A 72,089-nucleotide genomic window follows, 5' to 3' on the forward strand; every position below is an offset into this window, starting at 1 on the left:
ATGGCTAGAATGAAAGGCCACTCAATCCTGTCATAAGCTTTAGCAAAATCAATTTTGAGAAAGATGGCCTATGGCTTGGAATGAAGATCCCATTTCATCACTTGCCACACAACAATTATATTGTCCAAGATATAATGGGACTTGATAAAACTCGTTTGTTCAGGGCGAATGATCTGAGGAAGAAGATGACAAATTTTTAGCGAGAGAGCCTTGGTAGTTATCTAATAGGAGACGTTCAACAATGTGATAGGCCTCCAATTGTAGATGTCTTCAAGGTCGCTTGCCTTAGGTATGAAATCAATATTCCCTTTGTTAATAAGATTACCTAGAGAATGAGAATTGTATGCCTCAATATAAACCCTATACAGGTTTGAACCAATCTCATCCCAAAATGCTTTGTAAAATTCACAAGGGAAGCTGTCACAACCAGGGGCCTTATCATCCACCATGGAGAAGAAAACTTCCTTGAGGTCATCTAGAGTGACCTTCTTCTCACAGAACACATATTGTTCTGGAGTGAGTCGTTTAGGCATGATAGCCAAACAAACTTGCAAGGCTTGGTCCCTAGCCACCGAGGGACCTTGCACTGTGAATTTTTTTTCATAGTGGCAAACAAAAGCTTGAAGAATATCAGGAAGCTCATAGAGGGTATGCCAACCCTCCTGAATGTGTTTGATTCCCACCATAGAGTGGCATGCCCTCAATGCATTAAAGAATTCCTTGGAAGCTTGATCACCAACTTGTAGCCAGTGAAGGTGGGCTTTGAGTTGAGCTCTTCAAGTAGTATAATTGTCTGCAACTTGTTTCTGTTGGTGAAGGTTGGCAAGCCAAACCTAGAGATCCATATGAAATGGATTCATGGCAAGAGCTTCAGTGGTCGTACAAAGATCTTTGATAGTGGCCTCATAGGATCTCTTGTAGTACATGGCCAATTGCCTCCACTAAATGTGAAGAAACCTTGCAATAAGGGTGAGGGCATCATTCCACCATTGAATCCACCTAAAGGATGAGTGGGGCCTAGGTTCAAGGTTCCAAGTTTGTAAAATATGACCGGTGGTGGGTGGATGGGACAAAATGGAAGTATTAAGGTAAAACTAAGTTTTACAATTATGAGGAGGGGCAAAATGCTAGCTAATGGAGAAGTGGATTGGAAAATGATCCAAAAGAGTCACGTCAGGGAGCGGAGTGATAGGTAGTAGATTCATGTAAGAAAAAGAAAAAAAGGACTAAGAAGAAATCATAGCAGGGTCCAAGCTTTTAAGGACCCTGTTAGCTCCCTCTTGAAAGTTGGACCATGTGTACCAGACACCATCAGCCCGACGGTGATGAACATTGAGATAAAAAAGACCCAACTTGTTCTGCATGTAGAACTAGGCTTCTTGCTCACTATTTGACCATTGGAAAGGCAAAAGGCCCACTTTATCAATAGCCAACTCAACCATATTAAAATCCCTGCAAAATAACTAGGTGGCAAGTGGAAAAGAATCATCTAGTCACCTTCACAAGTGTGAGTGTTCAATCACATCATTAGGGGCATAGATATTGACAATGCCAAAGGAATGATTTTGAAAAGACAACAAAATCCAAACTACTCTCTGCATGGGGTCAAAACCATGGGAAATAAGTAAAGGGAAAAGCTAAGGGTAGAGGAGAGTGACTACACCACCTCAACTAGCTTCATGCTGAGAAGAAAAACTAACACCATGCAACCATATCACATGACAAGCTAAGTTGAGAAGGAACCCAAAGACTTTGACTTCTTGCGAACACAAAACATCAATATTGCCAAGCTTACACTTGGTATCATGAACAAAGTACTTTCTAGGGAGGTCTGTTAGCCCTTGCACATTCCATGAGAGAAAATTCATCATAAACTAGCTTGCATATTATCCTCAAGCGAGGAAAAAATGTTATGAAAGAAAGCAAAGGATTCAAATGAAGAGTCACCAAAGTGATGGCTCTTCACTTATTACCTTCAAGGCTACAAGAGATATAGGGAGATGGAGAAGAAATCATAGAAGTTTCTTGAAATGCTCAAACCCAAGCAGCTCGTATCTTTGGCTCAGCTATCCCCTATGATGTAGGGTTTGAAACAGGCGATAGTACAACCATAGGAGCCTCTGGTGTTGAGGGCACAAGAGGAGCCACATTGGAGCTGGGGCAGCTAGGTCCTTGAGAAATAGGGTTTGGCTTAGAAATACCCTTTCCTTTCTTGACAACAATTGTCCACTCATCTTTTTAATAGTCATAGTCGGCTTGGGTTCCTGCATTGAAGAAAAATTGTGCTCAAGAAGAGGACAATCCTTGATCTTGTGACTAGTAGATTGATAGGAAAAATAAGTATTCAAGAGATTCAAGTGAAGCACTTTTTGAGAAAAGGTGGTAGCACCATTTTGAATTTCCACGGTCTCTTTAAGGTCCCTAGAAAGGTTAACCTCAACATAGACCCTCTGTTGAGGAAGGGCATTAAAAAATTTGTCCAGTTCCACGCAAATGAATTTGCCCATAGTTTGGGAAATTTCAATGAGAAAAAACTAGCAAGAGATGAGAAACCCAGGGAACTCTACCCAAATTAGAACCCTAAGTTTGTGGTCATCCAAGACGCAAAAGTCTTGAGACCATCTTTGGAAAACAAGCAGAGACAAGTGAACTTCCCACGACCCATGACTAGAAATTATCTTAGCTTGGGAGGGGTTACCAAAAAAAAACAAGAAAAAACCCTTGGTGAGGTTTTGAATCCCTTCAGGGTGAATCCCCTAGGGGGACCAAGCCTTAGATACCCATTCACATAGTGTGCTTTCAGATGGAGTGCAATCCACAAAATACCCAATAGGGGTTTGTGTTTCTAGCTATTGGCAAGAAAATTCAAAAGCAAAAATATTTAAAAGAAAGTTAGGAGAGGAATTACCTCATGAAATAACTTGGGCACAAATTTGTGTGAGAGTTTGCTTGGTGGGGCTATTTTCACATGTAGTAGCAACTCCATCACTAGCAGTAATTGCTAGACTAGAGAGGGCCAAGACCATTATATGCTAAAATAAATTCCCACATTAAATATGAAATGACTGAAAGTAATGTAGAAAGGGATCAGATGAAAACCATAAAAACCCTAGCAAAGCTCATTCCCATCGTCTTTAATCTTTAGTTGAACTAGTTTAAATCAAAACTTAAGTGTTCTTATTTAATCCACATAAAAATATTATAAATTGGAATGGGTTACTTAGAAAAGCCAATAAAATAATTATCTAGGTAATTCAAGAGTTATAGTTGGTTGTCATCTAAGGATAAAGAACAATTCAAGCATTTTCTCCACTAAAGGTTACAAGATAAAGAGTTTCAAAGTAACACTGATAGATTGATTGGAATTAGGGAATCAACCATCATTTAGATTATTCATTTCTAAAGTTGATGTACAAAAGGAAGAATACATTCAATACTCACGATCAATCACAATAGTGGAAAACCTTTTGCAATCACCAAAGAAATGGATGAGACCTCACATTGGAAAACCATATGCTTATTAGTGTTGGTATCAATGCGGTTTCCACTAATGCTATAATTGCTTCACTAAATATACCTTGCAACATATAGATTCATAATGGCGTTGGAACATCTTGGGTGTAAGAGCAATCTTGTGTCAACAAAAAATATTTCATTTCAATTGTTTGAATAAGGTTTGTCTTAATGTAGAGTTGTTGTTCATGGAGGCTTACTACTTAGTAAGTCAATCATATGAGCTCAGATTGTGCTAATTTCATAGGTGGATGTTCATCTTGGATATATCAGTCTATGATTTGAGGGTTAGTGCCATATCATTTGTCTTCATGGATTTATAGCAAAGTTTTAGTGTACAATTTTGGTATAAAACCTTCCCACTCACCATTGAAGCCCTAAACATGCTCAGATGAGGCCCAAAACTCAATGAATTGGCACTTGTGCATATTTGAGCCTATAGATTAGAAGCTAAGGATGCTAAAAAGTGGTTATAATGGATAATCAGAGCAATGGTTTGAAAGTTATGGCCTTCTAAAGTTGGACCAATCAAAACTTCTAAAATAAATGTCAAAGGTGTATTTGGCCAACTGTATATGTATTGTTCGGGTCTATTGGCCATAGGTATTAAGTGTGAGTGTCTAGAACCTTCCCGAGTGGCATAAAATTGCCTATTTAAGAAATTCCCAAACATTGTCCAGGATAGCTCTAGGTAATAGCTCATAGCTTTGTCTTGTAGATTACTATAGTGAAGGTGCCCATGTGGGTTAGCATATTGTTATTCTAACTTTTTCTGCATTTGTAGAGATAATAAGAAGCCCATATTTTTTTCTCGCAAATTGTTGTTATTTCTTTCTTTCTATTATGTGTTTATGGTATTAAGGGGAGCACCCTTCATCAGGTGGTATCTTAATTGGAGTTCTTGAGTGTGTAAATAGATCACCGACTATAAGGCACTTACACCAGGACTATGGTTTAGACTGAGTGTGTAGACAAATCATCAATTGTGAGGTAGTTTGCACTAGGGTTTTAGCTGAAGCGCAAAAATGCCTCCACAAAGAGAGCATGGTGGAAGAGCTATAAGTGTTGCACCTAAGAGTTTTTTAGCCCTACAAAGACAAATGCAAGAATTGGAAGAACAAATATGCAGAGGAATAAATCTTTCCATAAGAGATGAAAGGGAGGATGAGGATGAAGAAGAAGAAGAAAATGCCAAAGTAGAGGCATTTCTAAATGTAGAAGAAGAGAGGCTTTTTAAATCCATTTTCAAGATTAAAAAAGGACCTAAGTTTGGGGTGCCCACATTTTAAGAAAACCTTACCCTAGAGGAGCTAATCAATTGGATCGATGAATTGGAGGCATACTTTGAGTATAAAGATATTGAGGATCTTGATAGGGTCAAGTTTGTGAAGGTGAAATTGAAGGAATGTGTGGAGATCTGGTGGTAGGATTTTTAGTTGGAGTGAAATAGAAGAGGAAAGGAAAAAATCACCAAATGAGACTGGATGATAGCTAAATTGAAGAGACAATTCATTCCTATTGATTATGAGATGAATCTTCTCAAGAAAGTGCAAGGGTTGAAGCAAGAAGGAAGATCTATTCAAGAGTACACTAAAGAGTTCTACAAAGTTATCATTAGAACCAACCATGTAGAAACTAATAAGTAGAATGTTGTCTATTATCTTAATGGGTTAAGGCCAAGAATTAAGGATTTGATTATGTTTTAAATGACCATTATTGAGGAGGTGTACCAATTTTTTCTAAGAGTTGAGGAGAAACTAAGTAAATTTTTTGATAGTAAGAATAGTGAAAGAAGTTGCAGTTGAAGACTTGTCGATAATTTCTAGGATATGGAGATTGAAACCCAAAAGGGTAACCTAAAAGGTAAAATCTATTTAAATAATAATTACTAATTAATTATTAAATAGAGAATGCAAAAAGTGCATAAAACAAAATTATAAGAAGGGAGAAAAGCTAATTTAATTAATGAAATTAAATTAACCTTTTTCTCTAACACCCCCCCTTAAGATGAGTAACAATGTTGTTACAAATAATGCAAAAAGAGCAAGGAAAGTACAATGCAATGTTGAAAGAAAACTTGGGTCCTGGCAACAAGGCCTAATGAGGTACCTAATCACAACCAAATATCTATGAAATGAAGAAATAGAGAAAATCTAGTGGAAAAAACTCTGCTCCAAAAAGAGATAGCTGAAAACCTAGTGAAGGACTACAAAAGCCTCCAACTAGAGGAATTGTTCTAGAAAATAGGAACAAAGAACAATCATGAAGAAAACAATTGAAGCATGTAGAAGCTACAAACTCTGTCAAAAAGATACTACTGATCTATAAAACCTCCTTTGAAATAGAACCTAACCAGGTAGAGAAGACTATAATCTGCATCAAATCAGGAGGAAAACAAAGAAAAATAATTGAACTTGAAGATATAGATAACATGAAACCCCAAAGCCTAAAGAGCTGATCAATTAAACCAAGGAAGCATGTGAAACAACATAAGAACCTCCCCAATGCAAACAAGGCTAAGGTGACAAAAAATTGAGAAAGTGGGCCAATAACTCCTACAAAACAGAAAGAACCAAAAACATTGAGAGTGAGGAAGAAGTACATACACTTATAAAGGCGTGTGTCATTGACACTCATAGGGCTAATGTCATGGAAGGGACACTCACTTGTTAAAGGAAGAGGGCACTAAAAGGAAAACAACTATCTGCCCATGGAACTTTATAATGTAGTGCAAGTACAATAAGTCACAATGATAAGAAAGATCTTGAAAATGCAAGGAGCGAAATTTTATCTCAATGTGCTTGCATAAATATGCTTACAAATGATATCAATAATGATTAGAAAGGGCAAAGAGCTATTACAATAGATAGTACAACCCAAAAGAAGAAATCCCATGCCACGAAAATGACCCCCAGACCTAAAACACCCAAGATATCCACTATAGTGGAATAAAGAAAAAACATTAATAGAAAGGGCTTGGAGCAGAATTTGGAAGGTAGACCAGCATTTCTGGAAAGATTACTAAACCAACATTCCAAAAAGATAATATTTTTTAAAAATAGAGATGGGATACTCAAGATATGCCCTACAAAGTTAAAATAGAACACCTGTCTTTGACTACCCAAATATGCAACCAAACTGCATCAGAACTCAAAAAATTCTATGTCATTGTCTCTATCTTAGAACCAACTTTCTGGCACTTCTTTTAAATAAAAAAAAGACCTCTATATGCTATAGATATGATGAAGAAACCTAACAATATGTGAAAAGAGGACCTGAAGGGTAAGTAGGAGGGGTGATGCAGTGCTAATGTCATGTTGACATTTGTATTTTACTATTTTAAAATTGATAGGTTGTTGGCCATTGCAATGAAAAAGACTACCACATGGTAGTGGGCCCATAAAATCTAACATGGCACCTAACATGTGGCACATGTTGATGTGGTAGTTGACACGTGGCAAGTGTTGATGATACAACATGGGTGGAGGAGAGACAAGAGGAGGTAGAGATGGTAGAGGCCGGTAGACCGTGTTGGTGTAGCAACAATAATAGCAAGTAGTTAAGCCATAGTTGTGTTGGGTAGAGCGGTGGGCTAGAAAAATTTGCCAAGTGTTTTTGTCAATCCAGGAATCCAAACACATCACCAGAGCAATTGCCAAAAATAGGAGCAGTGAAGGCTGAAAGTCTTTGCAGGTCGAAAAAGGTTCAGGGGTGCCAAAAGACACCTGTGTGGTGCTGGAAAGCACTATCAATTCCAGAAAAGGGGGCTATGGGTTGAAAAATGGCCTCCAACCTTTTTAAATTTTAAAAAAAATTTCCTCAGAGTCCATGTAGGAGGTTGTACGACCTTCTAGGAATTTTTCTTTTTGCCTCCCGAATCAACGTTATCCAAAATGGACAAACTTTATATGAAAAGGAGGGTTTTGATGTCTTTTGGATCCATCCGTGAAGTCCATTTGGCCTCAAATTGCTTCAAAAATCAGTGAGACCCTATTTTCTCAAGAAATACTCAAGAAAAATCCAAATCTAATCTTTCAAACCTTCATTCTCCTTTTTCTCCAAATATCAAACAAGCTACAACAAATCTAGCTCTGATACCATGAAGGATTTGAGAAAATACACAAAACAAATCTACAAAGCCCTCAAATACCTACATGTAGAAATCCTGTCTCAGAGAAGAAAAAAAAGAAGAGGAGGTAAGGGTAACCTAAAAAGTTACAAAGGGTAATCTAAAAAGTAAAAACTATTTAATAATTACTAAATAATTATTAAATAGAGAATGAAAAAAGTGCATAAAGTAAAATCTTAAGAAGGGAGGAAATGTAATTTAATTAATGAAATTAAATCAACTATTTTCTCTAACATTAATTTGGTCCTATTGAGAATGATGTAGTGTTACAAGTTCTTGACATCTCGCTTGCATATAACATTTTTCTAGGAAGACCTTGGATACATGGCATGTAGGTTCTCTCATCTACTTATCACCAATATATCAAGTTCCCTTTGAATGGCACAAATATTGCTATTCTTTGGGACAATCCTATGTCAATCAACACACTTACTACTACTGAATCCTTGGATCCAAACAAAAGAACTACTAATGATAATAGAACCATACTTTCCGACTATGAGAAGAAGCTTGAGATGTTGAATATTGGTATGGGGGGGTACACTCTTGACTCTATTTTCTATTTTCCAATTTCTCCTCATTCTTATGGGAAAATATCTAAAATCATGAAACCTTCATCTTAGCTATGAGTGTCTATGGAACTTTTGTCCAGCCCTCAATTCCCCTAGAAGATGAAAAGGAAGTTTAGGTTATTAGAGATTAGATGTATAGGGAAGAAGAGACATGTGATTAGGTTATGCTTACAACTCCTAGTTCTCCTAATATATATTGAAAAGGCTATGTGTTTCTTAGAAAAATGGGATATAGATAGGGTATGGTCCTTTAATTGATAGTAAATATTCTCTTACAAAACCAATGAGTTACACCATTGGATGTGAAAGAAAGGACACTACTAGTTTGGTTTATGCTATTGATGATAGTCCACCTATCTATGATCAAGAACCTTCTACTACTAGTGGCTTAGAAGCTAAAATTCAACGTATTTCTACCCTTACTCTTGAAGATGAGGACTTTGGTCCTTCTACCTCCATTTTTTAGAGTAAAGATGAACTAAACAATGATCATAGTGTGGAGGCTTCAACTTCTAGATATAGTTAGCATTTGATGAGTCAGATGTAGTGGATCCTTATAGAGACATAATCATAAGGAATATTTCTCACCTTATAGTACGTAATCAAAGCACTAACTCTAATGAATACAAATGGTATTCCATTTTAGTTGCATCTGATGAGTTAGCAGTAGATTTTATACATGTCAATTCTAACCAAACTAGTGTAGTTGACAAGTCATTCATATGGTTTGGTTTGTTGGACTCTCAACTTAATTTAGTGGACCACATAGAATCACCTAAGGAGGTAGAAGTAAGGAGTTGGGTCTCAATTTTGTGGAAGTCTATGGATTGAGATCGTGCTCCTTTAGAAATGGGTATCCCTTTTAGGCTCAGGCACCTGATCCTAAATTTAAAAGATGGGCACCCATTTTAAAAAAAATTGGGTACCCATTTTTGAAAACATAAAAAAATTGTATTTTTTAGAAATGGGTCCCCATTTTTGAAAAGTAAAAAATGGGTACCCATTTTTTACTTTTAAAATATAGGTATTCATTTCTAAAAATTTAAAATTTTGTTTTCTGGGGGGATTTTGTATGCTGATTTGACATTTTCAAAATGGGTACCCATTTTTTGAATTTCAAATAACGGGTGTTTGTTTCTTACAATATTGGGCAAGATTTTTTTCTCCCTCCTTGGATTTTGTTTCGAGATAAGCTTGGTGAGACCAAGCCTATGCCTTGACCTCTCAAGATTTGGCTAAGGCATTAAAGTAACAAATTCATGCCTTGCCATAATTTTTAGAGGGTCTTCCCGATCAAATTTTTTTATTAAACAAAAACCCATTAGAGCTCTCATTGTCCTGATTTTAGAAATATAAATTTTATAGTGCTATGATTTGATTTACTATTTTTGCATTATTTTTTAATGAAAGGTAGTACCTAAATGTAAAATAATGAAGTTCACTAAAACTTTAATACTTTTTTTATTTTATAATTTTTCTTAAATTAATTTATATTTCATCAATCTAAATACAATTCTTTTGAGGTTAAAAAAAAAGGAATTTTTGAAAAAAGTGAAATTTTGATCAAATCATGGTGTCCGTACAAGAGAGGTTTTAAAATTTACCTTTATAGAAAATTAATAATTAATAATAAAAAATTATTCAAAAAAATTAAAGAAAAATATTGTCGTCAATCTTAGGTGTACTAGGTAACTCCCTCTAAAAGGATTTACAAAAATTCATTTACTTGTGTCAAATTATGGTGTCTCTACACAAGTGTGGTATGGTCCTGGAACAAGCATTTTGAAAAAATGGTTTTTAAAGATCCATACCATAAAAAAAAATATCATATGGGTACACAAATAAATTACATATTCAAAAACCAGATTCTGAACACTAAAATTTTTATTTCTAAAGTTTTTTAATATTTGATCTCTAAATGCCTCAAATTTTGACATCAATTGATAAAAAATTTCAAAAATAGGAAAAAAACTTCCACTTTTTGCCCAAAAGTGAAACCCAACTTCTTGCACTTACCCAGGGCTTACCCTAATTTGAGTATATTTAAAGATTTCCTTATAGATTTGGACTCTCTTTTCATTGGAGAGGACTCCCTTCACATTAACAATTTAAAATCATCCACCTCATTATCACTTATGCACACTGATCTCATTGATTGGTCTATACAAAATTAACAACCTAATCTACTATCCTTTAAAAATGGCTATGATACTACTTTCTACCTTAATACAATTGAACCTATAGTCTCTTACAACAAAGAACTAACTATCAACATGACATAAGTAGATATCAAGTACCTTAGTGACAAAAGTAAAAGAAAATGAAAAAGAGGTTCTTGGATGGTGACAATCACTTTGTGGTAGTGCTAGAGTCTAAAAACTAATAAAAATAAAGAAGTATATGAGGATGAAAACCTCTTTGAGGCACCCAAGGATGAGGTACTTGGTAGTCTTCCTAACTAATTTCAATATAAATCATCCATTTTGATTGAACCTATACAACCTCTTAATCTTGGTACATAAGAGTTTCCAAAATTTATACATCTAGCTCAATGTTTTCCAGTTGAACAAAAGGAATAATTCACTAAATTATTCCATGAGAAGAAGATCAACTTTTCTTGGACCTATGCAGACATCTTAGGTCTTAACACTGAACATTTCTTGCATCATCTCACTATATCTTTTGGTGTTAATGTAGTTAAGCACACATTGATAAAAATGCATCCGCATGTTTCCCTCTTGGTGAAAGTTGAATTAGAAAAGCTATTGAGTACAAAATTCATAAAATCTCTACACTATGTAGAATGGATCTCAAATATTTTACCTATTTCAAGGAATGATAAATCAATTCGAGTATGCACTCACTTTCAAGACCTAAATAAAGATTTCCCTAAGGATGATTTTCCACTCCCTAATATTGGGACAATAATGGACTTGACTGTGGCCTATGATATGTACTTTGTAATGGATCGGTTCTCAAGATATAATGAAATAAAAATAGATCCTAAAACTAAGAGAATACCTCTTTCACTTGTGCATGGGGTGCCTTTTACCAGAATATCATGTCATTTTGGCTTTAAAATGTTGGTGCTACATATTAGAGGGCTATGAAAACCATTTTCCATGACACAATGCATAAATACATGGAGGACTATGGAGATGACACTTTGGCTAAGTATAAGAAATATTCACCTAGATGACTTGAGCTTGATATTGGACCACATTAAACAATTTTATCTTAGGTTAAATCCTAAGAAATCCGCCTTTGGTGTCACTTCTAGTAAAATTCTAAGCTACATCAGATCTACTAAGGGCATTGAGGTTGATCTAAAAAATGTACAATAAAATATGGAAATGTCACCTCCTTGTAGTATCATTTAATTATAAAGACTTCAAGGATGTCTTCAATCCATAAGTAGGTTTATTTCTCATTTGGATGATAGATCACAACCCTTAAAAAGAAATTTCATAAGGGGTCTAATGTGTTTAGAATGAAGAACATGATAAGATTCTTAATGAAATCAAAGAATACTTGGCTAAGCGTCCTATTCTTATGCCTCCTATCCTAGAAAACCTTTAATTTTGTATATCTCAACTACAACTAATTCCCATCTAGGGGAATTATTAACACAACATGATGAAAATGTAATGGAGCAAGGTTTTTATTATATTAGCAGAACTCTATTTTGCTTATGAGATCAATTACAACAACATTTAGAAAGCTTTTCCCATTGTTTGCATTCCAAAAGATTCGATACTATATGTTGGCTCATACTACACACTTGGTTGCTAGAATTGACCCTCTTAAAAACCTCTTAAGTAAAGCTGCACTCACTAGCTGACTTGTTCAATGGATGATGATTCTTCCCAAATTTGGCATTTAGTACATTGAATATAAAGACATAAAAGGAAAATCTGATCAACTTGCTGACTTCCCACTTCAAGATAGTGCTCATATGCAAATAGAATTTCTGGATCATCTATCATGTATGTTACTAAAAGGACTTGGAAGATGTTCTTCAATGGATCTCATACTCAAAATGGTGTTCGTTCTTGCATCTTGCTTGTAAAACCTCATGGCTACACTATTCCTATGTCCTACAATCTATTTTTACATTGTAGAAACAATATAACAGAATATGAGGCTCTCACAAATGAGATCAATTTGGTTGTTCAATGAGGAATTACCTAACTACATATCTTTGGAGATTGGCAACTTATTATGAATCAAATCAACAATGACTACCAAACTAAGGATGAAAACTTGATTCCCTACATGAAGTTGATTGATTCCTTGATGAACTATTTCACTTTGGTTTCTTTTCTTCACCTCAAGCTGAAAAAAATGCCATTGATGCTATGACTACTTTGACATACATTCTATAATTGTAGGAACATGAGTCTCAATTTGAATTCCTAGTGTAAGTGCTACATCACCCTACCCATGAGTCCCCTGATAACTTAGTAATTTGTATTGTTGTTGTTCATTGCTCCTCTCACTATGCCACTATCTATTCTTATGCAACTAAACTTTTCTCAATAATCTAACAAAAAATAAAAAGTGTCAACTCGTTTGCAATAGATCTTGCTATATTGTTATCTCTGGTGACTTGTATAGGAAGGGTCTAGATGGAATGCCATTTAAGTGCTTATAGAAGGATGATTCTGTTAGTTTTTGAAATAAAAGCAGCCAAAACAAGGGGGCTAGCCCATTACAAACTAGCTGGATGACTACCAATGGATAACCATCAGACAATAACTAACCCTTAATGCTTTTTAAAACAAAAAGAAAAGTTTATACTATAATTATTACAGTAACTACATGCTTTAAAAAAAATTCCTATTAAAAAGCAACATAAGTTTATACGATAATTATAAAAGTAACTATAGGCTTTAAACAAAATGCCTATTAACAAGCTGAAGTCACTTAACAAAAATAAAGGTATAGCAGCCTTAAAACCAAAAAAAGTCTATAAATCAATGGATTAGAAACATACTAAAATAAAAGAAGGGGGGAGCCCTTTAGATTTCTTGACCTCCTTACTCCCTAGAAGGACATTCACCTAGTCTTCTGTTAGGAAGTGAAAAAGCAGCTTGGAGTCCTCCCTGGGTAAGACCCATTTGGCATCCTTCAATAGGAACATAGTGGTAGTTGCTGCATTAGTGACTTTAACTGTAAACTTGGTTAACTTTCTCATTCTATCCTCCAGTGCCTAGATTCTATCCTACAACTCATTACCAGCCTTATCCAAATCACCTAGATGTCCATCCCTGCCAGCCTAAGTATCCTACACAACAAGGGGGTTAGTGGCCTTTTTAGAACTTTCCTTAACATGGAGAAGATCATAATGAGGGAAGGCATCTCGTCCACCATTTTGGGGAATTGATATTTTTTTAGGTCCACACACCTAGGTACAACCGTCATCGAGACATGTGACACCTCCTTATTCTCCTTGCCATTACTTGAGTTCGACCTAGAGGAATTGGAAATTTCTTCTTCAACCTCCTCCATACCTCCCACTCAAAAGTTAACAATTTTCTCCTTCATTCTTCTTTTGTGTCAGCCTGAATCCTTAAAATATGATTCCTCTTCTTGTGAGGCTCCCTCCCTTAACTTCCTCTTAGTCTAAGACTTGGCCAACCTCTCTAACCTCCTCCTTCCCCCTCTCCCCTCATCCTCCAACTTTGTCTGCATTTTATCCTTACCTTTTCATTGTTTCCTCTTGGGGGAGGGATTCATTGGGGACCCACTAGGAGAGGGCTAAGGGGTATGGGCTCTAGGACTCATAATCCTAAGGGGGGCCATTTGGGGCCGGGGGTTTAGGTGAACAGGAATATCAACTTTCACAATCCTAGGGGTGACCAGGGCAATGTGACATTGGTACAACCTAAAGATTAAACCTTGGTGTAGAATAGTAAAATTAACCCCCCTTCTCATTTTATCTTTCACATCAACAATAGTATCCTCAAGATCATACAATAGGAAGAAGGGAAGTGAAGGAAAATCACATTGTTAGAAATGATTAAGAAGAGGAAAATGGTAGTAGTAGGAAACTCCATACCTTCCTTCCAAGGTAAGATAATTCATTGAAATGAGACAAACCTCATTCCATAGGCCAGACAAATTTTCCCTCATGAAACCCCCTCTGTGTCAAACTGGTTCCCCACCCTCCACAAAGAAATGTTGCAGACTTGTTTCATCAGTCAACCCAATCACCTTCTACCATTTTCTTCCCCTCATCGCCATTCCCATTGCCATAGCAATCACCTCCTCAAAAATGTGAAATGAGATACCATTAATTGTCACTTTGTGATTCTCCCATGAGTTTCCCTCCTTTAGTATGTACCAGACCAAGGGTTTCCTCAAACTATCATCAATCATAACCGGTTCAATGCACATCAGGTCACCTCTCATCTCTATAATTTTCTCTCTCCTCTCTCTCTATTCAAATCCTAGTCCCTAAAAAATACTTCACTCTTATGAAGATAAAACCTTAAATGGAGATGATAATTACAATTAAAAATAATAATGGAACTTGCCAAATTAGTGAGAAAGATCATGAGTCAGTCACCACAATCTTTCCCCCACCCATTTCCATCATTCCCAATATGCCATAAATCTATAAAAATATATCTTTTTGCTGCATAGTGTATGATGATCCATAAAGGAAAATGAATAAAAAATCCCCCATTTCAAACTTCCAATTTTTGGGCTATGAGTTATAATTATTGCTTGTACCCAAGCCTTTTCTCCTTACCACATAAGCATCAAGTACATTTTGTCCCCACTAGCTCAACAAGATTATACAAAGTAACTAGCTAGAATTCATCATTATTTATTTCTTTATTCACTAACTCCCTCAAAAATTTGGTAGTCTGTTCAAATTCCTCCAACCTCTTAGCCCTTCCAACTTTAAGCCAATCACTGCCATACCATCAGCTGTGCTATTTCCCTCCCAAAAAATGTGATTCAAATCAAACCTATTGAGGGTGGTTAATAGGTATTTGATGTCATCAATAATACTTTTGATAGCCTATCCCTCCCACATATTGCCTTTAATAGTCTCAATAATGACTTTAGAATTACCTTCAACTTGCACATCCTGCCATCCCACACTCAAGATAAACTTTATACCCCAATACAGAGCCATCACTTCTGTAGCATTATTTAAAAATTTCCCTAATGGACCAGCATAATAAAACAACATCCTCCCCTTATAGTCCCTAACAATCACTCTCCCTGCTGATCCCTCCTTTTTGGCAGCACCATCAAAATTAAGTTTGAACTAGTTACCAGGTGGGGGTTTGCATGGAGTTCTCTTTCTAGCTATAAGATTAGAGTTGTCAATCTCCATAATCCCATCCATCAATGGTCAAAACTTCACAATTCTAACCTCCAAGGTAGAAGGGGGGAACACTTGTTTTCTCCAATTGCTACATCAAATGTTATCAACTATCAATTTGAAGACCATATCAACCATGACCTTCACCTCCCTTTCCTCATTTCTGAACACCCTATTATTTTGCTTCTTCCAAATACCCCAACACACCTGTGGGGGAATAATCTTCCAACACTTGATAAGTAGGGGGTGGGTGAAGGGGCCTTGCTAGTTCACCAAATGCCCCATATCCTCATTGAAAACCTAATTCACCTCTAATTTATGGAGAATTTTCCCCCATACCTTAGCTGCAATGTAAGAATAGGTGGTTGATGTTCTCTTCCTCCCTCTTGCACATACAACATCTGTTAGGTATTTGGAACCCCCTCTTCCTCAAGTTGTCAATAGTGAGAATTTTCCCATGGATAGTGGTCCACTAGAAAATGTTGTCAAACATTTCCTCAGTCATTAGATTCCAAAAATTTATCAAACATTAGCCTATAGGTAGATTTAACTGAGAATTCCCCAATCAAGGTGGCCCTCCAAATGAACTCATCAGTCCTATCTCTTCTCGAGATACTGTACTCTTCCAACAAAGAATTCAACTCATCGGTCAGGGCCCTTCTTATCAAATTATTTTGTTGCAACCTCATCTTCTTCCATTTTCTTCCCAGGCCAATATAATTCACAACCATTCTACCCTCCATGTCTTGGAGGTTATATCAAAGAGACCCAAACTTTGGTTTTGACAAAGGTTTATCTAAAAGCCATGGATCCTCCTAGAAATTGATCTAGTTACCATTCCCCAAAAGACACCTTACTCCCTCCTTCAAAAGAGTTCTATTTCTAATGATTTTACCCTAGATTTTAGAGCCCATATTATGACCATTTCTCGAGGTACAATGAGAGAAATTAAGATTACCAAGGTACTTAGCTCTCATTATATTACACCAATTAGAGTATCCCTTCATTAGATTCCACCCCATCTTTGTGAGAAGCACATTATTCAAATCAATCATCTTCCTCACTCCCAATCCTCCCCTATACTTAGGTTTACAGATAGTATCCCACCTGACCAAGTTTACTCTTATCTTCTCTCTTCCCCAAGATGAAAGGAAGTAAGGTTTAATTTTCTCCAATTTATTAGCCATAAATTGAGTAATTTTGAATAAGGATAGGAAGTACATTGGTAATCCTTGGAGGGAGGAGATCAAAAGTTGTAGTTTACCTACACTACTTAGAGTTTTTCCTTTCCATCCAATCAACTTTTTTTCCATTCTTTCCAAAATGAAATTCCAGAAATTAATACTAACCTCTTTCATAGTTAAAGGAAGACCCAAATAAGTATCTAGTAACTCAGCAACAATACAAGCTAGAATATTAACAATCCTTTGCTGAAGGTATAGAGGGGTATTAAAGAAGAACATTTTACTTTTGTCAAAATTGATCTTCTATCCTATGTTCATAGCATATATCTCCAACAACGACTTCCAAGCTCTTGGTTCACCCAGTGAGGACTCCCCACTAAGGAAGGTGTCATCCATAAATTGCTGGATCACTTCAGGAGGTAAAGTGGATGTAGGTTTAAACCCTTTGATTATCCCCCTCTCCCACTTCCTCATGAACGCTCTCCCTAGAACTTCAGCCACCATAATAAATAGGTAGGGAGAGATAGGGTCACCTTGCCTAAGACCTCTCTCCCCTCAAAGTTTCCTGAAGATGACCCATTAGCCATCACATAATAGTTAACAATTTCCACCATTGATTTTATCATTCCACTTATAATCTTCTGACTTAGGCCAATCCTTTTCATAACTTTATACATAAAAGGTCCAATTGATCTTATCATAAGCTTTAGAGATATCTAGTTTCAAGGCTATACCAAGATTACCACTTTTCTCCATAGAGTGCAAAACTTCATGCATCGTTCTTGCTGGATCAAGGATTTGTTGTCTTGGGACAAACCCATTTGGGGATTTCCCAATAAACTTATGTAGCAGCAACATCAACCTATTCACCAAAATTTTAGAGAAAATATTGTAGGTGGTGTTACAAAGGATGATTAGTCTAAAGTCAGAGGGAACTTCTAGGTCTTTCACCTTGGGAATTAGAGCAATGAAAGTTTTATTGAGTTGTTTGAGAAGCTTCCCAGTCCTAAAGAAGTCACAGGCCACACGAAGGAGATCTAACTTGATAATCTCCCAAAAGTGCTAAAAGAATGCCAGTGAAAAACCATTAGGACTTGGGGATTTATAAGCTTTCATGGAAAAAATAGCTCTATGGACTTCTTCCTTAGTCACCATCTGCACAAGCTCTTCATTCTCTTCAGTTGAGATCACCAAGGGCATAGTCTCAATCAATCACTGTCAATCCTCCTCTTTGAAGTCCCTCTATTCTTCCTTGAAGAAATTATTGAAGTAACCCATCACCCAGTTGCCTATCTCTTTAGGTTTTTTCAACTTCACATTAGTGTTATCTTTAATGCTATCAATAGTATTTATCCATCTACGGATTGAAGTAGATCTATGAAAAAAGGTAGTGTTCCTATCCCCCACTATAAGCCACAACTCCCTTGATCTCTGTTTCTAGTAAATCTACTCTCTAATCAGAGTTTCCTTCCAAACTTTCTGGTAATTCCCCCCTTCCTAGATCATGTTACCCATTGGTATGCCTTCCCCCATAGCTTTCTAGTGTTCAACTAACTTCCCTTCCACCTCCACCTTGGTCTTAAAAATTTCCTTGTAATATCTTTTCTTTTCTAGGGCACCACATTTCTCCTAACATTGTCTAGTTAAATAGAGAGTCTATACATTGATGTCCCTTCTATTCTTATCCCCCACCACTCAGCCACCCTAGAGCTAAAATTAGGATGGGATTGCCAAATAATTTCATATCGAAAAGGTTTTGGGCCCCCCAAGGAAATTTTCTTTCCAATTAAAAAGGATTGGGGCATGATCCAAAACCATCCTAGGTATTCTCGTAAGAGAGGAGGAAGTTAATCCTTCCCACCCTACTAGGACCAAAAGTCTATCCAATCTGACTTGGATTAGGTCAACCTCTTTTCTATTATTTGACCATGTAAACTTCACACCACGCATATTCATATCCAAAAGATCATTATTATTTATTAAGTTAGCCAAATCCTTCATACTATTAGTAAAATCAATCATTCCTCCAATTTTCTCCAAAGGGTACAGGAGTGAGTTGAAATCTCCCATACAAAAGGTATTCTTGTTTTGAGAAATAAAAATTGACAGCTCCTCCCATAAGCTATGTCTACAATTTCTTGTGTTAGGGGCATAAACATTAATAATATTCCATTTCCTATCACCTATCATATGCTCAGTAATAAGATAGAACTTTGAGCTACAGATAAGACTACCATTACCAGCATTTGGGTTCAAAAAGGTTGGCACCCCTCCTGAAGCACCTTCTACTTCACTATAACAAAAATTTTCCCTAGGCCAAACAAAACTTGCCATATGCACCAAGTTAACCATAGACATTTTAACCTCGTGGATGAGCATGATATCAATTTTCTAGTTTTCCAGTTGTTGTTTGAGGGAAAACTATATATGAGGGATGTTCAACCCCCTTATATTCCAAGATAGAATAATCATTTCCTACCTTTTTTTAAGGACTCCAAAGTGGCATGCCTTCCACTTGCCACCTCCCTAGCCAACTGCTTGGTTTTCTAAGTTTGTTTACCTAACTTTCCTACATCCAACTTCAACTCCATGATCACTTCAAGTTTCCTTGAAGCCCTTGTCTATCTTCTCTTTGTTTTTCCACTTCTCTTCTTTATCATCTAGCTGGGCCAGATCCACCATCTTATTTTGAAATTCCTCCTCATTCCAGTGAAGTACACTAGCAACCTCTCCTTCTACCATGCCCTTCACCTCTCCCTTCTCCACAACCATGCTCGTGCTCCTTTGAAAGACCTCCTCAATCACCAAGTTCCTCAAAGTGGTACTAAGAAGCTCCTCAATTCCTTGTAAAAAGGGGAAAGAATCAATTTCTCCTTCCTCCAAACCCTTTGTCTCCCCTTCTTGTGTGTAGAGTAATTCTAGCTCCTAGACCAAGCCAGACATCCCCTCTAGCTCCTCCATTCTTATCCTCCCTCTCCCGACTTGAGCATTATCACTCAACACCCTCTTAGAGGGGGGAGTCCACTCCATTTCCTTATCCTTCTGAGGATTCATTTCTTCAAGTTCCCTCCTTGGAGAGAGAGTCACCTCCTTGTCACCCTCAAGAGGCTTTCCCATTGCCCTTGAGTCCTTAGGAGGAGGGGCTCCTATTACAATATCTCCATTAATTTTCTCCTCAGCCATTCTATTTGACTTCTTATAGTTGAAAAACAAATTCCCAAAGGATGAGCATTTTTGACAAAACACACTTGCATTCTCATAAAAAATGTGTTGAGTCTTCTTACCCCATTTTGAGCTCAGACTGATAGACTCTGGTAATGAAGTACCCACAACCACATTAACACTAAACCTCACAAAGAAAAGTTAGGATCTCTAAAAAGTAACCAAATTTGCTGCCACAAAGTGCCCAAAGGAATCGCCAATGAATTTCAAGATCCTTTCATCCTAGAACTCAAGAGGAAGGCCTGGTAACCTGACCCAAATCAAAGCCATCTTATTTAGTTCTTTCATCAGATCCAACACCGGATACCATTTAGCCACCACCAAGCTATGCTTTCTATATGACTAGGAGCCTACCATCACCATTTTCATATACCCCACTACCTTGAATTTAAAATAAATAGGCCTCCTGACATGGCCAAGACCAAAACACTTTCCTTCAACTTCCATCTCTAACTCACCCACTTCTAGACTATCTCAATCTATTGGCAGAAGGAAATAAATCTACCAATGAGGCAAAGTTGCATATTGGCAGACACACCATCAACCAAGCTATCTGGAACTACAATTTCCTCTCCCTCATCACTGCTAATCACTATGGGTGCTTCCACTAGGATGAGAGCCTCCTTCTCATGAAGGACCACTTCCTTCAAACCCAGAGCCTTGTTATGACTCATTTGAATCTCTTGGCCCACCAAATAAGCCCTATAAAGGAATACTTGAATCTCTTGGACCACTAACAAAGCCCTTGACTCCACTGGCATTCCCCCAATAGGATGAATGACATTGACATTCCCCTAGGTAACCCTAGTCATAGTCAGGATGAGAAATAGATTCGTACAGGGATCTGAGGCTAGGCTTGACCCGTCGAGAGCATCCACACTCATCCAAAATTCAAAATATCTCTCAAGCAGGAAAATAGGAAAAAAGTTGCAGAGTGGATTACTATTGTTGAATGTTTATTGTTGATGACTCTGTTAGTTTGTGGTAACTAATGAGGGAAGTACTGTACATACTCCATAATTCCTCGGTGACTGATGAAGGAAGCATTTTTGGGCCAAAATGTTGTAACTAATTTTAACCCTAAAGTGACAAAAATACTTGTATAAAAGGGCTTAGGGCTAGGCATTTTCATAAGGTGTGATGTCGTAATTCCTTCTTGTGTCAGTATTGACATCTAAGGGATTACAAATCGTAGTCAGGTTATAATCATTGGATCATAAAAATATTGGACTTGCTATTTGGTGGACATGGCCCAAGAATTGGGTGAACCATGTTAAATCTTGGTGTTTTATGTAATTGTTAACAATATTGTTTATATTTGCATGTAATTGTTATTTCTATCTATAGTTTATCGTAAAAGAGTTTGAATGAGCATTGGCTTAAATCCATGATAAAATTTGTGGGTCTCAAACTAATGGCCTTCCACTTTATCAAAAATTACATAGGGCTACTTACTATTGGCCTACTATGCAAGCTAATGTCATGTGGTATGCTAGGCCCTACAACAAGTATCAACTCTAGATAGTAAATTAATTCGTGCTCCTAGAAATGAGTTAATGCCCACTATCGCAATTCTTCCAGTCGACACAAGTTCATCATTATTGATACTATGCATTTCACTAAATGGGTGAAGTTTGTCCTCTCTCCATTGCTATAGGAAAGCATGCATCTCTCTTCAACCTAAATCACATCATTTGTCACTATGGAGTTCCTTCCTCTATATTCATTGATAATGGAGAAAAATTCAAAAATAAGGACCTTAGGTAGCTTTGTAAGAAATTCAAGATTAAACAACATTGGTCCTCTATTTACTATCCCCAAGGGAATGGTCAAGTTGAAGCTTCTAATAAACTACTACTCAAAATCTTGCATAGAACTATACATAAATCTAGAAGAGATTCCAACACCTTAGATTAATCATACACTATGGGCTTATAGGACCAACGTATGTACACCTACTAGGGCTAAACATTTTTTGAAGTATATTATTCTAAGACTATTGTACCATTAGAGGTTGAGATTCCTTCCTTGCAAGTCTCCTTTAAGGGTTGATTACTTATGAGGATTATAGACCTATACAAATTCAAAAACTTGAACTCCTAGATGAACACATCAATGATTCTTTTGACCATATGAGAGTATATCAAAAATTGATGTCTACTAACTGCAACAAGAAAGTTCATCCTAGGGAGTTTCAAGTTGGTGACCTTGCTCTTAGAGATAATCCAAAGAATCAAAAAAATGGAGAAGAGAAGGGCAAGTTCAAACCTAACTAGTTAGGTCCTTACATTTTTACCATTAATTTTAGCTCTAGTGGTTCTTATCTTTCTGCACATGAGGGAGAACAACTCCCCAAGCCCATCAACATACTACATTTGAAAATGTTCTATGCTTAGTGTTCTCTATTCTCAAAGCATGTACATAATTTATGAGCCTGAAAAAATCCAAAAAAATCATAAATGGTGGTAAGAAAATCCTATAAGGTAATAAATTTCATGAAAAAATGACCAACTTAGTGAAAACCTAGCAATATGCGCTTTGATGTATAACCCAAGAAAATCAAACATCTCAAAAATACAAAAAAAAATCATAAAATGACCTAAAAAGAAAAGAAAAGAAAAGAAAAAGAAAAAGAAAATCATTCCAAGTGGTGAAACCTAGAAATAGGAGCTACTTTAGACCCTGGCACTTATGTCTATCATAATGTCACTTTGAACTCTAAACCATTCAACTCATATCACTTTGCCTTGCTTAGCTTAGAACTAACCCTTGTCTTGGTCTGGGGGCATGAACTATATAGCTTACTACATCCCTTTGGTAAATTATTGTTTCTCTGGAAACTTTATAAATAGTGTTTTTCAACATTTCCTAGTGACATCAAGTGTTTCTCAAAACTTGTCGAATACTTTAGGCTAGAGTCTAGGATGTTGATATATTTCTGATTGGTAGACTTGAGTCCTAAGAAGATGGTCATGTGACTTTCACACATGCACTTAAACTGAAAAAATGACTAAGACTTGTTGGCTTATTTTTCTCTTTGTGTTGTTTATGATGACTTCTTTATTGAGTGTTCCTTGCCTAATAGTCTCTATAGGATGTCATGAACTAGAGTACTAGGGGCATGGGGCATGTTTTCCTATGATTTCTACTTGTGGATAGAAATAACCAAATCAAGACTGGTGACGAGCCTAAGATGAAAATAATGGTTATAGAAAACAATGCACAAAATAAAGTTCTCTTCCACCAATCTAATTTTGGATCATATAGAATATTAGCATTTGGACTAGAAGAAACATTTGATGGCAGCTCCATAAAAGGATTGTCAGGAGTTTTCACTCAATGATGAGACATTTAGGCAGTTCATGGATGATATGAAGGAAAATTGACAGTATCTTGGAGAAGATGGTGACCCAAATATATTGTTTCTTGCTAGATTCTTTCACCTTCATCTATAAATTAATTTAGAGTTTGAATTCCCTTGTTTTCAGGATGTTGTCTCGTGAGTATTAGTAAAAGTAGCATCACCAAGAAATTTGGCTCAAAATGATGAAATCACAAAGAGTGTTATTGTACAAATCATACAACAAGTATTTCTTTCTTGTGGAAATAGAATGTCAAAGATGCTAGTGCTACAAAGAATTAAAAAAATTCAATGATTAAAGTGACTTGGTTAGTGGATTTTCCATTAAATTTTTTGTTCTTATAGCTAGAAAAAATAACTCCAAGAGGACTCCTCTTGAAGGATGATCCTAAGGCATCTTACAAAAACACTTATTTCTATGGAGGATCACTCCCACCCGGCTCTAAGGAGTTAATAAACACTAGAAAGTGGTGAGTTTTTATCAATGGTCAAGGCTTGAAGTATATGATTATTTGACTTTAGTCAGAGGCTCTTAAAATCACAAAATTAATAGGGGAAATCCAAGAGAAGCAATGAGAAAGCATCAAACCTCTGTTCAAAAATATTGCCAATGGCACACCTATGAAACAAAGAAACACTATGTAGAACAAATTGGAATGGAGGCCTAAGTCCAACTCCTTCAAGGACAAGGTGCAAGCTAAGATAAAACTAAAGGCAAAAATGAAACCATGAAAAATAGATAGAGTATGGACCCTACGATTTGATGGTTCTAAGTGCAAACAAGGAGCAAGAGTTGGAATGGAGCTAATGATGTAGGAGAATCCTAGGGTAGTTGGAAATCCTATAAGTTGGAGTGGTTTTGAACTCGGAGTTGTAGAACTCAATTACGAAGGGATGTTTCTTGGTCATTACGGGGTAGCTCTTGGGGTATAGTGTTTCCCAGGGGACTTAGTGACTGAAGGATCTTGGTAAATATTGTGGTACTTGGTTGATGATCTTGTTTTTTGAACCCATGATTGGTGATTCTTGTGAGAGCTTGACATGAATACTTGCTTGGTACTCAGTGATTCTTGGATTATTCGGTGGTTTAGATCACCGAATGAGGTTGTAAGATATTTGGTTGGTCAACTTGTTGCATTTAATATAGATTTGTAAATGATCATGATGTGAATTGATCATGGGATATGTGAGGACCTATTTGAGTCTTTGTTATTAATCTTATGTGCATTTATTGATTTTTATAAGTCGATTAAGGCAATTTATGTTTATTTGGGTTCTAGATGATTCTATTTGTAACATGTCAACTTGTGGTAATGCAAGTATAAAAGGAAGGATTGGGTTAGAGTTATGGTGATGGGAGTCAAAGTATCACAGATTTAGGAAGGAACCTAGAATTGGAAATTTGTATAAATAGCTAGTAGGTGCTTGTCAATTTAGGAAAAAGGAGATTTGTTGGAGGATTATGAACACAAGTTTATGTACTTAAGAAGGAGATTTTGTCCCATTACAACTCAATGGTCAATTCCTTAAAAAATATTTTTGAGCCTGAGGGTTTCTCAAAAAAGTAAAATTTGAAGTCTTTAAGTTGGTTTGTTTTGAGTGTGTTTTGAGTCCTCGAGTTAGGGAGTCCATGGGTTTTTTGGTTGTTCTTGATAAGTGATATGTCCCATTTGACATCAATTTCTAGAAGAGATATTTTTTTGTAAGATTAATTAAATGAATTTTTGTATAGAAAAATTAATGTAGATGTTATATTCAAGTGAGGATCTAGTTATCAAGCTCAGATCCTAACATGATCACTCTAAAAAAATCATAAATTGAAAAGTGATTATGGAGGTTGTTGTTAGCCTGGGTGTGCAATATCTAAAAGCTATCAGAATTGACCAATATAAGAAATGGTTTTCCCAAAGGTCCTCTTGAAGTCAAAACTTGGGATGTGAGTTTTCTAGAATTCATTAGTTGAGAAGAACAAGTAAATGAGAGTTAGAAAAGATGACCAATTAAAAAAACATTCACACAAGATCAAACAACATAGTCTAATCGATGTCTTGACATATCAAAAGAAAGAAACTAAAAAAAAAACTCCAACACAAATAGAAAGGAAGGAAAGATCATGTGATGCCAACATAGGTTAATTGTAGCCTCAACAAAATAGAACATTTCAAAAGAGTAATCAAGTAGAAACATGCAAGCTCTATGAGGTGGTCAATCCAATCAACAATATCAAAAGGAACAAATAAAATGACTCATTAAAGAGCCCTTTGAATGGATACTTACATTTGGTCAAGGGTGATAACAATTGGTTAATGGGGATTATCAAGGCTCTTGTTGACCAGCAAGGATTATTTTTATATTGTTGTTCACTCGTGGTGGTCTATGCCTAAAAGAAATTAAAAGGAATTAAGCACACATTGAACATGAAAAATAAAGTTCAAGAATTATTGGTTGAGATACTCTGTAAACTCCTATGACATTTGATCTTGGTTTATTTTTTGATTGAGTTTTGAGAATTTCTTACTGATAAAGAAACATCTTTGTCATTTCTTCCTTGTGTCAAGACTATTTGTTGTGGCTGCACAACACATGCCCCATTTTCAAATTCAAAAATGAGGATCCCTTTCTTTCTCTTTTTGTTTGGTCATTCCATACCATGGCATCTTGGATTTTAGATTAAGGTCTCATTAGAGAGGCCTCAAGAATATGATACTAAGGTTTTAATTTAATAATTTTTTAGTCAAATTTTAAATTTTGGTGCCTCAGATGTAGCATCTTGTGCATGTGTGCAATTGTGAAAACTCCACCTTTTATTTTCTTCACCAAGCCTTATATGTACACACCTTGTTCATGTACATACTTGTACACTTGCACATTTGTGCAACTTATTTGATGTCATCCCTTTCTAAGTTTCCTATATATTCAAGGAAGAGGCTCCTCCTTAGTCATTTTTCTTCCTTCAAACATCTAGTTGCATAGATCCATAAGCCTTCAAGTGCGAAGTTGTCCATTTCTCTTCTATTTTTGCATTTGCCAAGTCATTGTGGGCTTTTAAACTTGTGAATATCTTCAAGTGCACATGTGTTCATTTATCCACATGTCTTTATGCATCCTTAGGGGTTAGCCTTAGCATTGTTTGTCTAAAGTTTGACCTATGCATGTTTCATACCCATGCACTTGTCCATGTGCACAGTCCCCAATGATTCCATTCTCTATCTTTTTAATTTTTTTTTCTCTTATTTACATATTTTGCACACTTATGTACTTGCACACATGCATAGGTGTGCATCTACTTAACCTATACAAGTATTCTCTCTTTCTTTTGTTTAGGTTTAGTATTTAGGTCTCATAGTAGGTATTTTGGGAGTTGCTCTTTGCATGAACTTTTGTTGGAGACACTAACAATGTACCTTTTTATGTAGGTTATAATGGCATTCTCATTATCAACAACAAAAAAAGAAAGTATCTCCCCAAAGCTAGTAACTTTTGACAATTTAAGGGTGTTCCAAAAAAGTTGAGGCTTAAGGACCTCCATTCCAAGATGAGATATATATAGTTGCACCATATTGATTGGAATGAATTTTTGGTTATCTACAACAATCCACACAAGAGATTAAAGATGATCTCTACATTGACACAAAACTGGTTAGTAAATGATGTTTAGCACCCCACATTGGTGCAACCATTTGACCTGATAATGACTCTTGCCCTCACTATATTTTGGATGAGAGAGTGGTAAGGAGTGTTACTAGGGAGATTGTCCTAGACATTAGGTTGTATAACATAGAGACAGTGCTCCACCTACCCATCTTGGATGAATACTATGGGATATTTAATGGGAGCATTGAAAAAATGGTACAAGGAGAACAAGGAACAAGGAGAACAAGGAACAAGTAGATGATATAATCCAAAAGACATACCTAATTACTCAAACACATCACAAAAGCCTAGAAGAGTGGATACCAAAAGGGGATATATGATAGATGATAGATGGTATAATTCATTGAGAAGATCTAGACAAGATCCAACAAAATATATTGGAGAACTATCCTTAGTGACTCCTTCGATGAGCAACTCATCTTGGTAAAAAATGATCCAAGGTTTAATATGATATCTTATGTAGTTTATTTACTCACCACTAGGGAAAAATATCGAGGACTTAAAGTAAAGGGTGATCCCTAGGACTAGAATGTATAACCATACATAATGCAACCACATTTGGTACACAAGGAGCTAAGGATAGGAAACACTAAAGATTGGATTGTCAATGACACATTCATTTTTACTTTCATAGTATTTGTGGAGGGTGATTATGTAAGAGGTTGTTAGTTGAAGTGGAAATACGTATAGCCCAACTAGGGGCCATACTCCATACAACTCAAAACTCTCACCTACATTTGTATCTATAGATAGTCTAACTTCAAACTTGAAGAAGTTACCTAGATATCCCTCAAATAGGTTGATATTATTTGATCAGAAGATAGTTAAGGATTGCATTTAGCAGGTGTAGGGAGAAGCATCAAAAGACATGGAAATGGCCTATCTATATAGGGTCCTCTAAGATTAAGGAAAACAAAGACATCAATTCATTCAAAGTTGAATGGAAAAAGTACCCATTAGTGGAGTATCCTATCACCCACCCATATTTTGATTTGATAGTGATGTTTAGACATGTCATGGGATGGATATTTATTCCAAATGCATCCACTAAATATTTCTAAATAAAATACATCAATGATTTTGATTTTTGTATTAGGGACTATTCCATAATAGATATTTCTCTAGTAGAGAAGTTGTTGGGGATACATATATCAAACAATTTTTTTGAATAAGGATACTCCTGATGTCCTAGATCTCACCTATAACAAGGATAAGATATTTGATCACGTAGTTCTAATATCAGAGGTGAATAGGGATGAAAATGATGACATCTAGCTTCTTGCTTGATGTGTTTTAGAACATACAAAAAATTGGGTTTCAAAGCCATTCCCATTGGATCTGTTACCAAGCGTTCCATCCTTGAAAGTACCTATAAAATAAAAGAAGGGAAAATAAGTCAAATTGATCACATGTACTTGGACATCAAATTCTCCCATAAGGAATGAGACTCTATATAGACATGACAATAATGTTGTATACTTTTAGAGGGAAGAGAAGAGAAATGCGAAGAAGAGGAAATATATGGCAATGGAAAGGGAAGAGTAGACATCTAAGCCCCAAACACAAGAAGAGGTAACCCCAAAATAAATAGTTCCAAAGAAGAAAAAATTGACAATGATGACCAAGAAGAAAGATGAAGGATAAAGAAGAAGACAAGTAGCATCACCTTACCCTTGATTTATGAAATTATCTTAGAGGATCCAAAGGAGGAGGAAGAATATCTAGTCAATAATATCCCCCTATTTAGGATAACTCATTTAGCTAAGGTAGTCAGAGAGGACAAATGAAGATGAATTTGAACCCAAACTCCTCTGACCATAATGGAGAAACCCATCCAAATAGAAGAATAGCCTAATTAAGAGAAAGAGGAATGGTAAAAAAATATAACTGGGAATTAATCAAATATGTTTGATCTATCACATTTTGACTTCATATACATAAGAACACATTTGGAGGAAGAATAAATAAGAGATAGACAATGTAAGGAGTGAAAAGGTGATGGCTTGGATAACATACCTCCATTCTAGTAATTATAGATGAATGTACCACCAACCCAAGAAAGCTAGAGTCGCCACTACTATGTCCTCTAGAAAAAGACACTATGGTCATGTCTCCTCCTATTTTAGAGGAGAAAACTCAAGAGATAGAAGGAGAGGTAGACATCAATCAAAGAATACCATAAGGGAAACAAGAATAGGGTTCCACTTGAGAGAAAAAAATCTGCTAATAGTTTGACAACCTCCCCTACATCTAAATAGATATAGATCATTGAGGTTGAAAAGAAATGATTAGTGGAGAGGAATCATAAGCCCATAATAGATAAAGGGAAGGGTAGGGTGGACCCACAATAATGGGTTACACTTTTTTACCTAAACTGACACTTAACTATGAATTTTCAAGAAAACTTTCACATTCAAATGCAAATTTCCATTTAATAGTAAGGAATTTGAAGATGAAGTAAATTAGAGTCTTTTAGGGTTTTCTGTCTAGATTCTATATATATATATATATATATATAAATTTTTTTTGAATTGATTTGATTGAATTAAATTTTCTCCCATGAAAATTGCTATGTTATAAAATACCTAGTTTTTAAAAAGTGACATTGTTTTAAACTGTAGTTAATTTTCAAAAAAAATTATTCTCTTAATTACTATTTATCCATGAGTATTCAATATATAGGTTTTTTCTTTATAATGAACCTCTATTCAATTGACGTAAAAAAACATATACTTAAACCATTCAAAATATAACAAATCCATAGTCATTAGAAAGCTAGTTTTGGGTACATGTGCCCTAGAAAATGACATATGTTAAGTGCTCCATCTAAACCTAGAAACAGAGCTTGGAAGCCATGAAAACAATAGGAAATATTATAGACATTGAAAAATACATCTACGTTACTAGTTTCGATAGAAACTTTCTATCGAAAGTTGTTTACTAGTTTCAATAGAAACTATTTTCAGTTAGTTTCTATCGAAACTATTTATGCCAATTTTTTCATGTCTAATTAGTTTCAATAGAAACTATTTAGTTTCTAACGAAACTGAAAATATAGTTTCTATAGAAACTACTTAGTTTCTATCGGAACTAAAATATAGTTTCTATAGAAACTATTTAGGCCAAAAATATTTGTTTAGTTAGTTTCAATCCAAACTACCTTCAAAAGTAGTTTCAATCAAAACTATGTGAGGAGTTTCTATCAAATTTTTTAGGGCCAAAAATTCATCTTGCACATTTTTTGACGAATTTCTTCCTCCAAAAAAGTGTAACCCACTATTGTGGGTTCACTCGGGATGACCTTTGTAACCATTCCATCACCCCAAAAAATAGAATCTTTAGAGGTTAAATACCAAAATGGTTGTCTCAAGAGGTGCAATCTAAAAAGATAACTTACAGTAGTGAGAAGGGTATAGATGCAACTTTCATAGGTAGAGATTTCTAAGATCCAATGCCACCAAAAGCCCCTTAATAGATAGTTTTTATCTCAAGGGATAGATAGGAAAAATTTATGGCTTAGATTGACATTCTACATGAAAAAGTAGACTCTTTGAACCTAGCCCATTGATATTATCAGATACAAGAGATTGTGCTGGGGAAGTCCACCAAGGATAGCGAGAAAGTGATGACCACCTTGGGTTTATGCCAAGTGTTTCATATATTAAAACAAGGTGACGAAGACATTCAAGTTCTAAGTAAGTGGAATCAAGTGCTTCAGAAGTATGTAGAAGAAGTATTAGGTCTCATTGAGCTAGCTAACTCGAAGATCAACTTAAAGACTTCTATCAAGAAATGAGCTCTGGCACAACTATAAAGTGATTCATTTTCGAACATCACTTATAGATGGAGGCATAATTTTGAGGCTCAAGGATTAGATTACATAGAAGCTAATATACAATTTCTACATGACATTGAGGAGAATGAAAGAAAGTTGGGGGGCATGAGAAACCAATAACCCAGAGACCTAGATGCATTGCAAAGAATTAGAGGACAAAGGTACAAAATGTTTCTTGCTATTTCCCTAGAAGAAGAGCTCAATAAATTGATGATTGGATTGAAAAGATACAAGTAGGAAATAATGTCATAATTTCCATGTTGTAAGACATCCAAGATGTTAGCAAAAGAGCCTAGGAAAAGATAATAGAAGTAGACAAAAGATATAATAAAGAAAGTCTAGAATTATTTTATGAACATCCTAGATCAAAGCTTTTCTCCACAGAGAATGTAGTGCAACAATTCCAAGTTTTCTTTGAATAAATATCCTTTGAAGATGACATAAAGAGAGTTTTAAAGGTTGAGGTGACACTCAAGGAATTGGATGATAAAATGGAGAGTTTTGATTAAGTTCACAAGGAGTTTCATTAGTTTCAAAAAAGAGTAAATGCCAAAAATGACACATTACATATGCTCGATCTCTTGGAAGTTGATGTGACTATAGAAAACTCTGTAGGTCCACAACTTTGTAGGTGTGATAATTTACAAAAGTTTTCAACTATGAGACTAGTTAACTAAAAAATTCTAAATTTAGTACTTTCATTTTCCAATTTTGTATTTTTTGAGTTAGCTAGCAATTAACTAGTGGCTACACATGGACAAGATCGAGATCATATTTTTAGAAGACCCGAGAGCCCTAGTTTTTAGTTGGAGATGTCTCCCCTCTTATCTTCTTCTTCTATTTACAAAGGTGATTTGTGTAAATGTCCATGCACTATTAAATAATGAAAATAGAAGTGAAACATACTTAGCACTTGGGTAGGACTCATTTTGTACATAAATATCTTAATTTTAATATTTTTTTGCATACTGTTTGCAATGGAAAACTACTTGTTCACAAAATCTCATGATGGAGAGAATTGACTATAAATACAATGAAGTAACATGTATTCAAGGCCAATAATTTATGCAATAAAGTTATTATATTGATGTTCTCATTCTATGTGAAGTGATTCTTGTTGGAATGCACATTTTCTTTGTAAATTTATGTTCATAAATAAATGAGGAGACAATTGTCTTATTGAATGCTTGTGCAATCTTAGGTTTAAGAGTTTGTCACAATTAGTCAAAAAATGCCTTTGCAGTGACAAATTATAGAAGGAAAATTCTACAAGTATTTTCATAGTAATAAGTCTTGTGTGCATGTACTTTTGTGGCTATAGAATTTGATGAATTATGAAAAATCGTACAACCTTACAAAGTTCCATCGATTGCATCTCTCAAATTACAATTGTGTGGCTTATGTTTATTTATGATTTCATTTTTACGAGATTTTTTATTCCTTTGTTTCCTTATCTCTTTGCAATTTACTTTTTAATCCCCAAGTCAGATTAAAATTCATATTAGTTGCATGTTAAAATTGCATTCTTCAAAAAGCAAATTACAAGAAAAAATTAATATTTATCTAATTATTTTCCCAAGTTTCATAGAATTACATATTTTATTTCACAAAACCAGCAAAGGCCTCCTCATAAATAGAAACATTAGTCTCCGATTGAGCTATTAGTTAAAAAATAACCTCCTAGAACCTTGGAGTTGGTATTATATTGTCTCTTCAAGGGACAATTTACAAGAATTTATGTCATTGTCCTTGTGCAAGCTTGACCCTCAATAGTTAGGATTAGGATAGATCATTTAGAATTTATGATTAGGATTATGGTTTAGGGTTAGGGATAGAATTAGGAGTGAGAGTTTCCAATAGGATTGAAATTTAACATTTATAGTTAGAGTTCATCAATTAGAGTTAGCAACAACATTTAATGTTCACTACATTTAATTTTATTTAGTGTCTAGGCTCAATTTTGTTTGGTGTGAGTTTAAACTAATCTAGAGCTAGGGTTAGATTTCCACTTTCTTTATGAGGGTTTAATATTTTCTTAGTGTCTTTATTATAGAGTCCAATTTTAAAATGGTGTTGTGTTAGGGTTCAAATTGATGCTTGTATTAAGGATGTGGTTGATAAAAAAATTGATTTTTTATTTAGTTAGGTTTAGGGTTGTTAGTTTTGGTGTAGAGAGAAGAATTATGTCAACAATAGGGATTAAACAATTATTATTATGATTAGGGGTAGAGTTTGGATTATATTAATGAAAATTTAGGGGTGAAGAATAGATTTTTGGTTTGGTGAGGGTTAGGCAAGTATTATCAATAAGGTTGAATTATGATTATAATTATAATTAGTGTTTAACACTTAAAATTAAGATTCATCAATTATAGTAACAAAAAGATTTGGATTTTAGGATTACAATTTGGAATTTTATTATTGTGATTAGGATTAGGTTTAGGCATTTATTACAAATATTATGGCTAGGGCTCATTATTTATAATCAGAGTTTAGCATTTAGTATTTGCATTAGGGTATATCATTCAAGAATATGGTGTGTATATAGGATTAGAGTTAAAATTGAGCTTATCAACTAGAGTTAGTGTTTAGCATAAGGATTATGGTTGAGAATTTATGATTAGGGTTTAATATTTAATATTATGATTTATCATTTAGGATTCTAGTTTGAAGTTGGATAGGATTTATGGTTAGTGTTAGGTTTTTGAATTTAAGGTGTAGCATTCAAGATTACCATTTAGATAGTGTTAGGTGTTTGAAATTTAAGATTTAAGTATTTAATAGATGGGCTTAGCTATTAGAGTTTGGATCAAGGTGTAGCATTGATGATTTATGATTTATGATTAAATTCATCATTCATGATTTATGGTTGGGAAAAAAATTGCTATTTTTTTTTTTTTTGACACTATGTGAAGAGTTCCAATGCAAAGCATTATGATTTACAAATAAATGAACACAAATACTTAACCCCATTAAAATATATTTTAAATAATATTTTCATCTTGTAAAACTTTTATCAACTGAAGTAGTCAAATTCATGACATAAACATAATAATATGAAAAAATAAAAGAACATATTTAAAAAATATCTATAACTTTTTCTACTTTAAAAATATATAAATGTAGATTTCATAATCAAAATGACACTATTATATACTTTTATAATATAATTTTTTAAGACAGAAATTACTACTCTCTTACAATGTTTTAACTATGTGAAGGTTGCCTATCAAGATAATATCGATTTCCAAATAAATGAATACAAATACTGAACTCTCGAATGCCTAGTGTGGAAGCATTAAAATCTATTGTAAACTTACAAGAAATAAAATACTAAAATTAAGTGAATATTGTTAAAACCATAGCGGAAATGGAGGAGAAGCGGTAGATTCAACCATAAGTATTTGCAATATGTGCCGAGGATATTTGTCTTGAAAACCTGTCCTGATTTCAAGAATTTTGCGTTAGCTTTTTTAAGCAGGTAATTAATATTCCAAATTTTTATTAGTCGGACAGTTGTATGAACACTCAGAAATGTCTCCATGTACCATGTCAATAAATAGGTACCACCATAGCCCAAGACACACACAGAATACTGAATAGCAACCCCAAGTAACAAGCAAACAAAAAAAATTGAAACATTAGTTTACTGCCTTTGAGAAATGGGTTCTCCAAAGGCAGTTGCAGTGAATATTGTTTTTGCACTTTCAGTCATGAATATGATTCTGGTTCAAGGTTAGTGTCTCCCTCACTTTTATTTTATTGAATAAGCCCGATGTTTGATTGGCATACATGATTTGCACAGTGATGGAAATAGTTGTTAATCCTTAAATTTTTAGATGAAATTGTGTACGTTTTCAATTGTTGTTTTGGATCGTATATTGTAGAAAACTAATACTAATACTAATTATAAACATTAATGTTATGCAATTGAAGGTTTCGAATGTGAGAAGCTTCCAGTGGAATTCTGTGCTTTTGCAGTGTCATCCTCAGGAGAACGCTGTGTTCTTGAGAATAAGTACATCTCCAAATCCACATCAGCCCAATATGATTGTCAGGTTGCAATTTTACTTAAAAGCCCATCTGATTAAATTGATATTTAGTTGACGTGAAAAGAGAATTGTTTCGGTAACAATTATGAAAAATGTTTGTATCAATAGAATCTTGGTTAGCTATTGATTTACAGTTTTCGATAATGTGGATGTGCATTGCAGTCCTCTGGTATCAAGGCAGACCAGATAATTGAATGGATTGAGAGCAAAGAGTGTCTGGATTATTGTGGCTTATCAAGAATGTCTGTGGGCATGTCCTCTGATGATCTCACTACCAATCGTCATTTCACCTCAAAGTTATGCTCAGATAGTTGCCTAAACAGTTGCCCCAATATAATGGAACTATACTTCAATCTGGCTGCAGGAGAAGGTAAGTCATGCTTTTAGCGCATTGAACAATTATAACATTCTTTGTGTTGTTTCATTTACTCTTTTATTTCATCCAAGCTAAATGTTTTGTGTCTTTGACCTACTATTAATAGGATTATACCTTCCACAATTTTGTGACACAATCAACAAACAAGAGCGTGGAGCAGATGCACCATGGGCTTCCCTTTCTCTTTCTGATGCAGCAAACGCACCGTTGTCTTCACTTTCTCAAGTAGCAAATGCACCGTGGCCTTCTCCTTCTGTTTCCTTTGAAGCTTTAGCACCAACATCATCATAACTTTTCATCCATGAAAACTTGAATGGAATTACTATGAGTTTCTTTACTTGCCAATTAATTTCTAACTAGATAAAATGCTATACAATAAGGAAGATTGGGCTTTTTCGCTCCCAATCTACATTATTCCATTGAGTTATCTTGCTCTCGTTCTACGTTATTCTATATTTCTCCCAACTTTTATAATTAGTACCTGCGGGAATCTTTGTGATGCCAATAAAGTTGGCCATTTACAAATGATTCAATAATTTTATCAATAAAATGGTTCAATTTGTCTTTGCTTATTAAATGATTCAGCATATTTATCAATTAGATATATAGATATTTAAGAATAAATATTTTTGAAAACTAGATATACATATATTTTTGAAAATTAGATTTTTATGTAAGAGTGGTTATGTTGGAACTATTTATTATACTTTTATAATTTTTATGAAGTAGAATGAAGTTAAATAATTAGTTTAAGATTTCATGTAGAGTTACTATAATCGATATTAATGCTGTAGTTTAATTCTATTATAATGCTTTAAGTAAATTACCTAAATAAATTTTTTTCTAAGTGGTATATATAATTGTATAGTTAAAATATATGGATAGGGTTATATGTCATATTAATGACAAGAAAATATAATATTTAATATTGAAAACATGAGCAACAAAGAAATGAAGGAATGTAGGTTGTTCTATTAAATATAGTATTGCTTTTAATGCATTATATTTATTTAAAATCGACATGTATTTGACTCACCCAATAGCATGGAGTGGTTAAGATCTATTATAATTGCATACATTATAGTACATGATATTAAAAAATACTCATTTTGCCTCTCCATGTCATGGAAGCTCCTAAGATTAAATGTGACACTATGTAGGCATGTGGAGAAAAAGGTAGAGGATGGTAACCACAAAAGATCTTCTTTGTCAATATATTCCATACTAACCTAATAACAAATAACCATTTACAAATAAGTTAAAGGAAGTGTCGCAAGCAAAAGAAAATGAGAAAAGTTTTCCAATTTTTTTTTTTTAAAATTCAAAATAAGAAAGATTTCAATAAATACATCAAAATGCATCTATATTTTCTCATATAGCTAAAATGAATTTTATCTTTGTTGATTGAGGCTTTTGTGCTCACAAATAAATCATATGCCCTCCACCTACCTTTATATTCCTTATGTCAGTTTATCAAATAATTTTCATAATGTGTCTTATTCATGTAGATAAAGTTTAGAAATATCACATAGAAAGACTATAATATTTTGAATTCACAAATCCAAGCTACAATTTTAGAATGAGTAGTGAGTATTTGCAAATTGATTGGATTTCTATTAAGAATAATTGCCATATTTTAGAAAGACTAGTTGAATTGTTTTTTCATAATGTGTCTTATTCATGTAGATAAAGTTTAGAAATATCACATAGAAAGACTATAATATTTTGAATTCACAAATCCAAGCTACAATTTTAGAATGAGTAGTGAGTATTTGCAAATTGATTGGATTTCTATTAAGAATAATTGCCATATTTTAGAAAGACTAGTTGAATTGTTCTCATTGAAGGAGGAAAGAAAAAAGAAGAAGAGAGCATACACATTGAGTTATGAAATAAATATGAATAAAATGATTGAATATGATAGAGATAAGGACTTGTGGAAATTATTTATCATGTAAATAGAGTATAAATTATAACGAATATTTTTGGAGATTTGAAACAAAATCTAGAAAACACAATATCTATTAAACCATATGGTGTTGTTGTATGCACCTTAATTTAGAGGAATGCAAAATGTGGACCCCTACAAAGAGTGTGTCAAAAAATTTGACAAGCTAACTAAAAGAAAATGCGGTCTCATCATATTATGAAATAATTTATACAAAATGACTTTAGGAGAATGCTTTCAAGTTCTTTGGGTTAATGAAATAAACTAGATCACAATTTGTCTCGATGTAATCTCTTCTATTTGCATACAAAAAGATTTAGTAAATTAGAACAGTAAATATTTTTATTATTATGTAAGTCGATAACTTTTTACATAATAATTTATAAATTTATTATATTTATTAAACTTAAATTAAAATATCTTTTCATATATATTTTGTTTTCAAATTTCAAAAGATTTAAAATTATATGCATAATAATAAAATGTTGAAAGAACAAATATGCTTAGAGACATCTTTATATCTTCATTGAAATTGAATGACTTCTTTACTATAATTTTTTTTTTAATGAAGGGTTCAACCTTCTAGTGAGGCACAAACCCTGCGAACAAATAACCAGAGATCTTTGTTATAATTTCAATGACACTTTTATTATAAATTTAGAATATAAAATGCTAAATACAAAAATTGTTTAAGGTACCCACAAAAAAAAATGCTTCTTAGTGACAGCTTTGATTCGCCCAAGAGTCTCAATAAAAAAAGGAGCCGATTTACAAAAATGTAAATAAATACTTAACTTTCTAACGTAGGTTATCCAAGCATTCTATTTAATTGTAAAGTAGATGAACTAAAATTAATTGAATATGGTTCCAATCACAACGGAAATGGAGGAGGAGAGCCATCTTGAGCATGAAGTATCAAGAATAAGTAATTGCAATATGTGGTGAGGATATTTCTCTTGGAAATCACGCGTTGATTTCAAATATTTCGGCATATGATCAGGATTCCAAACACTTTATCAGCCGAACAGGTGTATGAAAGATGAGAGATATGTGGATGGAAAAGCCAATAAATAGCTACCACCAAAGCCCAGTACACTTCAGAATAGTAAAATCAAGTAACGAAGCTGTTGCAGCCACATTAATTCTCCTCCTGTCACAAATGGGTCCTCCTCCAAAGGCTACTACAGTCATTGCTGTTCTTGCTCTTTCAATCGTGCATCTCATATTAATAGTTCAAGGTAAGTGTCTTTGGCTTACATGATGATTTGTAGTACAATGAACGTTAAATAGAATATAAAGTTTAGGATTAAATTGTGTGTTTTCCATTCAACATTTTAGATTATATCAATGTAGTAATATATGGATTGTGAAAAAAATGATGTTATTATAAGTGGGGATATTGTGTAAACTAAGTTTAATTGGAATTTAAACTCTCAAATCTCAAGCTTTTAGGTTATAGACTATGAAAAACTCATGTTAACTATAAAGCATGAATGTTGTGGAAGTGAAGTTTTCAAATTGTGTATGTTTTTCTATCAATGCGTTTTTTCTAACTCATAAAATTATGAAAAATTCATGTCGATAATAAGTGTTAATGGATTAAATGTAAGTGAAGATTTAGTAAGAACAATCCAGATCACATTACCCGTTAATAGATTGTGAAATATTCATACCAATTATGAACGAAAATATTATATAAATTAGGTTATTTAATTATGTATATTTTATATTTAATGTAATGAAGAGATTGTAGAAAAGTCACATTACTGTCGTGTAAGTGAAGGTTTCGAATGTGAGAAGCTCCCGGAACAATACTGTGCTTTTGCGGTGTCATCCTCAGGAGTTCGCTGTGTGCTTGAGAATGAATACTCCGTCAAATCAGTTCAACATGAATGTCAGGTTACAATTTCACTCAAAAGCCCGTTTGATGAAATTAAGATTTAGATACCATGTAGATGAATAGTTTAGGTACAAATATGAAAAATTGCTCTATTTTTTTAAACTTCAAAAAAAAAAAGGGATTCTCGTTTATTATAATTAGAAAATTTGGTCTCAGTCGTTTTTTTTTTTCCTAAATTTCAAATTTAATTAAAATTTTTCAAAATGAAGTATATGTTCATCTGTTTGTTAAGATTGAAAAAAAACTATTCTATATTTCATTTATTTTAAATAATCCTAATAGAATTATCTAGATCTTTTTTATTGTTAATATTTATGCTTTTTAAGTTCAAGAGAACTATAAATCTTTGTGATTGTTCTTAATTAAAACCTAAATATTTTTTATATTTTATAATTTTAAATAAAATTGAATTTATTTTTTTACACTTTTTTTTTGTAATTATAATAGAATTATAGAGCTTTATTTTGCATTTTTGAAGAGAAGATAAATTAGTATCTAGATTTTTAGATTTAAAAAGATTTATAGATCATTTTAATTTAAAAAAAAAAAAAGAAGATAAATGAGTTTTAACAGATTTCTAAAATCTAATTATAATAAAATATTAGATTGCACAAATCTACAAATGGGGGAATATGAATAAAATCATTGTTTTTTCCCTTTTAAGAGGAATAAACTTTTAATCAGGGTCTTGGATTAAAAGATAATTTTGAAAGGACCCTAGAATTTTGAACAATAAGAAGACAGATAAAAATGAGCAAAACATAGACCAATTAAAATATGAGCCTTACACCAAAAAAGCCCTATGAGAAACCAGATTTAAAACTACTACAATGAAACACTCAAATCAGTCTTACTCTTGCTATAAATCTAGGTGATCTCTCTTTTATATTAGGGTGTCACCCTCTAATATGGGGTAGTGCTTAAACATCCAACACTAGGGAATAAGCTTGTTTAATCAATTTCTAGTATTTAACACTTTTAGCTTAGGAGTTAATCATTAGTGTGTGATGTTTAAGCTCATAGTCGGTTTTGGCCATGCATACCATTTCTTTTCTATCTACGTTTTGGTTATTGCAAATATAGGGACTCGCACCCCCTTCCAAACCTCGAACGGAACATTTCTTTTCTATCTACATTTTGGTTATTGCAAATACAGGGACTAGCACCCCCTCCCAAACCTCAAAGTACCCGTCCTCGAGACGTTTGCACTAGTACCTCCACCTCCACCATTCTACAACCATGCCATGCAACTGTCCAGATGGGTAATTGAATTTCTATTTGATTTTTGATTTTTGAAAGTTACTATTGAGTATTTAATATGTTAATATGTTGAATGTTCAATGGTTCTAGTTCATAGTGCAATTTTTCTATGTTCAAGTATTTTAATTTGGTATGTTCTACTGAAACATCATTTCCTAACTAGCATTTCAAGTTACTATAAAACACCCCTCCCTACCCCATCCTCCTCCTCTTGCAACCATCCCCTGAGCACCCCAGCCATCCCATAGTACTGGGATTACACTGGCAGTAGCCCAAACTAAGTTTGTTTCATTGGGGACCTTAAGGACGTCATCTGAGTTGTTTGTTAGTAGTCCGCCTGAGTTGTTTCTTAGTAGTCCGCCCAGAAATAATTATTCTTCAAACTCCTCCTTGTTGAAGCCTTCTAGCTTTAGTGCTTAGTTACTGTTCTGGGTTTTATCTTTTACGGCATCTGCTTTGCTCTTGTTCAGCCATTGCTAATGTATTTTTTCCAGCACCCTTTTTCTGTACTGTTCTTATCCTTTTTTGACACCTCTCACTGTGGTTGTATAAAGATCAGCCCCGCTTCTTAGTCTGATATAATTTTCAAATAAACCACTATGAAGTGAAAGGAAATAAATTCTAACATGATAAGGGTGTCCTTTATTTTTTTTGTTTTTAAGGAACAATCTCAACAAAAAAAAAAACAATTTAATCACGCTTAGGTCATATTTTGTGATTCTTTTGATTAAAATGGTTTTTAAGGATTCCAAATCTCCTGCAAGAAATAAGCAACGACACCATATTTGTGATTGTTTAAGATATGAAAAACATTCAATTTAGTCTATTGGGTTTGTGATAATGTGGGTTGCAGTCCTCTGGTATTACTACAGAGAAGACAAAAGAATGGATTGAGAGCGATGAATGTTTGGATTCTTGTGGTTTATCAAGAATATCTGTTGGCATGTCCTCCGATGATCTCACCACCAATTCTCACTTCACTTCAAAGTTATGCTCAGAGAGTTGCCTAAACAGTTGCCCCAATATAAAGGAACTATACTTCAATCTGGCTGCAGGAGAAGGTAACATACACAAACACAAAACAATTATAACTTTCTCTGCCTTTGTTTCATTTACAATTTTATTTCATTCCATTTGGGCTGAAACTATTGTGCATTTGACAGGATTATCCCTGCCTAAAATTTGCGAGACAGTCAAGCAATTCCCTGATTGGGATGAAACATATGCACCAGCTCCCTCGCCGTCTCTAAATTAGATGGGATAAGCTAGGGTTCTTTTGCGTGCCATAAACTTGTTATTAAATTAAAAGTTCTCAAGAATAAGGAATAAAGGATAGCTTACCCTCATTTGTACCATTTTCCAAGTGATTGTGATGTTTAGCTGCTTGGCCTTAAACTTCATACCTCCCTTAGCCTTTGGGAAAACAATAAAGTGCCCATTTGAAAATGAACTGAAATGTTTATGAATTATTTGAAGGAATATTGTTTGAAAATTGTGTAGAAGATTGTAAATAAGAGTAGATACGTTATACTAATTTGTTATAGAGTTATTATATGTTTAAAAATAGTATAATTTAACTAAATATGGGATTGAGTTATACTTCTAGAGAGTTAAATTATTGTCAACTTTCTGTCACATTTTTACAATATAATACAATTTATCATGGATTATTATATTAGTTAAGATACTTATTCTAACTTGTTATGGATTAGAGTATTAATCAATTTGTTGATAATGAGGTGTAGATTATATAAATTCGACATGTTGACAATAAAAATGATATTCTTTTTAAGTGTCTTTATTAATTTTAGTAAAGTCTATATGAACACGTTAATATGTACTTATCACTATACAATAATATGAGAGAGGAAGAATTTTTTTCTCATGATCTTTATTCATAATTGGAATCAAATGTATACAAGTTAAAATGACTAGTTGAGAGCAGCTAATTTTTTTTACATAGAATTGCAATGATAGTTTTCAAGTTCAATGTATTGCAACACCAACATATCCTCAAAGAATCAAATTCACCTTGCCTTAGGGACCTACCTCAACACTTCCATGACAAAACTGCTTAATCCAACTTAACTTATCAAATCTAACTTCAATAACCAATAAAGTGAACAATGCCAAGAGATAGAACATACACAATGACATGGTGATTTCTTAACTAGGGAAACCCTTGATCAAAGGAAAAAACCTAGTGGGGATGGTACTCACAATATGATGTACTAATATAAAAGATCCTTGTAAGAGGATATGACCTTGTTGAGAGCCAATTACATAAAATCAATACATATGAGTCCCTATTAGGAAACTTTGAATCCCTATCTTAAAATTCTATCCCTATTAGGAGCACGAGGAAGACAATTGAACTCATTGTCCAAATTGCTTTAGAACTATACACAAAGTAGATCTCTACGATAACATATCCCAAGTATTGAACTAACCAATACAAAAACCTCTTTTCCAATATAGTTCCTCTAAAGATCTTAAACCAATCTCAATATTGTATGCTTCTTCGATATGATCAAATTTGCATCCTCAATATAAATTACAAAGTCTCAAACATCACAAAAGACTACAACTCAGGTCCAAACAACATTTCCTTTATACCTTGTCCTAATAACTAATTATGTTAGCCTGTGAGGGATTTCACAATATAAAATGAGTAATATATGACCTTAATATGATATTAAACTAAAGTTCCACATGCTACAATACACTTTCCAACTTTCAAAATAAATAACATCAGAAGAGTCAGCTTCTAGTGAATATATCATAGATTACACTTTAGAGATCTCCATAGAATGGTCTCTAGCATCTACTATCACAAACATAGAATCTCGAACATGTCTTTAACCATGATCTAAGCCCACTTATCTTCATCCCATCTCTCTTATTAGATATAATTAAATTATCAGTAAATTGTTTCTGACACACTAGCCTCTAACCAGTCTTTACAAGCATGAGCAAACACAAATATAGCATCCAAATCTTCATACTAGCACATGAGAAAACACAAATAAAGCATCTAAACACATTCATAAACATGAATCTAAGAACACATAACTTAACTCTCTATACCCAAACCTCATTGATCAAATCTACTTTTGTGACATATTGAAACTCTATATGTCACATACCAAATCACATATATGTTGATATCAATTACAAACCAACTCATGAATACAACACATAAGTAATCAATATGTAACTTCCAACAACTCAATAATATGTCAACAATATCTCTCTTTTCAAAAATCTCCCTAGTATACTAAAAAATTCATCCACCTTCTTTCCAACAATACCAAGATCATAGTGATCCTAAAATGAGGTATTATTTTCTACTAAGGGAGGATTAATCTCCTAGGGATGATGAAATCACGTAAGTAACCCCAAGGGGACAAAATACTAGAAGATGAGTTAAGAAACTAGGAAGGTTGGGTCAGTGCAAGAAGTTAGGTATCACTTTTGGACAAAAAGTGAAAGTATTTTTGCTATTTTTAGAATTTCTTTTCAAATAATGTAAAAATTTGAGGCAGTTGGAGTTTGAATATTAGAAAACTTTGGTAATAGAAATTTTAGCGTTTGGATTCTACTTTTTGAATATGTAATTTATTTGAATACCAATATGACAAAATTACCTTTTATTATGGATCCTTGAAACACACTTTTTCAAAATGCTTATTTCAGGACCATACCACACTTATGTACAAACACTATAATTCAACAAATGAATGGATTTTTAAAATCCTTTTAAAGGAAGTTACTTGACACACCAAAGATTGATGAAAATATTTTTATGTAATTTTTTTTATTGGTAAGAGGCCGAAGCCAAGATTAATTATTGATTACGTGTTGTAATTAATTATTATTATTAATTAAGCCTAGGTAGACTCAAATCCAAGACCTCCAAAATGAGAGGCTCACAATTTACTATTATGTCGTAGGATCTTGCCTAATTTTCTTTAATTTTTTATTGAATATGTTTTTTTTAAAATTTTCAATTGGTAATAAAGATAATTTTTAAACCTCTCATGTACAAACATCATTATTTGATCAAAATTTAATTTTTTAATAAATTTTTATTTCTAACTTCAAAAGAACTATATGCAGATTGGTGACATGTATATTAATTCAAGAAAAATAATTTTTTTAAAAAAAATTTATTAAACTTCTAGTGAAACTCACTATTTTATCCTTAGGTGACACTTTTTATTAATAAATAACATTAAAATAGTAAACAAAATCATAACACTAAGAGCTATAATGGGTTTTCATTTCATAAAAAAATTTAATAGGAAATATCCTTTAAAAATAATGGCAAGGCCCAAATTTGTCAACTATTTACTGGTGTAGGGCACCTCCCTAATTTTTTTTTTTGGTGTGATTAGAGGTTAGTTAGGTGTATGTGTGTGTGTGTGTGTTTAATAAGTTCCAAGTGTCCTTGGAATGCAACTAATCCAAATATAAGAGCCAAGTTGCTCACTAGCTCCTAGGTTACTAAAAAGTTTCTGATTGAGCCAAAAGTTGCTCAATAGGTCAAATATGATTAGGGCTGGGTAATTAAGGTTTTTAATTACCTAAATAGCTCCTAGTTATCCTATCTAGGGTCCTAGAATGGTCCTAGGTGGACCTATTTGGCCAAAAAGTCATAAGGAGCATAAATTGTTGAAAATGGAATTTTTGGAGGTTTTAACTACCCATGCTCAGTTATTTGAGCATGGAAGTTCATGTTTTGAAGGTTGGAATGTTTACCATCAGTTTTATGCACATGTGGAGCTTCTGTATGAACATATTTCTATGTTTTCTATTGCTCAATGGTGTAGTACAGTTGTGTATAGATTGGCACAAGAGATCAAGTTCATGTGTTATTATCGTTTAGTCTTTCCTAGTTCTTTTTCATATTTTCACTTTTGATGAATCCCTAAGGTTTGAAAGCTACATCATTTTTATTGATGATTGGCCTAAGTATTGTTTCACAGGGTTTGTTTGTACAAAAATGGTTCTAACCTAATCACCCATAGTGGAAAATGCATGAAACTAGGTGGAGTGATAGTTTAGATAGTGGACATAGAAATTTGATTTTTTTTTTCACTTTTATGGTGGGTTTCCAAGCCATGGAGTATTTCCCTAGGCTTACTACTAGGAGTATATGACCCTGGATAGTTTTGGAAATGGTATTGCAGAGCACACCTATGATCATGTTGGGTCAATACAATGGAGTTCCTAGAAGCCCTAGGAAGTCACCTTGAATGTGTAGGTGAATTAGAAGGTTGGTTGGAGGTTTGAAGATGTTGAGATATTTTTTATTGCTGGTTGGATTGGAGGCCTAAAACAAATACTAGAAACTATGGCTTAGGAGTAAGTAGGGTTATGTGTGTTTTTAAGTTCTGCAAATTTGGAATCTTGGAGTGCTAGGGGATATCTTTCAGATTCCTAAGGTTACACTAGGTTTTTTGGGGAGAATTTTAAGTGTGGGGAAAAAATAGGGTTACTAGATCTAGAAATCATTAGGACTAATTAGCCTTTGTGAAGAAATTGAGTTTTCTTTGCTTGTTGTGGCCAAAAGTGTTTGATGAGGTTAGGAAGGTTATGGAGGGTATCTATAATACCAATAGACTCCAAGGAAGTGAGAGTACAAGATCATAGGAAAGGGTCAGGGTTCTAAGGGAAAGAAGGACTAGTAGGACTAGTGCCTAGGAAAGGAGATTAAGCCCACACTAGACTAACTACACCTAGGAGGCAAGTTGAAGAAATAGTCTTGGAGGCTTGAATTGGTAGATAGGTCAAGGAGAAAGAATCATTGGATAGTTCAAGTTTAGAACCTTAGTTAAGAGTGGTTATTGGATAGAACCCAAGCCCTCTACATCAATTACATTAGCCAAATTTTGAGAGATCACGACCTAGGATTGATCCCACTAATCCCTTAAAATGTCTTTCCCCAAGCCAATACCCATGGCTAAGTAATTGTTCCTGCCCATGACTTTAGAACCAAGTGCCTATTTTTAAAATTAAATAATTGGGCACTTTGAGCATGATTCATGTGCTTGATTCATAAATTAGAGACCCCATTTTTCAAATATCAAGCAGGGTGGTTTATATATTGGGCACCCAATTCAAAGATAGTCACTGGGGCACAAAAACTGCCCCACATGAGAAAAAAAAACTAATTGTAGTCATTATTTAACAACCCAGAGTTGCAGTTGTAGAATTCTATCATATTATTATTTTTTTATTGTTGTCTTTTTCATTTTACAAGTTCAAATTCATTTGAATTAAAATTTGGTACAAACATGGGATCAAAATAATGAAGAAAGAAGAAAATGAAAGTTCTAATAGATGAGGAGGTTGTAGAAAACAGGGAGAAGGAAGCACAACATCAACAAGAGAGAAGACAAAGAAATAGAGATTTGAGAAATGTTGGGGCTTCAACTTCAAATATCATTCCATAAGAGAAGAACATTGAGGATACCATGATGGATGAAAAGGTTGAAGAATATAAACCAATACAAGGAGATTTAGGTGCACATTCTAATCAAGTATTCAATATAAGTGTGTCTTCACAACCCCATGTTCATTCTCATAATGAAAATTAACAACTATAAGTAATAAGAGTAGAGTAATAGACTCCAATTAAAATTCAAACCACAAATCAAATACAAATAAAAAATTAAAATGAGATTCAAATTCCAATTAACATTGAAAAATAAAATCCAACTGAAAAATAAAATGAATGCAAACATGGGAATGCCAACTAATGAAGAAATATTTTTTAATGAAAATGAAGTACATGAACATTTTTATTATTCTAATGATATGCTAGATAATCTTCATGGATTGGTTTCACAGAGACAGATTAGGACACATGCTAGTAGAATATACAGATAAATTTTTAATAATAAAAAAATTGGGTTTCAATGCCAATTAATGTTTCAACTAATTAAAATTTCTAAAATATGAAAAAGTGATGAAAAGGTTATGATTTAAAAAAAAAAAATTAACAAAGATAATGAAGGTTGCTCCCCTTAATACCACAAACACATAATATAAACAAAGTAATAACAACAATTCACAAGAACAAAATATGGACTACTTATTATCACCGTGAATGCAATATTAAAATTTTTTGAAGTACAACATGAAAATCCACATGGGCACCTTTCATGCAATAATTTGGAACATAGATCTATGAACTATCACCCAAAATTCTCTAAGACAATGTACATGCATTCCTTATATAGGCATTTTTACACTGACCAAGAAGTTTCTAGACATAAAAATCTAACCCATGGAACTAACTAATCCTAAAATTACATAGAGAGCTAGACTAATACACCTTTGACACTTATTTTGGAATTTTTTCAGCCCAGCTTCAGAAGGCCATAACTTTTGAACTATTTTTTTGATTGGCTACTATAACCCCTTTATGAAATCCCCAGCTTCTAATCGACAAGGATCAACCCGCATAAGCTCTAGTTGACCCCACTTCAGATCTCATATAGGGCCTCTAAGGCCTTCAACATTGAGCCTAAAGTTTTTTGTAACAAAATTGAACACCAAAAATCCACTACAACTTCATGAATACTCATGATATGACCGATATATCCAAGATGGCCATCTTATTAGAAAGGTCGGGGTTTTTTATGCACCAAAAGATCAACATGTCAATGCTCGATATATCCAATAGTATTATAGAAACATAAGATGCAGTTAAACCATGTTGTGAATCTTGTGAGGGATGTTGGCCCACTACCAAGAATCCCCCTCCTAGTGTCATTTTCCATATCTTGCGAGATTCAAACCTATGACCACTTGCTCTAATACCAACTATTGGAAAGGCCAGGGTTTTCGTTGGACCAAAAGATCAACCTAAGAGGTTAAAGGGATGCTAATACAAAATCTAGAAACTTGTGGTAAACTTACAAAGTTGTATCGCCTTTCAGGATGACTTATCAAATTGACTTAATTTAAGTATTTCTATCTAAAAATCAATTTTGTTCAAATATATGATCTAGATAAATTCATTCTAGCTATGTTATATATGGTCTAACACTTTTCCAATTGCAAATATCTATTAAATGTATGTTTTATACTAGTTTGTATCCAATTTCTAAATAAATTAAATTATTTCATAAAACTAAAGTTTCAATAAATTTTACCATTTTTAATTATATCCTTTTAATAACATATAAACACCATTTTATAGAGATCAAAGTTAAGAATATTCTCATATAGATTGTATTCTGTTTTAATTAGATATATAGTATATTGTAATTAAAACATTCTACAAGCACGTATTTTAACACTTGAAACAATGTCAATTTTTGAAAGAAAATATATTAAATCATATATCAATTCTTATTCCAAATAATTATTAAAAATTATAATCCTAAACTTCATCCATTTCTATACATTTCATTAGTTTACTTCATTCTCAAATTCTAAATAATAATACCAGTTTTATGTCATTAAAGGTGAATAGTTATACTTTTGTTAATCTTTTCCTTTACAAAAGGTTGATACGAGTTTGTGCTTTTACCCTCAAAGAAGTATGCTGGCAAGTTATTGTAATGCCCCATCAGGGGACCCGAAAGGATAAGTCTAAATATTTTTGATTAAGTAAAATAGGTTTTATAGGGATCCTAAAACTTGAAAGTTTTTACAACATATCAAATATATAAATATTTAGAAAAGTCCAGCATTAGCGAAACTACTTAACAAAAGCCAACCCAAAACAATAGGCTTGTAGCCAGGAAAAAAACATCTAGCTAAACTAGAACAAGAAAAAATTGGCTACACAAGGAAAGTATGAGACAACAAAAAAACACTAACTATCAATTCTCTCTGTCAAGAACCTACAGGGTCTCTGTAGCTTCATTGGTTTTCCTATTTTCCACACCCTCCTAGTCTTGGTTCTGAGCTTCCACCTGGTCCCTGGTTTCTTTCGGATCATCCTTTGCTTGCCCAGTTTGTAGGCTAGTCTTCTCCATCTTATCCCCACTAAATCCAACACTAATTAGTGATTCACATAGACTATTAATGGGGTCAGTGCAAGAAGTTGGGTCTCACTTTTGGCCAAAAAGTGGAAGTGTTTTTCCTATTTTTGAAATATTTTGTCAATTGATGCCAAAATTTGAGCCATTTAGAGATTAAATATAAAAAAACTTCAGAAATAAAAATTGTGGTGCCTGGAATCTTCTTTTTGAATATACATAATTTATTTGTATACCCATATGATGGATTATTTTTTTGATATGGATCTTCAAAAACCACTTTTTCAAAATCCCTATTTCAGGACCATACCACGTTCGTGTACGGACACCATAATTTGACACAAATGAATGAATATTTGTGAATCCTTTTAAATGGAGTTACTTGACACACCAAAGATTGATGTGAATATTTTTTTTGAATTTTTTAATGAATATATTTTTTATTATTAATTTTTAATTGGCTATAAAGGAAAATTTTAAAACCTCTCATGTACGGACACCATATTTTGATCAGAATTTTACTTTTTCAATTTTTTTTTTTTTTTTTAACTTCAAAAGAATTGAATGTAGGTTGATGACATATAAATTAATTTAAGAAAAATTATAAAATAAAAAAGTTATTCAAGTTTTAATGAACGTTGCTATTTTACATTTAGGTACCACCTTTGATTAAAAAATAATACAAAAATAGTAAATAAAATCATAACACTATAAAATTTATATTTCTAAAATCAAGACAGTGAGAGCTCTAATGGGTTTTTGTTGCGTAAAAAAATTTGATCGAGAAGACCCTCTAAAAGTTATGGCAAGGCATGAATTTGTTAGTTGAATGCCTTAGCCAAATCTTGAGAGGCCAAGGCATAGGCTTGGTCTCACCAAGCTTGTCCCAAACCAAAATCCGAGGCAAGAAAAAAAAATCCCACCTCATGTTGTAAGAAATGGGCACCCGTTATTTGAATTTCAAAAAATGGGTACCCATTTTGAAAAGCTTAAAGCGGCATGTAAAATCTATCGAAAACTTAAAAATTTGAGTTTTTAAGAAACAGTTACCTATTTTTAATTTTTAAAAAATGGGTGCCTGTTTCTTAAAAATTTAAATTTTTAATTTTTTGAGAAACAGGTACCCATTTTTTGAAAATAAAAAATGGGTACCCGATTTTTAAAAATAACGGGTGCCCATTTTTTAAATTTAGGGTCGGGCACCTGAGCCGAAAATAGGTGCTCATTTTTAAAAATTTGGTAACCCTTTCTAAGAGGTCTCATTTCGCGGATTTGACTTCCGCGAAATTACGACCCAACTTTGTGCATTCACTGAATGTTCTCATTCAAAGCATTCAAAGTGGAGATCACCTGATTTGCCAGGTTTTGATGAAAGAGCTCCATCCTTTGGATTCTTTGTTCAACCTTCATGATTCTTTCCTCTTGGCCTGCCCTATGTTCCTAGACATTTAAAAGCCATTAGCTTCCATCCTGGCTTCTGTCCTCTTCATTGTCCCCTGGTCATGACCGATATTTTGGTTTCCTTCCTAGACTAAATTGTGTGGTGAGTGATTTTTTTAAACATCCTTTTCCTATTAAGATCATCAATCATACATGTAAATTCCTAACAAGTTCCGTAATATCCACTTTAGCACTATTAGTGTCCAAGCTTAATATTTAACTTTTATTATCCAATCAACTCAATAAGTATTTTTCATTCATTGCTTAATTTCCTTACCAATATTTATCCTTACTGCATAAGTTAATCCATCTATTAGTTTTACGTCTATTCATAGTTTCATACATTATCCATCCTAATGACAATTTATAAAATAGGAACTAATCTCTAAATGCTTATAATCAAATACATCTATTTGACATGCAATAAAGATATATGATATATATTTAAATCATCGACCATACATGTAAACCTAATAATCTTTTATTCACTAATTACTTAGATTGTTCATTTGATTATGTTATGATGAGTATGTGATTCATCATACATTTCTTGGAAATAATTAAATGAAATTGTATTTTGCCTTTGATGTTACACTAAATTTCAAGCCATCACTGAGCAATGAGTGATAGCCTAGCTCACTCGGGCATCGAAGGCAATTTCCTCTATATGTTGAGTGTTCTATGATGACCAAGTTTAGAGATAGTATTGATCGAGCTCAGATGTTTAATGAAGCAGATCTTGTATTTAACAAATTCACTTGGTTACCAAAGGAAAGTTAGTATTACGTTAGTATTGACTGAGTTGGGTTGGTTAACATTAGAACTCCTGTTCTAACCAAGTTGGGTCAATTAACGAAGGGATTCTCATTATTGACCGAGTGCTCAATTTTGTATTAGTCGACTATAATTATATTTAGTCTGATAAATTTATTGGTTAATATAAGTTGACTTAAGGGTTAGTATTTGGTTGATTAAAGGAGTATTCAAGCTGACTTGTCAAGGTGAATCATATATATGAAAGTTCAAGTTGAGGGTTGAAGTATGGAATTAAAAATGATGAATTAAGAAGTAAAATTAAAGGATATGTGTAAAGGACAAAGCATCCAAGTTGACCAAGTTACCAAGAACATTTTGATCAAGGAGGATCAAGTAATCAAGCTAGAATTAGATCTGAATTAACAAAATTAGTTGCATCAACAATCAGTTCAAGTCATTGTTTCTCTCTAATAATTGTAGCAGTGGATCAAATCTCTTAATAGAGTTCTCCTAACAACTATTTGGTGAATCCTCTAACAAGGTGGTATTTCTAGATTGAAGTGTCTAAAGACCTATAACAAGGCCACTCCTAACATGGTGGATTAAATCTTTTAATAGGGTTACACCTAACATTTTGTTTTGTAACCTATAGGATTGGCTCCTAACAAGGCTTACTTTAGAAGAGTGAAAAACAATAACTAGTTGCAATTGGTGGTTTTCCTAAATTGGGTTTTTACATTACATCTTGGTGTCTCTTGTATTCATATTATTTTCCTTTATGTTTATTCAACTAAGTTAATAAAGGCTAATCACACTAATATCTTAAGATCTCTATGCTAACTGAGTGATAATAGTATATTTAGGTATAACTGAGTTACAATAGAATATTCAGTGTTAACTGAGTTATTACAAGCTTTTGGTTTTATATTGTGTTGACATCTTAAATGGACTTTTGGAATTATTTTTTTGTAGTAATTGATTCATCCCTCCCCTCTTATTTAATCCTTTCTATTTCCAAAAATTGGTATCAGAGTGTTTTGTTCTTGCATATAAGGTTCCAAGGACCTAAGCTAAAGATCAATATGTCTTATAGAAAGGAGATTCTTAAGCTAAATAGAGATAACTTCCAAGCATGATAGGAACTCATGAAGCTAGATTTGGAAACCATTGGTGACACAAGCCTAAAATATTTGGAGAAAAAATATGTGGCACCTGCTACACCTTTGTCTATGGATTGAACTGTGGAAAATAAGAATCACAACATAATGATGATTGTCATTGTCTTTACTCTCAATTATGTCAAATTTGATGAAGTCAAAGATTGTCCTACTGCTCATGAAATATGGATCAATCTGAAAGATATCTATGAAGGAGATGAAAATGTGAGGAGAACCAAGGAAGAAAGTCTAAGAGGTTAATTTGATCAGATGAAGATGAGAGAAGATGAAAAAATTACACAATATAGTGAAAGAATCACAACAAGTGTGAGTGCAATTAGAGCCTCAGAAGGGAAAATAGATGATGTGACAATGTTCAAAAATTTACTCAAAAATATTCTTCTTGCTTATGCAATTATATTTTTAGTTATTCAAGAGATTAAATGTGATCCTAAAAATGATATAAGTTTGGATGCACTAGTGGCAAGGTTGACGACCTTTGAGTTAGATAACTTTTATAACTATGTTCCTAACTCTGGTAGCATTGAGTCTGCATTTCAAGCTAAACTATCACTCAAGAAGAAAGGTGGAAAATATAAAAGTGAAAAGTATGACAATGAAGATGAAGATAATTCTAATGATGATCTTGAAGTCATTGAAGCCCTACTTGCAAGAAGATTCCCTAAAGGAAAAGGAAAGTACGAAGGTAAAATACCTCTAATCTATTTTTCTTGTGAAGAAGTTGATCACATTGCTACAAGGTGTCCAAACAAAGCAAGCAAAGAAGAAAAGAAGCATGCCAAGTACAAAGGCAAGAATGATTTCAAAAGCTACAAAGACTACAAGGATAAAGATAAGAAATCTTGTTATATGGCTAAAGACTTTGATAATAGTGATGAAGATGAAATGGTTTACATTTCTATAAAAGATGAATCAAATGATGAAAATGATAAGATGGCCCTCATTTCTCATACTAGAAAGAATGACATATGGATTATTGATAGTGGTTGTTCTCACCACATGATTGGTGATAAATCTAAATTTGAGCACTTGGAACCCTATGATAGTGGGAGTGTTAGATTTTGAAATGATGAACCTTGTTATGTAAAAGGAAAAGGTTGCATTACATTGACTGATGAACTCAGATGTGATAATGCTTATTGGATTGAAGGACTAAAACACAATCTACATAGTGTAGCATAGTTGAAAAACATTAGATTCAAGGTTGAATTCATGAATGGAAATGCCAAGTTACTAGATGGGAAAGGAAATCTAGTTGGGACTGACAATCAAACAAAAGGTAATCTATTCTATCTTGATATAACTAAAAGTTCATGTTTCCTAGCTCAAGTAGAGGAAAGTTGGTTATGGCATAAAAGGTTATGTCATGTGGATTTTTATAAACTAGTCAACATAAGCAAGAAAAAAAGAGTGAGAGGTATTCCTAGTGTGAAGAAACCTAAGATGAGGATGTGCAAAAAATTTCAAATTGGAAAGATGGGAAAGACAAGTTTCAAAAGCAAGAACTATAATTTTGAAGAAGTTCTAGAGTTGGTTCATACAGACCTTTGTGGACCTATTGGCATAGAAAGCTACTATGTAGATACGTACTTTATTTTATTTGTTGATGATTATTCTAGGATGATGATAGCGATGTACCTAAAAAAAAATCTAAAGCTTTTCAAAAATTCAAGTGGTATCTAGCTAGAGTGGAGAAAGAGACATGAAAGAAACTAGAATGTCTAAGGTTAGATATAGAAGAAGAATTCATCTTAAATGAATTCAATAAATTCTACAATGAAAGAGGAATCAAAAGACAGGTATCTACACTTGGTACACCTTAGCAAAATGGCATAGTAGAAAGAAGAAATAGATCCATTATGAATTGTGCAAGAACACTGATTAAAGAGAAAAATGTTGCAATCAAATACTTGAAGGAAGCAATCAGGACAACAGTTCATACCTTAAACTAAGTTCAACAGAAGGACTTAGATCAAACACCTTATAAATTATGGTATGGCTATAAACCTAATATCTATTATTTCAAATTATTTGGAAGCCAATGTTATATCTTGAAAGAAACCTAGAAAGGAAAAAATTGATGTGAAAAGTGATGAAGCAATATTATTGGGATACTCTAATAAGAGAAAAGAATATAAATGTCCGAATCTTACTACTCACGAGGTCATAAAAAGTGCAGATGTAAAAATTGATGAGTTTGCATAAAAGAGTGAAAAAAAGAAGACAAGAATCTAAAAATTATAGAAACTTTGTATACTTTGAACCTAATATTATACTTGAGATTCAAGTAAATGCAATTGAAAATCAATAGTCTTCACCACTTGAGTCCACTAAATCTATAGTTCAACTTGAGTTACAACTAGTGTAACTTGAATCATAGTCTAAAGGACTTGAGTCTCAGTCAGAAAAAATTGAGTTTCATCTAATGCAAATCAAGTCATAGTCTGACAGACCTAAGTTACAGATAGTGGAACCCGAGCATGAGATAGACCATGGTGAACAAAATGAAACAAGTTCTAAATCCAAAGAGAAGGTACTTGTAATTGGTAGATATATCAGAAGGCATCATGCACTTGGGAAAATCATTGGAGATCAGTCAAAAGGTAGAATGACAAGGAAAAAACTAAAAGGTACATGTTTTCATATTGAGTTCGACCCTAGAACTAATAAAGATGCATTATAAAATAAAAGTTGGATTGAGGCAATGAATGAAGAGATTGAACAAATTGAAAGGAAAAAAACTTGGACTCTTGTTCCTACACCCAATGACAAAAATGTAATTGGCACAAAATGAGTATTCATAAATAAGTTGAAGGAAAATGGAGAAGTTTCAAGGAAAAAGGAAAGGTTGGTTTGCAAAGGTTATGCTCAAGAAGAAGGTATTGATTATCAATAGAATTTTCCTCTTATTTCAAGACTGGAAGGTATTAGAACACTACTTGCCTATGCAACACATAAAAGATTCAAAGTATATCAAACGGATGTATAGTCAACTTTCTTGAATGGAATCCTAGAAGAAGAAGTCTACATTGAGAAAACTAAAGGTTTCATATATCCTAATAAAAGAGATATGGTTTGTAGATTACACAAATCTTTATATGGTCTCAAACAAGCCCCTAGAGCATGATATGAAAGATTGCACAATCATCTGGTAAACATTGGTTTTCAAAGGAAAAATGACAACAACAGTCTATACATCAAGGAAGGACCAAATAAGAAGATAGTACTAGCATAAATCTTTGAAGATGATATATTATTCACTGGACATGATGATTTATGCAAAAAAAAATGAAGAAATGAGCAAAGAATTTGAAATGTCAATGCTTGGAGAGATTAAATTCTTTGGTGGCTTGCAAATTCAAGAGAAGAAAGATGGCATCTACATTACTCAATTAAAGTACATCAAGGAGATATTGAAGAAATTTGGAATAGAAGATTCCAAACTAATTGGAACACCTATGTCTACTGGACATAAGCTTTCCAAAAATGATGATTCCAAAGAGGTAGATTAGACTACATATAGATCAATGATTGAAAAACTTTAGTATATGGTACATGCAAAAGACATGATATTGTTGTAGTAGTTGGTATGGTGGCAAGCTATTTTGCTAATCCAAAGGAAAATAATATGATAGCAAAAAAAAAGAATTATGAGGTATCTAAAAGGTATTGAAGATTATGGTTTGTGGTATAAGAAAGGAGGAAACTTTGAATTGAAAGCCTTTACTGATGCTGATTGGGTAGGAAGTATTGATGACAAGAAAGAATGGTTGCTAGGGTAACCTTAAAGTTATCTCATGTGATGGCACTTTCCCATTTACATAGTAGGGGGGTGGAGTTTAGAGTGGTTTCTAGGGTAACCTTAGAGTTATCTCATGTTATGACACTTGCCCATTTACATAGTAGATTTCCTCAGTGAATTTTTTGCCTTTGGGTTTAGATGATACTTGTGTCTTGGTACCCTTTGAGATAGTTTTCTATTAGGATTTCCTTGACCTAGATTTTGGTTATGACTTGTGTTTTGATATCCATTTGGGACTTAAGGTTATCTCCTTAGCATGATGGGAGTGGACCATTTAGGTTCCATGAGGTTGGGTGGTAGTGTATTTGTCTTATACCATTGAGATTCGACCATTGGATGTCATTGCTAGATGTACTTGTGTAGTTGATCCTTTCTTTTTGATCTTGCATTTCTATTGGATAATTATATTCTATTGCACTATAATTGATTATCAAAGATCTTATGAGATGATGTATTTATTAATGATTTATATTCTTTGAGCTTTTCATACCCTGCGACTTGTACAACAGAGGATCATGCATTTTGATTATGCCAAGTGGCATCCTTTGTAATTGTATATTATTTATTAGATTTATACTTGTGATTATTCCATGATTTATATTTTGGTTATGTATTAGATTTAGTATTCATAAACTTAAATGTGATCCAATGCTATGGAACCCATAAGAGATGTAATTTGTTTTAGATGGTTGTATGTATGTGAGTAATTGCTTTTGCTATATTATCGCTTGTTGTTTATTATCTTTCAAAAGGAAAAAGTTTGACAAATTTAGTGAAACTTTAGGTTAATTTCTTTTGGGTTCCTCGGTGGGGCGTTACATTTATAAATTGTAAATAATTTGGTATTGATGAAATTGATTACGAAAAAAATTCATGATACCTAAAAAATTGTAGGCCATGGGGTTTTAAAAAAAAACCTCTGATGAGGCCAAGAAATTAGCCTATAGACAAGCCTATATAGTCATGGCTGAATGACTCTAAGAAATGAGTGTGCAAGGTTCTTCTACTAGATCTATCGATGAGGTAAATAACTTAATCAATTTTTATCTCAAATTGAATACTTTAGCAATTACTGTATTTGGTATTAAGTTCCAAAATATAAGCCATTATATTTGTTTTAAGGAAAAAATGATTATATATATTTTTAAAACTAAAGTGAATATATTATATGTATTAAAATGAATGATTTCTCAATATTTCTCTTGTATTTATATGTATATATTGTTAATAAATGCACTAATTATTTACATTGAATTGTAGCCTATCAATCCTTATACACTAGTCAAGCACCATGGAGGTGTCGATTCGAATGTGGATCATAGTATTGAAGATATATATATTTTATTCAATTTTTTATTTTTGAATTATCAATACAAGTAAATATTTTTATATTGAATTTGGTGTAGTAATACAAATCTAACTATAATATGTGTTGGGATTGAGAAAATATATTGTATTGCAATTGCAAGGGGCATAGAGGTCATTCCTAATGAGTGTGTTGAGGTTCAAGCCAATGGGAAAGATGATATGGTTGGACAAGGTAAAGAGCACTACAATGTTCTTTAAAATCTTTGAAGTCTCAATTTTTTTAGATTTAACAATTTTATTTGTTATTGCTGAGGACCTAGCTCTTTGCAAAGGACAATGAGATCATGTCCATGAGTGAGAAGGAATATCGATGACGACATGGTTATGCCTCTAAAACAATACAAGGAAGGACAAAAAAGAAAATAAAGAAAATAAAATGATTCATGTGAACTTATGTAACTTATTTGATAATGAATTATGTTTATGTCTAGATGTTTTATTTATGCTATATTGAATGTTGATGTGAATGTTCTAATGAATCTTATGTTTTAATGTTAATGCAAATATTCTACTAAAATATATGTGTTAATGAAGGTTATCATGTGATAATTCATGGATGTTACATTTTATTAATAGAATGAATTTTAGATGTTAATGTGGAATTTAGATGTTGAACGGTGGAGGGTGGGGCCAAATGAGCTTCCACCTTCACATGTTTAGCCCTGATTAGTAGAGAATATTAAAATATTTTTGAAACCAAGTGAAGCTAAAAATTAACTTATGATTACATGAAAACTAACTGTGTGAATCTTTTGGTTTCAAATAATGCAGAAGGAGGCCATAGTTCAATATGAAATCTCAATTCATATGCATATAACATTAGGTGGAGCTGAAAAACTACAATAGGTTTGCATTTTTTTAGAGGTATTTAATTAGGTATTTTAACATATATACCATCACAAACATTGTAACTTTGACTCTTATAGGCAAGAGTAATGTCCTTAGCATGTAAGAACATTAAGAATTTCTATGTGTTGGCTTGTTGAGGACATTCTCTTGTCTATAGTAGCTAGAGTTCTAACATTTGTGATGGTCTATCATTTTGAAAACCTAATAGACCTATTAAATAAATGTAAATGTGGTGTTCTTTTCAGCTCTACCCATTGTCCATGCATATAGAATGTAGTTGCACGGGAATTCTCAATTTAGAGTGGCATTCAAAGTAGGGTGGACACCTAAAACTTGATAGATGATTCCTCTATGGGGAAGATGGTATTATCGGTTGAACCATGTAGCTTGGACACACCATGGCCTTTTTTCTTTGCAATATGGAGATGTGGGGATCAATGTAAGGATGACCTGAAAAAGAAATGATTAAGTATATAAATTTTCTAGAACTTATGTCAATTGTTTTAATTTGAAACTTGTGTCAACTTTTTTAATTATGGAAGTTTTCTAAAATTAGATTTTGTTGCTCCAATGCTTGCTGATGGTGGCAAATGGATTGTGCTTGGAAGATATAATGCAAATAAGTTTACTAGAATTGCATCAAAGTATGAAATGAGATATGTAGTGTTTGGTACTGTTCTAATCTATATAGATAATGAAATCTATAGATAGAATTTAAGAGTTCATTATGATGAAATATGGGTTACTTCAGCTAAGATATCATAAGGTTTTTCTTTCAAGAGAGGTCTTGAATATGTGTATTGTAGTCTAAATAACTGAAGGAAGATTATTTTTCCTTCAACAAGAGTCTCTAATTATAGAAATAAGGGACTAGAATAATCAAATGAACACATATGGATAGCTCATAAGTTTTAAGACCTCCATCTTTGCAAGATATAATTTATGGAGATTTATATTTAGTTATGGTCTACCACAAAAAATCAGATTTTTCTGCTCTAGTGCTTGCTGATGGGGAAAAATGGATTGTTCTTGCCAAATTTAATGAAAACAAGTTTACTAGGATTGCATTAAAATATGAAGTGAGGGATTTAGTATTTGGTACTTTCCTAATCTATATAGATGATGAATTCTATAGCTATAATTTAAGAGTTTATTACCTTAAAAATAAGCAAGATTAGATTTCATTAATTTGTTGAATTAGTGCATGTCATTATTCTTATCTAATTGGCTTTACCCCTTTGGAAGTTAGCCTAAAAACCTTATAAAGCTTATGAATAACCAAATTGACACAAGGAACAAACTGAGTGAATCCATCAAGAATAGATATCACTTTCAATTCTTTGATCGTAGTTTTGTCCCAACAATGATGATGAAGAAACATCCAAAGATTTGGAGATCTAAATATATGAGTTAAAGATATTTATCAATTAAGAATATAAGATGTGAAACCTTTTGGCATAGTGCTAGAAGTTGCATTCACTGAAGCATAGAAATATCATTAAATGCAAGAGGTAAGAAGCTTTTTAAATGGAAGAAGAAAACATTAGAATGTTCACTAGAATCTATAGCTTTTCATATGTTTGAATAATTCTAATGTTAGTCTTATTTGATTGATGATTTTGAAAATATATCATTGGACAAGTTTAAACAACTATAATTTATCGTAAAAAATAAACTAGACTAAGAAATTGTTATAGACATGATGATTAAAAATTGAAGTTGTAATCTATATAAGTCATATTAAGAATCAATGACGAAAGATTATATGTGATGCTAAAGGTTCTACCATTGACACTTAGAATCCTCTTGAATTTATGACTTAAACCACAACATTACTCGATTTTGAACAAATATTATTGTTGTACAAACTGCTCAATTAGAAATTGTTTAAGAAAGCTACTAGAAATAACCATGAAATTATCACATCTATGATGGCCATTTGAAACCAAATAATATATTAGAATTTAACATCATTGAAATATTTAAATTGTACTTTTGATAAAGCCTGGAAGTTGAAACTACCTCTCTTTAATGTGTGCAAGTTTAATCCAAAGTTTTGGAGAGGGCATACTTTGACTTGAATGCTACCCAAATTTTATATTGTGCCATGATAATGGGATCTCTATTTCTTACTTTTTTTTCCTCATAGTTCTCCATCCTTCATTGATATCTATCATATTAACACTAAGAGAATCACTATTAAAATATATCTAAAAGTGGAAATAAAAATAATATTGCATTGAGGATCCAACTACAGAGTTGTTAAGATGAATCATGTTCCCTTCTTAAAAAGGAAACGACGACCATACCAAAACCTAAATATAGAACCCCTAGTTGAGTTATCCCTCCACAAAAAGGACATGCCAATGAACCCAATATTCTTACATATGAATTTAAGTTAAAATCTCCCAAGCACCAATGACATAAATTTGATCATAAAATGTTGTAGAGTTTGATATGCTAATGCTTACAGTTGTCATTGAACTACTATCAAATATAAGAAGTTTTGTAGTAAAGTGATTTGCTAATGCCTTTACCAATGTTTCTTGATATATCTTAGACCCTATGTAAGTGAAAAAAACATAGATTGAACAAGATTAAAAACATTTTTAATGAGAACCATGTTCAACATAACTATTCAATTTTGTACAAAAGAAGGGATAACAATTGTACCTTGTGGACTAGACATTAATATTTTGGGGCTCACATTAGGAAGCCTCTTTGTGAATTATACAAATTTATTATGTTTCAAATGCATGAAATTTGATGCAATCGAGATAATTTTTGTCTTTTCATTGTAACAGAAGAAACACCACTCAAAATTCCAATGAAATCAGAAAAGAAGGATTCAAATAGTAGCGAATTAATCTCAAACCATGTCTATTGATATGTATATGAATATGACTGATAAAACCATGTATCAAAACCTCTAATAGATAAAAAGAGATATATGCAAGTCTAGAAGAGAAGGACAAGACTTTTTAAAGCATTTCAGTAAACATTGAAAGGAATGCATGGCTAGATACACACTAATCAGAACATAAATTTTTTGAGTCAACCTAGTCCTAATTCTAGAAACTATGTAGTCAAATTGGTGTAATAAACTCCCATGTTGTTACCAAATTCTACTACATTGATAACATGTTGGAAGTATTTCCTTGCTACATCCTCCTTTATCTTTCCTTTGGCAACTTTGTTGAAGAGTTCTCCTATAATACATTACTTTGGCTAGAATTGTTTACATGACAAGTAGATGATAAAATGGAGTTTTAAAATGAATAGTGATAATGTTGTTATCATAGTCATGAGTCATGAAAGAATATGAGCAATAGTGGAAAAGGACAGCCAAATAATGAGAAAAATAGTGATTTTCCTAGTTACAAAATGAAGTGACAGTGTAAAAAAAACTTAAAATGGGGATAAGTAAATGTTGTAGGGCTATAGTATCACATGAAGTTCAAAGATAAATGAGAAAATGATTTCAAATAAGGGCATTTAAGTGATTCAAATAAATTCTTGTTAAACTGAGAGAAGTTAGAAAATAATGGAAAAGATGTTTTGTTCAATACATTAAAAATAGTGAATGCACATGATAAAACACAAACTATTTTCTCAAAATCTGACAAGAATTTACCTATCATAACTAATGTCATTGCTTGTTTCTATTGAACTAATAGAATTAATGATTTCACATTGCATAATATTTTGCTTGGTTTCTGACTTATCTATTAGGATTAACCATAGACATAAATAATAGTTACATGCAAATATAACCAATATTAGAAAATAGTAGATCACATAAAAGAGAACACAAGACACTAAGATTTAACGTGGTTCACCCAATCCCTGGGATATGTCCACCAACAACAAGTCCAAATTATTATTATCCAATGATTACAATCCACAGCCTCTTATAGCTCAATACCACAACAAGAGGCTTCAATATCACAATTACATAATGAAACCCCTAACCGTAAGCCTTTTTATACAAGCTTTTTTTTCTTACAAAATTAGGGTTAGAATAAGTTGTCTAATAGGAAATATAGCAACTGATGCCTTTTAAAATATAAGGAAATTTTTGGCTTTGGAGGTGCTGCTCCCAAAAACTCCCACAAGGGCATTGCCCCTCAACCCCACCCTAAACTATGATAGGGAGTGTACTTGGGGCATTGCCCCAAGACTCCACAAGGGTGCTTCCCCTTGACCCTTTCTTGGGGGCGCTACTCCCAACTCCCCATAGAAATAATATGGAGAGAATACCATGTTGAATTAACCTTTGAGTCTGATTAGGCTCCACATCACAATAATCTCCCACTTGGAGACTAATCAGACTCCACAACAATAACCTCCCACTTGGAGACTGATCATATCATTGTTAAACTTGTAGCTCTCACTAGAATATCAAACCACCCTAGACTTTTTTGTCCATTTATTCTGTTCAATCAAGAACACCAACCAAAGCTAAAGAGGAGTTTAGCTTCTCCCTTGTTACTACCTTGGTAGACATATTTGTTGGACTGTCATTTGTATGTATCTTGTCTAGCTTTAACTATGCATCATCCAAAACTAACTAAATGTGTTTTTTCTTTGAATGCAAAGCTTAATTCTTTGCAAGATGAATGGCACTCTGACTATCTATAAAAAAATAATTATCCTTCTGAGGATGTCCTAACCCTTCCAAGAAGAATTGAAGCCATGTCATCTCCTTGGCTACCTCTGTAGTAGCAACATATCGCCTTTGTAGTGGATAAAGCATTAACCTTCTGTAACCTAGAAGGATATGTGTAGGATCATGGTGTGCCAAAATGTGGTGATCTAAAAAATATGTAGTTCTGAAATGCGTCAAAGCATTTTCAAATCTATTCCAAACTTTTTTCCTTCCATCATGTTACCAAACCAAAAAATTAATACCTTTATAAGGCCTTGTATATGTTTGGATACAAACCCTACATGGTCAACTTTAAAAACATCCTTAAAATGTGTTTTTAGATAGTTCTTGTCTGTTTTTTACTTCAAACATGTATCCGACAACTTTTATCTCACCCAAATTTGATGAAATGAAAAGGGTTTCTTAAGAATGCTCTTAGTCTTCCATAAATGTAATGTTTGTGAAATTATGAGTTCAATAAGCAATTATTACTTATTTTATAATGGAGTTAAGTATAAAGTGTTTATTGACACAATGAGAGAAGAACATCTATAACTTTCAAATGGTACAACATTTTTGAAATCCAAAAGATGCATCACATTCTATGATTCTTTTAATAAAAGGAAAAAAAATTTAGATTTTTGAATTAGTTAAGGTGGTTAGACACGAGATTTTTTTTATTCTGGAAATAATATAGTATAAAATTTATAATTTATTAATTATTTAGAAAAAAAAACCCAAAAATATGTGTCACATTTGAGAATGAGTCTAATTCTTATATCTATAATCTTATTGAAAAATATTATAATTTTATTTTGATTAAGGTGGTCAGACATATGTCTACTTCTTATTTTTGTCATGAAATGTTTGTACACTATTGCATTAAAATTCAAAATTTTGACCAATCAATTTTTATTTATTTTAGATAAGGCCTAGCATTTTAGAAATTAAATTCAATTTTCTAGAGATTATTTTCTCTCAACTTTTTGATAAAAATTTCATAAAAAGTTGAAAATTGCATGTCAAGTTGACATAACCTTGATTTTTTATTTTTTCGTTGCCACTTAAGGGCATAGTTTTGTTGACCATGATCCTGCACATACTTAGAAGCCCAACTCATGGCTAACCCACCAATAGTAAATACATAACTTGTAGTACTCCACTTGATATCAATATCCCCTACCAAATATGAGTCAACATAGCCCTGTAAATCAGTAGTAGAGCCCCCAAAATGTAAACACTTACTATATGTTCCTCTCAAGTATATGAGAATCCATTTAATTGCATTCAATGCTCAATTCCTAAATAACTTGAATATATCTGCTAACAAATCCCACTACATGTACAATATCTAGCCTAGTACATATCATAGCATACATCAAGCTTCCTATAGCTAAAGCATAAGGTACCTTAAAAATCTTATCCTATTCTTCTTGTGACTTGGGACACATCTCCATAGTCAACTTCAAATGACCAGGTAAAGTTGTGCTAACAACTTTAGCATTCTCCATAAAGAAACATTGCAACACCTTCTCAATATAATCAGCCTAAGATAATGTGAATTTCCTATTCTTCCTATCTCTGCAAATTTTCATACCAAGGATTTTCTTTGCTACCCCCAAATCTTTCATGAAAAATGCATGCTCTAACTATTCCTTTAACCACTTAATGTGATCCATGTTAGACTAAACTACAAGCATATCATCAACATATAAACATAAAATAATGTAGCTATCATCATCCAACCTCTTAAAATAAACATAATGATCTGAATGACACCTACTATATCCATGCTCATGCATAAACCTGCCAAATTTTTAGATATCATTGCTAAGGTGCTTGCTTCAAGCCATATAAACTTTTCTTCAATTTGCACACTAAGTTCTCCTTATCTTTGACCACAAATCTCTAAGCCTATGCCATGTATATCTCTTCATCTAAATCACCATTAAGGAAAGCTATTTTAACATCAAGCTTCTCAAATGTAAATCTTTAGTAACCACAATACTTAAAACAATGCAAATAGAAGTCATTTTAACAACAGGCGAAAATATCTCATCAAAATCAATGCCCTTTTTTTGTGAAAATCCTTTTACAAAAAACTTGGCTTTAAATCATTTCTTACCTCCATCCTCTTCTTTCAACTTGTAAACCCATTTATTCTATAAAGCCATTTTACCTGTAGGCAACTTGCATAAATCCCATGTCTTATTTTTCAGCAAAAGTCCATTTCATCTTTCATTGCAGACTCCCACTAAGTCTTTGTATCCACCTATATTGCTTCATCATAACATTCAGGTTCACTAGCATTAGTAAGTAATTTAGACTAAAAAGAAGGAGAAAATCTTTCTGGAGGTCTACTTATCCTTGTTGACCATAGATCATGAGAAATTGTTGGAACATCAGATTTTGGAGTATCATCCAAAACTACCAAATTCTTTAATATCATATCCAACAAATACACATTTCTTTGACTTAGCTTCTAGCTTGGTTCTATTTTCAAAATCAACATGTGCAAATGCTTCACAACCAAAGGTTCTGAGAAAAGAATAACTCACCTTCTTACTAGTCCATGTTTCCTCTAGAATTACACAATCCAAAGGAGTAGAGGGACCTCTACTAATCAAGTATACAATAGTATTGATAGCCTCTATCCACATGTTTAAGGGAAACCCAACCTGCAACCTAATGCTTCTTACCTGCTCCATTATAGTCTTGTTCATGCGTTTCACCACTCTATTTTCATGTGGAGTCCTTAGAACATTTTTGTCTCAAAAAATAACATTAGTGGACCAATAATCTTCAAATTCATGACTGCAATACTCACCACCATTATCAAATCTAAGACATTTTAATTTCTTTCCAATCTCATTTTCAACTAGGCATTTCCATTTTTTAAAATTTTGAAATACATCAAATTTTTGTCTAAGGAAATAAACCCATACTTCTCTAGTTTCATCATCAATAAATACAACATAATAATGAGAGCCACCAAGGGAAGATACCTGAGCTGGTCCCCATACATTTGTATACACAAGCTCTAATCTCTTACTTTTCTTTTCCTTCCAACTCTTCACAAAACTCACTCTCTTTTGTTTTCTATACACACAACTTTCACAAAAATCCATATTAAGAAATTTTAGACCTAGTAAAACTTTCTTTGAATGAAGTACTTTCATACCTTTCTCACTCATGTACCCAAGTCTTTTGTGCCACAACATTGTATTAGAATCTACAGTGGCTATTTGTTCTCCCTACTCAACTCCAACAACTATTTCTAAACATTCATTTTTCTCTAAAATAATCAAAGTAGAAGGAAAATATGACCTATAGAGGGAGATATTTCAATAAAAGGTATTACCTTTCTTTTCGGTTATTTTGTTGGTATTTGTTTGCAATCAATATCAAAGAGGGAGATTATTGAAATGAAGAAAATTGTTGAAACCTATCATGGAATAATCATTATTTTGTCACTGATGTCAAACCTGCTACTTGTTGGTGAGGTAATTGCTTACTTTGGTCTAAATGCTCTCATTTGATTGATTGATGAAGAGGATTTGAAAAGAAAGGATGACAAGAGAACTTAGAGAAAGGCTGAGTTATATGGTGTATAAAAAGAGCACCTAGAGCAAGCAAGACATTGATGATATAGTGTATTGTTTATCTACTTAAGGCTATAATGAAAGGATAGTTGAGGAAAGACTAGGACAATGGTAAGTAAAGAAATGTATCTACCAAGCTTGACCAAGAACTAAGCAAAAAGTCAGTGCAAGCCAAGAAAAAAGTTAGGGTAGGCCAACCAAAAAGTTAGTGTAGGCCAAGAAAAAAGTTAGTTGAAGTTGAATAAGGAAGTTTTTTATGTGTTGAGCAAAGAAAAATACAGTAGGTGTTGAGTTAAGAAATCTTAGTATGTGTCAAGTGTCAAAAGATGGTAGGAGCAACCAAGAGACTTTAGTGTATGCCAAGTAATCTAGTGTTGGTTGAGCATCAACAAATTGTGTTTGCCAAGAAAATAACTTGTTATTACAGAGTGCCAGTAAAATTACTTTGATCAAAGATTTCATGAATCTGAGCTGAAACTTTTTATTTCTTAAATTGTGTGAAGTGTGTGGAAGATAACTATGATGAGTTGGTGGCACTGAATTCTACATAAACCATTTAGAGATGAATTAAAAGAGGATTGTAAAGGAAGTTTCTAGAAGGGAATCAAATGGAAAGATGGGAAGATTCAATGAATCTAACCTAACCTTAAGATGGACGATTGTGGTTAAGTAGAAAAAGATATAAATTCTCTATATAAGGAGATAATAGGCTAGAATAAACTTGTCAATAGTGTGAACCAAAGATAGATAAGGAGTCTTAGGTGTTTCTTCATATGGTGGTCAAATGAAAGAGTCTGTATTTGGCATATTAAGAAATAAAGCTTAAGGAGATGAAGACTTAAAAAGTAGACAAGCTATTAGAGATGAAGAAGATGAATGCCAAGAAGAATGGAGAATTGAATGTGAGATCTATAATCTGCAAGTGAGTTGTTTTATTATTAGATCAAGTCCTATTGTTACTTTCTAACAATTGTATCAGTCTAGATAAATCATTTGAACTAAGGTTGACCTAACAATCATGAGTAAATCCTTGAACAAGATGACATTCTAATGGAATATTCTAAATCCCTCTAACAAGGCTCACTCCTAATAGGGTGATTGAAATCCTTTATTCAAGGTCACATTTAATAGTGTGCATTGCAACCTTTAACATGGTTGGCTCCTCATAGGGCTCACTTTAGAAGAGTGAAAATAGGTAGCACGTTGCTGGTGATTTTTCCCAAATTGGGTTTCCACATAAAGTCCTTCTATCAAAATGTGTGATTGATTTTGTGGTATTTCATGTTTACATTTTTGCAAAGTTATTTTGACCTAGGACAACAATGTGAAAAAGTTTAAGATATTGAATGATCAATGCATGAATAAGTATAAGTTGAAGAACTAAAAAGTTTTATTTGTACATTTGGACCTTGGATAGTTGATTCACCCCCCTCCCCCCTCTCATTTATTCTAAACATTCCAATACTATGTACCACTCTCACCAAAGTGAAGCATATTCATCACAAATGTGGGTGCCAAACTCTCTTGAACATGGTCTTGGAATTTGTCAATCCCTACTTTCTTCTAGGCGATTCCCTTTATCTATGCTTGATCAGAACAATTTCTATGATGGATCTTGCATAGACACTACAACTAGTGGTAGTAATTGATGAAGAGTGCTTCCCTTAATCCTTAAACACATAACATAAACAAAGAAATAATAGATAGTGAGATAAAAAAAAGTGGATTATATTACATATATGAGATATAGAGACCCTTGAAGCTAGAGAGATAGAAAGGAAAGACAAAATAGAGTGATATAAATACTAAAATAGAGATATATAGAGATAGAAATACAAAGAGATGTATAGTTAAAATGGGAGAAACATAGAGAGATTGTGAGATCAATAAAGACAAGTCGATTATATATATATATATATATATATATATATATATAGAAGAATGAAAGAGTTAGAGTGAATTAGATAGAGAGAGATCTAGAGGGATAAAGAGAGAGATATAAATGTGTGAGAATAAAATGACAAAATGAGGTTTAAATAGAGAGATAGGTAGGAGGATAGGGAGAAATTAAAGAAAGGAAAGATGGAGAGAAGGGGTTGGAGAGGGACGAAATAAATAGAGACATTTTGAGAGGGGGTTAAATAAGAGTGGATAGGGGATGAGAAATGAGTCAAAGGAATGGGAGAGATATAGATAACAAGAAAGATTGGGAGAGAGATAACTTGATATATATAGAGGTAGAGTGATATGGATAAAGAGTGATTTGAGAGAAATGGAAAGGGATAAATAGTAAAGATAAAGATAAAGAAATAAGATTATTGAGGTAGAGAGAGATATACATGTAGAAAGCAATAATAGGAGAAGTGAGAGGGAGATAAGAAGAGATAAATATATTTCAAAATATAGAGTAGAAGAGATGGAGGAAGATATGGAGTGGATGAAAGAGATATTGAGATATCGATATAGAGGGAGATATAAAGGGAGAGAAATAGGGAGAGCGGGAGAAATGGGAGAAATTGTGGTAGAAAATAAGAAAGAAAAGTACAGTGGGAATGATAGAGGAAAAAGATAGAGATGTAAGGAGAGATAATATGATAGAAAAAAAAAATTGTAATACTTTAAAAAACCAACACTAACCCTAACATTAGTATATAGGGTTCAATATATGGACCTTAACTTTGAAAAAAGCATTTGATTTTAACCTTTAAATAGATTACAAATAATCAAAATATGAATAGACTAAATTAAATCCCAAGTCTAAAAAAACTTTAAATTATATTTGGGACCCTAAGAGATAGGAAAAATGTAAAGAGGCATATAGAGTGGTGAAGGTAGATAAAGGGAGAAATAAATGTATTATGTGTGTGTGTATGAGTAAGATGTAGAGAGTGTGGGTGATATAAAGAGATGGGATAGAGAAAATGAAGATATAGAGAAAAATATAATGAGAATGAAACACTATAAAAATATAAGTATAAATGAAGTGATTTATAGAGATAGGTGATTAGTACATGTATATATAGATGGAGTGCAAAAGAGTAGATAAAATAATAGAGAATAAGTGAGATAGAGATGGAGAAAGATATAGAAATGGGAAAATAGAGATATAGGGATAAGAGTGGGAGAGAAAGGTGATGCTAGAGATAAATGATAAAATACTATAGAGGAGGATATGTATAGGGATAGATAAAAATAAAATGTTTATAAATGAGGATGATAGAGAGAAATAATTAGAGAGATAGATAGACCCAATGAGCCAAATATAGAGAGAGACATAGAGGCAGGGTGATTTAAAGGTTCAAAGGGAAGAAAAAGAGAAAGAGAAATAGGATAATGAGATAGTGTAATACAAATGTACAATTATATAGAGGTATAGAGATAGAGATAGAGAGGGAGAAATAGATAGATTAAAAAAAAAAAAGTAAATTAGATATATGGAGACGTGAAGATAGAGGGAGTGGGACTAAAAGAGGGATAGATAAAGATATGAAGTTAACTTAAGAGGGACATAAATATATGCTATAAAGAGAATAAGAGATAATGATATGAATAATAGAAATTGAGGATGAGAAAGAGAGAGAGATAGGTAGAGGGATACAAAGAGTGTATATATATTTAATCTAAATAAAATTATACCCTAATAATATATCTACTCTCAATTAAAACCCTCAATCCTTTGATAAAATGATAATAAACCCTAAATTATATAAAAACCTAATAAGAAATATTTTTAAACCTTATTTATATACCCTATTTAATATTTAACTAAACTAAACCTCATCTTATAAAAATCAAAATTTAAACCTACATAAAAATGAATGTTAATTGTAAACCTGATTAAACCTCAACCCTAAGTCATAACACTAAAGTATAATGAACCCTAACCGCAATAATAAACCAAAATTAATCATAACATAGACCAAATATAACTCTAACACTAAGTGAAACTAAATTTGAGCCTGACAAAAAAAGTACACCCAATTAAACTCTAACCTTAAGGTTAATTGAATATTATACCAACTTAAAATGTATTCATAAACTAGTATGTGATAATAACCATAAATATGTTTAAAAATTATTTCTAGACCCTATTTAACATTAAACTAGACTAAACCTTGGTTTATACAATATTAAAGTTTAACATTAAACAAAAATGAATGTCAATTGTAAACCTCATTGAAACTTAACCCTAAGTCATAACACTAAAGAAGAATGAACCCTAACCGCAACAATAAACCAAAATTAATTATAACCTACACCAAATATAATCCTAACACTAATATGAAACTAAATTTGACTCTAACCTAGAACTACACACAATTAAAGTCTAACCTTAAGCTTAATTCATTATTATGCCAACTTAAAATATAATCATAAACTAATATGTCATAATTAAATCATAAATACAACTAATTAAGTACACAACTCTTGACAATAACAATTGACCAACTAGAGTTTCAACCTTGATGGGCACAACAACATAACCACCATTTCACTACCACAGTACAAAAAATTAAATTCTCAAAAAGCCTCAACTTCCATATGTATCTATGCATTTATGTATGTATGTATATATGGATGTGTGTGTGTGTGTATACACACACACACACATACATATGTATATATATATACATATATGTACATATGTATATATATATACATATATGTACATATGTACATATATGTATATATGTATATATATGTGTGTGTGTGTGTGTGTATATGTATATATATACATATGTATATATGTATACATGTATATATACATGTATATATACATAGATATATACATATATATATGTATATATATGTATATATATACTCTCTCTCTCTCTCTCTCTCTCTCTCTCTCTCTCTCTCTCTCTCTCTCTCTCTCTCTCTCTCTCTCTCTCTCTCTCTCTCTCTCTCTCTCTCTCTCTTCATTATCATGTATTATTAGTACTTGTCCTAGGCAAAGTACTCTTATGATACTTTTTTTCATTTCATGCTAACTCGTAATTAATTTTTTTCCTTTCAAGTAGTTTAAATTTATCATTTCTAAAATTAATTATAAAATTAATACATTTTACATAGTTAGATACAAGATTTTTAACTTAATA

At 33.0% G+C, this 72,089-nt stretch overlaps 1 protein-coding gene across 1 annotated transcript; it reads left to right on the forward strand.

Moving 5' to 3' along the window:
* Positions 1–34,474: 34,474 nt before the first annotated feature.
* LOC149550033 (uncharacterized) lies at positions 34,475–35,531 on the forward strand. Its single transcript, XM_089794413.1, has 4 exons — positions 34,475–34,547; positions 34,749–34,870; positions 35,027–35,234; positions 35,347–35,531. Exons 1-4 carry the CDS (start codon positions 34,475–34,477, stop codon positions 35,529–35,531), a joined length of 588 nt encoding a protein of 195 aa, XP_089650539.1.
* Positions 35,532–72,089: the final 36,558 nt, after the last annotated feature.

This window comes from Cupressus sempervirens, chromosome 7 (genome assembly GCF_028749045.1).
Source record: "Cupressus sempervirens isolate cs-2001-9-10 chromosome 7, ASM2874904v1, whole genome shotgun sequence".
NCBI classification, from domain to species: domain Eukaryota; kingdom Viridiplantae; phylum Streptophyta; class Pinopsida; order Cupressales; family Cupressaceae; genus Cupressus; species Cupressus sempervirens.

Excerpts from the sequence above, each read along its gene's own strand:
- LOC149550033 (XM_089794413.1), top strand. The coding sequence starts at position 34,475 with ATGGGTTCTCCAAAGGCAGTTGCAGTGAATATTGTTTTTGCACTTTCA. Across the intron at positions 34,871-35,026 it reads CAGCCCAATATGATTGTCAG|TCCTCTGGTATCAAGGCAGA; the intron begins GTTGCAATTTTA and ends TGTGCATTGCAG. Across the intron at positions 35,235-35,346 it reads CAATCTGGCTGCAGGAGAAG|GATTATACCTTCCACAATTT; the intron begins GTAAGTCATGCT and ends TACTATTAATAG.